General features: G+C 39.8%; 6 protein-coding genes across 7 annotated transcripts in view; 3 read left to right on the top strand and 3 right to left on the bottom strand.

Moving 5' to 3' along the window:
- Positions 1-396: 396 nt before the first annotated feature.
- LOC116261283 (uncharacterized) lies at positions 397-11,558 on the bottom strand. The gene is made up of 19 exons (XM_031639973.2): positions 11,116-11,558; positions 10,719-10,793; positions 10,457-10,607; positions 9,611-9,679; positions 9,012-9,184; positions 8,443-8,580; positions 8,178-8,303; positions 6,285-6,383; positions 4,738-4,861; positions 4,500-4,563; positions 4,144-4,198; positions 3,935-4,059; positions 3,437-3,510; positions 2,876-2,925; positions 1,923-2,009; positions 1,751-1,801; positions 1,577-1,660; positions 906-956; positions 397-815 (listed from the first exon to the last, which is right to left on the bottom strand). Exons 1-19 carry the CDS (start codon positions 11,437-11,439, stop codon positions 732-734), a joined length of 2,004 nt encoding a protein of 667 aa, XP_031495833.1. The 5' UTR covers positions 11,440-11,558; the 3' UTR covers positions 397-731.
- Positions 11,559-13,033: 1,475 nt separating this feature from the next.
- LOC116260514 (rac-like GTP-binding protein RAC2) lies at positions 13,034-16,758 on the bottom strand. The gene is made up of 7 exons (XM_031638934.2): positions 16,561-16,758; positions 16,012-16,099; positions 15,391-15,500; positions 14,865-14,928; positions 14,411-14,475; positions 13,552-13,617; positions 13,034-13,297 (listed from the first exon to the last, which is right to left on the bottom strand). The coding sequence occupies exons 1-7, from the start codon at positions 16,657-16,659 to the stop codon at positions 13,199-13,201; spliced, it is 591 nt and encodes a 196-aa protein (XP_031494794.1). The 5' UTR covers positions 16,660-16,758; the 3' UTR covers positions 13,034-13,198.
- Positions 16,759-18,170: 1,412 nt separating this feature from the next.
- On the top strand, positions 18,171-24,226 carry LOC116261165 (uncharacterized). 2 transcript variants are annotated; one of them, XM_031639795.2, is made up of 8 exons: positions 18,171-18,685; positions 19,023-19,226; positions 19,341-19,832; positions 20,779-20,889; positions 21,033-21,218; positions 22,464-22,802; positions 23,533-23,653; positions 23,755-24,226. In XM_031639795.2, the coding sequence occupies exons 1-8, from the start codon at positions 18,239-18,241 to the stop codon at positions 23,880-23,882; spliced, it is 2,028 nt and encodes a 675-aa protein (XP_031495655.1). In that variant the 5' UTR covers positions 18,171-18,238; the 3' UTR covers positions 23,883-24,226. The 2 variants fall into 2 exon arrangements, with proteins under 2 accessions (XP_031495655.1, XP_031495656.1); XM_031639796.2 differs by having other exon boundaries at positions 18,553-18,685; positions 19,133-19,226.
- Positions 24,227-46,636: 22,410 nt separating this feature from the next.
- Positions 46,637-51,584, top strand: LOC116261563 (putative disease resistance protein At5g47280). The gene is made up of 6 exons (XM_031640387.2): positions 46,637-46,811; positions 47,027-47,662; positions 48,497-48,882; positions 49,080-49,426; positions 50,014-50,216; positions 50,421-51,584. The coding sequence occupies exons 2-6, from the start codon at positions 47,116-47,118 to the stop codon at positions 51,314-51,316; spliced, it is 2,379 nt and encodes a 792-aa protein (XP_031496247.1). The 5' UTR covers positions 46,637-46,811; positions 47,027-47,115; the 3' UTR covers positions 51,317-51,584.
- Positions 51,585-51,715: 131 nt separating this feature from the next.
- Positions 51,716-57,683, top strand: LOC116261564 (inactive disease resistance protein RPS4-like). The gene is made up of 4 exons (XM_031640388.2): positions 51,716-52,640; positions 53,789-54,135; positions 54,697-56,173; positions 57,092-57,683. Exons 1-3 carry the CDS (start codon positions 52,387-52,389, stop codon positions 54,990-54,992), a joined length of 897 nt encoding a protein of 298 aa, XP_031496248.1. The 5' UTR covers positions 51,716-52,386; the 3' UTR covers positions 54,993-56,173; positions 57,092-57,683.
- A 581-nt stretch (positions 57,684-58,264) lies between these two features.
- Positions 58,265-60,948, bottom strand: part of LOC116260515 (rac-like GTP-binding protein 5) — a 4,872-nt gene continuing 2,188 nt past the window's right edge. The window contains exons 4-7 of the mRNA XM_031638935.2: positions 60,663-60,726; positions 60,167-60,231; positions 58,848-58,913; positions 58,265-58,503 (exon numbers count right to left, since the gene is read on the bottom strand). Of these exons, the coding sequence (XP_031494795.1) occupies positions 58,444-58,503; positions 58,848-58,913; positions 60,167-60,231; positions 60,663-60,726 (255 nt within the window). The 3' untranslated portion in view covers positions 58,265-58,443. The remainder of the gene's footprint in view (positions 58,504-58,847; positions 58,914-60,166; positions 60,232-60,662; positions 60,727-60,948) is intronic.

The following is a 60,948-nucleotide window of genomic DNA, read 5'->3' as shown; positions in this document are numbered from 1 at the left end:
AGCTTCAAAAGAACCATTAAAGAGGCCCATGAAACACACAAAAGACGACGAACCCAAACAAGACACAAACAAAAGAAGAGCTAAAATTAAACCAGATAAGATGGAAAACCCTGAAGAAGAGAATGGCATTGCCTAAAGAGCCTATTGTGCCGTGCTCTTTCAATATGTCCCGTTTGACAAAAAGAATCCTCCAGAGCGCAAGGAGTTCGTGGCCATCAACGGCCCGTCTCCAAGGCTAGTCCAGGTTCCTGAACAATAAACATTGTAGACCAGAGGTAGGTTTCTGAGTAGTGAATAATTTCTTAAAGATTCTCCAGCAGGTCTATGTCGGAACAATTTCTAGAAAAAAACTTTTCCTTTCTGGAAGCATGCATGATAAACCAACACCTGTTGGAATAGAATAGAAGCCCTCTTTTTATCCAGCAAATGCATTATTGCCACTAATATCATTGTGAAATTTGCATGACACCGCAGCTCAGTCAAGCACCAAACGTGTGCTCATGGCAAACTAGGATAAATAGAATGCTGCCGCTTTAACTTACAACTTCTCCTTACCTCTCATCTATTTCTATAATTACAAAAAAAAATGGATGCCTTTCGCTTGACTGTATTATTCCCGCAAGATTTCCCGGAACTTGCTTAGAAGCAATAGAAACGTTACAATAATGAAAACCTAGCTTCAATTGCCTTGTAGTACAAGCAAAAGTGGGTTTTAGAATTTGCGGATGTTTCTAATCTTTGGGCTTATTTCGCATTGCTTTTCTCTTGTTAGCATCAAGATATCTCTTCCTCATGCGAATTGCTTTTGGTGTAACCTGTCCATCCAAACATTGAATCATATCATTGACGAGAAAATCCACACAAGAAAAGGGGCATGATTAACTTTTGATGCAGAAACAACTTGCCTCGATGAGTTCATCGGCTGCAACATACCCGATAGCTTCTTCAAGAGTCATCTGCATAATTATTTTAAGAATAGAAATAAGAAAGTAGGTACAGTCGAGACATATATCTTCCTCCATGGGTTCCATTATGGACCATAAAAGAGCTCCTTGATGAAAAAAGACAGCTTCTCCTTGTGTTGACATGAACCCCTATGCCGGTTAATAAGATTCATTTGGACTAAATGTCCTGATATTCAAGGCGTATAGGATCCTAGCTTGCAGAGCATGTCGCAAAGATCCAAGCTAGATGACTATCAACACAAGATAATTCTCATGGCACAAGGAGAGTAGGTTGTAATTTGTAACAGGAGAATTATGAAAGGTGTTGATGAAGATTCTGAGTCAAGTTGCTACCCCGCCACTTTACACCAGGGGTTTAGCTCCCTGGGTCAAGCTCATTTGGACCGGTAACTTTCAGGAAGCTGTCTCCCTAGGCATGATGGGAGGCATGATGGGAAAGGTGTTTGGACTCGGGGATGCAGGAGGAAGCTCACTTTCCACATGGTTCTCTTTTCTCCCACAAGATATTTCATATTTGGAAAAGTGACAAAGACCGACTTACCATCTAGGGAGATTTTCTGTGAAGGAGTATAAAAGAATGTCATTATAGAAACAGATTGGAAGCAACATACCAGGCGAGGAGGGGTTAACCGCACATTTTCATCTTTGCCAGCAGATCGAATGTTAGTTAACTCCTTTGCTCTTACAGGATTAATCTGCATTCATTGCCAAAGAAAATATCATGATGCACCATATGAATGTTATTGGACCTATTTATGTATAAAAGTATGACTCTTGTTCCTCACATCAAGATCAGTATCCCGTGAGTGCTCACCAACAATCATCCCTTCGTAAGTCTGGGTGAACAGAAAGTAGTTAGTCAGTACACACGTAGTTTTTCTGACATGACTCGTCCATAGATCACCATTTTTTTTAAGTGATTTTTTTTAAGAAACTAAGGCAATCAGGAAAGAAAACCTCCATGCCAGGCATCACAAAGAGAGTTCCCCGAGCCTCTAAACTCATGAGTGCATGTGCTGTAATAGATCCATTGCCCACAGATACCTGTTGATTAGAAGATTTTAGTCATGCTTCATTTTTCATTTTATACAGGCATCAAAATTGACATGATGTAAAATTATGGCACATGGATGGTTATCATGCTTAGAAGAACAAGTAAACGTATGTTGAAGATGATAAGTGCAACAACGCCCCAAGCAGTTATTCTGCTGTTTTTTTGTGTTCCATCCACTCGAATGTATTGAAGAAAAAAAAGGTCTAAGACTCTAAATGCTGCAATTGATTATAATAACGTACTTTCTAATGGATAAGGAATCACTAGAATCAAGCTCTTTTTGGCCATCATATAGTGTTTAACCCTGACAGAGCTCAACAGTGACTCAGTGAGTCAGCTCACAGTACCTTCTATGCAATGCCCCATCAATGAATGCTTTTATTAAAATAGGCCTTCAACAATCAATGAAACTTTTGAATCAAAATTATAGTCAAATGCACCCAAATGTAACTCACATTAGGCAGGTTTTGGCACAATTTTACGACTTTGACCAAATCAATTTGGCACACACACAAAAATAGTTCAAAAGCAGCAAAAAAATGGATGGGATCAAGATAAACCCAATAATAAATCCAGCTTTTTAGTGGTAAGTCAGGTTTCAGCTCCAAATCCAGCATTGACCCACAATGAAGTTCTACTTCCTAAATAAAATTATCATAATCAAACCAAATCTCTTACAGTAATAGAATACATTTCTTCCTTTTCTGCAGGAAAAAAAAAAGTTCAAAAGACAGATGTAATTCATTAGACTGAAGGAGTTAAAGAGCTGGAAGGCCAAGTTCTTGCGGCATTGTTAAGAGAAAGACTGAAGGTAGGCTAGAGTCTAGACCAGTATACACCAGAAGAAGAGACGTACCAACACTCCTTTTCTGACATTTCCGAGAGCTCCCCTATATTTGGAGTACACTAAAAAAAAAACACAAAGCCAACAATGAGACATGAATTAATATCAAATAATTCCAATCAATGTCTCATCTAATTGACAAAAAGTAAATGCCTTCCCCTACTAATCAAGTAAAAGCAACAGATGATGTCAGCAAGGTAACAGCAATGATCTTGAGATAAACACCGACACATCAGAGTGCAAAAAGAAACTATGCCATGGAAAAATCTTCTATGAACTCACAGCAAGCTATTTTTGACAAGCCTAAAGAAGCAATAGGTTTGTGTTTCTGACAGAAAAATGTGAACAAAGAAGAAAATGATTCAAATTACAAATGCAAAGAACCCACCAAAGGTAACCAAACAACAAAGGAAATAACTATGGAAAACTATTGCATCTATACAAAAGAGAAATATCCTGCTCTCTTTATAGATGTGCACCAAAAAAGAAACATATCTGTAACATGTGAACTGCATAAACCAGATAATACGGTGCCTTCCATGCAAGATAAATTGACAACTGCAATACACATACTCTGGAAAGCGCGATGCATAAATCCAGTGCCATGTGTGTCAGTACTAAAGACACTTCTGTACCCAACCAGGCCCCTGAAAAGTTGATTTGATCACTGTCAGCTTCCAAGATGAACAAGAAACATACAGGATATGAAATATCCAATGGTATTGAAAAAATAAAAATGAGCAATATGGGTCAAGAACTAAAAAGAAGGGGACAAAAACTTCAAGGACTAAAAGAAGTTTAAAACTTTAAAATATTACTTTTCCAAACTATATAATCCACCAAATAGCTTGGGCATTCAACGAGGAAAAAGGTTAAATTTTCTCCAGGCACGAGATATCAAATTTCTAAAGAAATGCAAAATAAAGGGGAAAGGTGACCCCCAGGAAGTTCAAGTTTTGAACTGGCAAACAATGTTTTTCTATTAATTAACAAAATAATACTGATTTTTTTAGAAGACAATAAATTAACTGCTGAACGGGGGTTAGATGTAGAGAAAAAGTTGATGTGAACCTTGAGGGGCAAGTCAAAGTCATTTTTGTCCTGCCAATATTGCCTGGAACGGGGCCCATGTCCGTGACTTCAGCCCTTCTATGTGATAAACCTTCCATGACAAGGCCTACATGCTCATCATTAATCTGAAAGTTGTTTCAGTTTACTAAGATTAAAACATACATATAAACATGTAGAAGAATGCGCTTTAATAAATGAAATTTACATACCTCAACAGTCACTTCCTCCAGTGGCTCAAGTTTTTCACCATTCTCAGTTTTATACCTGGACCAACAATAAAATGAATGGGATTTTGTTAAAGAACAGAACAAACCCAAGAAAAAACACGAAAATCTTGAAGAAATTTTAATACTAAAAGCATAGAAAACCTATATACATACATACATACATATACAGGGATTTTCTATGCTCTTAGTGTTAACCTTTCTTCAAGCTATTCCATTTTTTTCTATCCTTTAGATGTCACGAATAGAAACATCAAAGCTAAGCAAGGAAACATCAAATTGTGCAAAAATTTGTAGGATCTGACATCCTAGACATATAGAGAGATGAATTATGAACTCACATGACCCTAGGTGGTGAGACAGAAAGTTCAAACCCTTCACGCCTCATGTTCTCGATCAAGATACCTGTGTTCAATTTGGAACTTGGAAGTAGTTACATGTATGGTAGACAACATTGCAGCATACAAGAGCTAGAAGCACAAAAAACTAATATAAAATTAAAAAGGAAAAAAAATGTACTAACAAGTAAAGACTTTCTGTTTCAAAAAGATTAACTCAAGGAACTTTTAAAGCACAAACCAAGTTGAAGCTCGCCCCTCCCTTGAACTTCATAAGTTTCAGAAGAAATGCCTGGGAGAACGTTTATGGCAAGATTAGTTTCTGCCTCAGCCATTAACCGCTCCCCAATTTTCCCTCCAGTCAACTGCATAACAAAAAAGTATTAAGCGCCAAAATTTGAAAAAGTAACAAACAAAAGCCAGTAGGGTAGAATAGAGGACAAAAACAACAACGATCACGTGGAGAGGACAAAAACAACAACGATCACGTGGTCAATGGTTTAATGCAAGGAGCATATGGACGTCAATAGATAAATGAAACCTGTAAAATTTCAACACTGAAATTCAAATTTCTTTCATAAATCATTAGCATCACAGTTACATGTATGTTTGTGTTTGAGCTGCTCCCACTGATTGCCCTAATATACAAACATACACATACATATGTGCATCTGTGTTTGTTAAAGTCCTGCTTACATTAAAAAATAATCCAATGGTCACAAGAACCAACTGTTCACTTGGAAAGATAGGATGCCATATGTTGAAGTAGAACAAACATATTTAAAGTGGGTTGAAACAGAAAGAGGATCATGGCTGCAAATGTAGATATAATCAAAGTGCAAATTCAACATTCAACCTCATCTATTTTAGAAAAAGAATGAATTTTATCTTGCTGTATTAAACCACTCAGACAAGCTAATGCATCCAGCAGCAGAACATGAAAAAAATGCACACACCCTAGTTCTTTAATCAACAGCAGAAAGCATCAAGCCAGTCCAGTTTATCACTGTATTTGTCAATGAAGACACAAGTGGACAAGATTTGCCAGGGCCCGGACCATTTATTGGTTACCTTTAACATGCAGCTATTGCAGAAAAATGAGATATACAGATCACCAGGGAAGAGCACTAATGGTGTGAATCGTGATAAGGGTATTACCAAGAAGGCTAGAAGCCCACTAAATAAAAAGATAGAACATTAAACTACAATTCTTTAAATACATTATCCACCATACCGTAAAATGTCCATAAAAAGCAACATCAGACAGTGGTAAATAGCACCCAATAGCATGAGCATCAATGAAGGCATATTAGGCATTTATAAAATCCATCGGCCACAGTTCAAACTCTATTTTATCAGAGAAGAATGGAAACACTACTATCTAGAGTTAAGGGTGAGAGCATCAGAAAAGTGAACTCCCGCGAGTGAACACATGCAGTAAAGACGACTTGAAGAACTAGAAAAAAATATGCATGCATGGACTACTGGTTGACTTTAGGAATAAAGAACCTCTAAAACCACTGAAGCCTCAGTAATAGCAGAATAAGTTTATGATATAACTCCTGAAATTAACAAAATCGCAGTTGTGAATTTGAATTAAGGAATAAGAGCACGAGGGCAAAGAAAAAAAAAATCAAATGAAGAGTAACATTCATATGAGAAATTAGTTATTACTTATTACTGAAAAAAAATCTCAAGAAAAGATGGCTTGCATAACAGAACTAAATTTAATTGGCTTTAAAAAATTAGATATTAGTGAACAGAAAATTTCTCTTAAAAACTACTTACATGAGTCCCATCACGGCCAGCAAGCGGAGAATCATTGACACCAAATGTCATGGAAATGGTCGGAGGGTCCAACTCGACAGTAGGCAAAGGAGTCATCACCTGGTAGACATGAACCACCAGTTAAAAAGAAAAAAGGTCAAACTCTATTGTCAGTAAAATGTTCGATTACTTAACCAACACAACAGATTAATTACTGGCACATTAAGGTTCCATCCATTAAGCAACAAAAGTGAAAAATGCTAGCATTAAGAGAATATAGACAAACAAATTTTCATAACCAGTAGGGCACCATCAAAAGCAACCAAGAAAATTTTGAAAAGATAATATGAATATTTTACAAGAAGGATAATCTAGCAGCTGCAAAGGTCCTTCCAAATTATGCAATTTTACTTTTTCTTTTTCGTGATAGTGGTGTGACCACCTCCTTTTTAATTACGAATTCTATAAATATTACACAACAAAGTGATTGGCCCAAGAAATCTGCTTTACACACGTATATCCCCTTTGCTATGAAATTTATCAAAGATCAGCTGGCCATTGGGCACTGGAAATGGGTACATCCCTCATCCCTCTGCTTTTCAGTTGAAAAAAAAAAAAAATCCCCGCTTGTATCTATCGTGCATTCTAATCTCTTTTCCTATGTACAACCTCCTGTGCTAGGTGTCTCCATAAATCGAATTTGTTTTTTTAGTTTGCAGAGTTATTTTCTTTTTATCTGATCTCAAATTCCTTTAGGTAGTCATGTCCCACAGATATATGCTTACATGGTATTAAAGCTTTGCCTACCAAATATGGCTACAAAGACGAGCAAAATACATGCATAAGAGAGAGAGAGAGAGAGAGAGAGAGAGCGAGCTAATCAGTGGTGGAAAGCAAGCAGCAGCCTAGCTAGAGGTCAAGGTGAATATTGCTCCACAGCCGAAAGCAAAAGCAGGCAAAAGGACAAGAAGTGGCCCTGAAGACCCTATCCTTGTGCTCCTTCCAGATCCACCACCAGCAACTGATGAGCCAAGAGATTTGAATCGCTTAGGACTACATGTCTTTGCTCAACTAAACTGTGATTGAAGTGTTGATGACTTTCTACAAATATATGTTTCTTTTCTATTAAGAGTCACCCTCAAGTTTAAATCTTTCTTTATGTTTCTCCTCTTTGGCCTACTTGGAGACTGATAACAACCTACCCAATCCAGCAACATCAAGTGCAAAAATGACAGCTTTCAATTCCTTAATGGAATAAAACCAAAATCTGAACAAGCAAGGACCAATCTCTTTATCATCCCAACCTTCTATTTACAGATGAAGCTTTGACAAAACCTCACTATGAAAAGGATATTCTGAATGAATTAGATGACTTGGCTATTGCAGTCTCTAAGATGAGAAAATCAAGTTAAAGACTTAAAGTCTACCCACTTTCAAGTATCAACTACCAAGCGTGAGCTCCTTTCAAAAATTAAGAGCACAATTCAAGTAAGATCAACTATCTTAATTACAGAGAATTCAACCACATCCACTCAGTGCTCCAAAGGTTGATGTCACATTGCTACATGTATTTGACACAACTAGTTGAAGCACTTGAACCCTTCTTTGAAAAGGAATTAGAATTGCATCTGCATAATCACTCAATTTTGTGCTTTTTGCTTGTGGATTTGGTTGCTTTTAGTTTTGGCTTATGGACTTGGGTGCTTCCTGTATGAGCATTAGATTCAGTCTACTGAGTTTGCCTAAAAGATTCTGATATTTTACAATGGCAAAGCTTGAAATAAAATGTAATTATTATTTAAAAGAAATTCAATATTAAAATGTGGCCACAAATGTGTGCAGCCTACCTTTACGTACAAACACTAAACATAATTATAGAAAAGAAGGAATATAAATGGATGAAGTATTCTTTACCTCCACATTCGACACTGTGTGACCAATGGATGGACTAGTCAACCCAGCCAATGAAATAATGTCACCAGCTCCTGCACTATTGATCAGCACTAGGTTTGTACCCTTCTTTTTCATAAGTTTCAAAACCTAATCAAAAGAAATCACGTTGATTCAGAAAACAATGATGCAGAAGAAAATTTGTGAAAAAGGAAAACCTATAGTCAAGACTCAAGACATAGAAAAGAAAGCCTGTTAACATATTTTGACAATGTAAATTTTAGCAAACCTTGCCTTCCTCAATTTTCTCAACCCCAGAATCTGTTTTCCGAAGACCATGAACTTTGTCACCCACACGTATAACTCCAGAAGAGATTCGACCAGTCAATATTCGACCAAGGTAAAAGTCACGCTCCATCATGGAAACCTACAAGGTCGCACACAAACACTAGAATTGTCTCAACCAAAACAAACATGAAAGAACAAAGAAGAATCAACTCTTTAAAGACAAGAACTGTACAACAAATGAATAATATGGACTACAAATATGTCAAAGAGATTAAAACATTTTTTTCTCAAGAAGTTTCATATAACATGGCGGAACTCGTACTGTAAGTAATTAAAGCTTAAAGACTCCTCTAAAAATCTTGAATTTCAAGTTTTCAACATATCTAATCTCCATCCTAAGCCACCTATAATGGGCTTGGCTCAGCCAGCATTATGAGCCAGAATTTATCAGGCCATTAAGTATAAGAACAGAATAATTTCATGCATGTGTGAAGCAAATACTTCATTGCATGATAAAATTGAAGAAATTATGAAATCAAATCAACTTAAACAACCAAAATAATCACTTACCAACATCTGAAACGGTTGTTCAAGGTTTGCAGTGGGTGGTGGGACAAATTTTATGATCGCATCCAGGAGTGGTGACATATTCCTAGCCTCATCAGGTGGATTTTTAACAAAGCTGGACGAAGCCCATCCCTCTTTTGCTGATGCATAAAGAACTGGGAAATCCAGCTGCTCCTCTGTGCAGCGTTAAGACAGAAAAGAATGTAATCATTAAAGTTTGAGGCATCTCAAGAGTAATAATACAGATTAAACAAGGTTTGCTCAAACAATAAGTTCATGCATTTCCCATTTTCTGTAGGTTGTCAAAAACTAACTTCGGTTTTCCTTTCAGTGTATGCCTGAGCTTCCTTGTATGCGTTCTTCTTAAATAGCATAGTTGAAATCAACAACAAACCAAGAGGACAATGCAGTACCAATGGCAACACTTGTAGATCCATAAGGACAAATTTCATCAGAAACATATGACCAAGCAGTAAAAAACATGCATTTCTAGCTATAATAAAGAATTTACTTTTATTACTGACGAGGAGATTAACTAGAGGAGATTTAGATAATTTCCTTAAACAACGTAGAGTACAGAAAGAGGAAACCTCTGTGCTTACCTGAGGCACCAAGATTTGCAAAAAGATCAAACACTAGACTCTCTACCTCATCACATCTCTCTTCAGATACTGCACCAATAAGATACACAAAATAAATTAAAATAACAACTGTAAGCAGCAGGACCATAACTCATAAGTGAAGATGCATGCTATCATTATCAACGATCACCATAGCCACAGGTCATTAAAAAGAAAATCAAATCTATTAGATACATCCTCAACATAATCAAATCTATTAGATACATCCTCAACATCATAAAACATCACAAAAACAAGGGATCTGAAACATTGGGCTCTTGAACTGTGTTCATGATAGAGTGGCTCGTTAGGCTGAAGTTAAAAAAAAAATGAAGCAATAAGAAAGGAGGCATTGAAATGAAGATGCCCATTCCTGTCCCGGTACGTAGATAGTTCAGCAAAAATGTTTGAAGGTGTGAATATGATAGATTTACAAAAGGCTCACTGTTGAGCACAGTTGAGTTGCCTAATGGACGCCCAATAGGAAGCGGCAGTGCATATTCATAGCCCGGGAAAGTAACTTATAGTCTTATACTAATTATATAACAAGCACGCGCATGCAATATAAAAAGTGTAACGAATAACACGATGTCTAGATGCCATATGTGGAACATCGCCACATGCCCATTAACTGAACCAAATCACCATGGCGTAATGAATCAAAGGCAACACCAAGAGGCAGGTCAGGTCAAGAATGGTTGGAGCCAGGAATGGTTCATCCCCGCCATTTTGCACTTCTCATGGTAAGCCTCCGCAACCACTTGTAAGATCCGATGAACAAGCAACGATAAATGCATTAGCAAGAAAGTCACATATATACACTCGTACCTGCAGGCCTATCTACTTTGTTCAATAGTAGAATTGGACGAAGTCCATATTTCAAAGCTTTTGCCAAGACAAATTTTGTTTGTGCAAGTGGACCTTCACCAGCATCTACAACTAATATTGCTCCTTCAACCATGCCAACTACCCGCTCAACCTGGCAATTTTATTATAAACAATCCATTTATACAGGGAAATACCCAGTTCATAGCTCAAGATGCTACAACCACAACAACAATCAGCTAAAACGTTGCGTTGGAACACATACTTCGCCACCAAAGTCCGCATGACCTGGTGTATCAACCATATTCAGCTCACTTCCATTCCATGATATTGAAGTCACCTGCAAATCCAAACAGTTATTAAATAATCTGTACACGGGCATCGCAGAAAATGTATGCGATAACAAAGAAACCACACGTGGTCTTCAGAGCTCTAAAAACCTTCAAAGGTCCAACAACGGAGCTCTGCCTTACCGGTACCCAAACATTTGAACTGTAAGAAGCACTGAAAGTGAAGCTCATGTTAAGAGTAAACCCAATGCCATGTCTAGCATCTTTAAAAACCATCTTCAAAATAATGAAGACACGATAAAGGCAGATTGATTGGAAAGAAGACGGAAATAAAAGAGGAGGTGAGGTAAGAAAAATTGAGATGGTGTGGACCTTGGAGGCAATAGTAATCCCACGCTCCCGCTCAAGGCTGATGGAGTCAAGGGCGCGCTCGTGGGGAAGGTCTGCGCCGCACTGCCGGAGCAGTCTGTCCATGAGGGTGGTCTTCCCGTGATCGACGTGGGCGATCACGGCCACGTTTCTTATCCGGCTGGGATCCAAGACAGAGGACTCCGACCCGAGCGCGGGCGAAGCGGCGGTGGCGGCCGAGAACCTCCTGCCGAAGCACCAGGAAGGGGCGGATGGGGAGAGTGCGGCCGTTACCCCTGTGCTGCGGCTGCTGCGCCACAGCGAGCGCAGCAGCGAACCAGCCGCCATCGAGGACCAAGGCGTCTCTCTCTGGCTCTCTCTCTCAAGCAGAGATCGGCGGAGTCCTCACCGGAGGAAATGCTCTTCTTTGCCTTCTAATCAGAATTCGGTTTCCTTAGTCTGACCTTTCAATACAAGTATTTATCTAGGATCTTTCACGTTAGGCCGACTCTAAATCTGGTACCGAAGCCACATCCGAAGTAGATGTTCGAATGTTGAACCCAAAGGTCGATCGAAGAAAATGGCTTAGAACACGGGCTAAAAAATAAAGATTTCTCGCATTTTAGTTGAATTTTGATCTGGATGTCACCAAGATTTGCACCAATATGAATATAACGCAAATCTCGATGTGACTGACTGGACACTGTTGAAAGTGCGGCTATAAAAGCAGGCCACATTAGCCTCTAAGATCACTGTTCATGGGAAAATCAGTGGAAGTAATTTTTTGGCTGAGAGGCATTTGAGTCGCTGACTTGGTCTGGTGTGCAGTCATACATAAGCAGAGTCGAGCTTGAACTTGACTTGACTCATATCTTGTTCAGTTTGATCTCGATTCGTCAAGCTCGCTTACCAACTCCACATTTAACCTGATACTCTTTATTTTAAGTTTAGAAAAAAAAAAGTCAATAATTTAGATTAAACAAGTTTATCCAAGCTTAATCGAGTCGTGTTCTATAAGCTTGAACTTTCAGTTAAGCTTAAGTTCAATGTGTTTAACAAACAAGTTGAGCTCGAGTCGAGATTAACCAACTGAATTTGAGTAGAGCTTGCATTGGCTCGACTCAATGTACAGCCCTAGTTTGGTGACAGCACAGTCATGTAGCTGGAAAACTGATACAGTTTCATTGCGATGAAATTTTAGATGGGTTGGTGCATGTAGGGGCCTACACCAGTCCACATGTAACTGTGCTTCCAAGAAGAAGTGAATTCTCTTTTAACATAATGGCTGTTAAATGGTGCTTTAATTTTCGTCTATCTATCATGAGCAAGCAAATATTTGTTCATTCTTAATATGGTGAAATGGGTGATGTAGAATAAAAGCTAGCAATTCCCAAGCAACAAGGTTGTTGTAATTGATCTTATGAAGAATCCACCTCAGAAAAGGCAATTCTTTGGGAAAGATGTTGAAGATTGTTCAATTGGATTGCTTGGAAGGCATTTGATTACCCAATAAATTTTGCATTTTCTTACTTCGTCAACTTATCATCAATATCCTGTTTGTAGAAACACCTGACAGATATTGATCTGAATTTTCGATCTCCAAAATTGAGGTCTTTTGGCATTTCAACCATCTAGCTGAAGTTAATGAATTAAGTATTACATGCATCTTGTAGCAAAGTATCTAAGTTGCACTGATAATAATTAAGAATGTTTACCATCAAATGACTTGAATTTCTCAATTTGAGGGGTACCCATCAATGTAAAATATATTCATTCTTATTATCGATTCATTATCAAAAGATTTTCTCCCATCTGAGTCAAGAACAAACTTCTTTTGGAGACAGGCATTATCTAGATACTTTTTGCTAAAAAGCGCACATAGTTTTCATTTTTGGGCCTTGTAAATCATTATGGAATGAACATAGCAAGGTGCCATGCATGATTCAGTAAGGAACGCAAATTATATACTGGAACAAGCCAAGCTTCCTCGCCTGAAGCAGTTTTAAACTTGCATTCTGCAGGTTGAAGTATCCAAATGAAGGAACCCAAAGATGAAAATGAAAAGGCTAAGAAGCCCGGCAGGTTTCGATCTTAATGACAAAATGAATCAAAGAACAACGCAGGATCTTGGCTTTCTTCTTCTTTTCTTTTGTTTAGGAGGTCGCAAAACCACTTTGATAGCAGTGTCAAAAACAACCTTTACATTCTGCAAAAAGATACAAATAGTTTGCCATTAGTGATGTTAATGGAAATATTAAAGGAGTCCTCGACATGAATATGGGAATATAAAAACACGATGTTTGGAGATCTTGATTTCTCCAAAATGCATTGTGAAAATTCAATGGCATTATTGTGCAGTAAGCCTTAATCAACTCCCAGGCTGTGTTATCACCAGTATCAGGATTAACTATGACTATTCATAAGCAACTAGAATATAGGTATCATGGTGTACATCCATACCTGCTGAGTCTTAGAGCTGCATTCTATGTAAGCAGCAGCACCTATCAGCTGCTTCAATTCTTCACCCTGTCAAATATTTAGCCACAAGAAGACCTTGGTGAAAACTGTGGCATACAAGTTGGTTTTGAGTCTTTCAATGCTGTCACCAGTGGAATTCATGGCCAATTTGTTTCAAAGAGCAATTGACGTATCTCGGTTTTACCTCACTAGCTTTGTCATTACCCCAAGTGTTAAAAAAATTAGAACAGATTTATAAAACACTTTAATTAGTGTTTCATGAATCTGCCTCAATCTTTAGGACATATTTACGAAACAGTTACAAACCGTACATTTTGTCAAAAGGCCCTAAAGACCTGAATAAAGCCAGCTCCCTAGTTCGTTAATAAATGACCAGGCCAGGCCATGCCAGGGCACCCTTCCAGTTTAGTTCAAATAGATTGGGTCATTTCCAACTCATACTTCTAAATATGTATATACACCTAGATAGTCAGCCATGTGAATCGATATTTTCATAAAAAAAAAACTTTATGTGTACAGTCATGTGAATTGGCCTCTCCTTAGATTTTAAAAACTTTAAAAATTTATATGTAAATCTAAAAAAAAATAGTTTAATATATAAAAAAATTGAAAATGTCTATTTTGGCCATTGTTAAAATTTTGAAATAGTAGTTTGGCTCCTGCAACAAAAAATTTCTCGCTCTGCCTTTAATTTTATTATGATTTTACTTATGGTAACCTACTTTTCTTGATTTCCAAGAGGGCCAAGCATATAATGTATCCTTCTTGATCTAGGTACTCTGACGCGAGCAGCCGACCCAAACTCATCAAAGATAAGGAAATGGGAGAGCTAGGGACTAACCTGTGTAGTGGTGATTGGTGTAGCGCCAGGGTGATCCATGAAGAACTGCTTGTCGTCTCGCAAATCTGCACCAGATTTACGTGATTCATCATCCAATTTTGAAAAGGAGGAGTTTTCATGTAACAAGGAGCAAAAGGGATTGGATCCGGATCACTTAAATACATGTTGAATCAGATCTGGATTTACCATGATCAGTTGGAAGAAAAATCGGTGAATCCAATCAACTTGCAAATAAGGATGCAACATAATTGGATTTAGACAAGACAAATTCATGGAGATTCAGATTCCGATCAAATTTGGTCCGACCAAAAACACAGGAAAACTTCTTCCTCAATCCGATCCACGTGCAAACAATTGTTTAAGAATGGTTGCATTTTCACCCCTATGATCATGGCACATTGAATTTTCAAGGGAGAGAGAATCAGGGAGGTTCGGCTTTCCGTTTGGAGCATACCCATCTTTGTACCCACAAGGACGATTGGAACGGAAGGAGAATAGTGCCTCAGCTCTGGTACCCACTGCACACCAAAGAACAAAAGAGAGATTGTTTTAAAAGAAACCAATTGTGTGTGGTTGTGTGTAAAAGAAGGATTTGTGGATTTCTCCAGTGGTTGTGTATAAAAGAAAGATTTGTGGATTTCTCCATCCGACTTTGGATGAATAAATCATTCAGCCTCTCACAACACACTGTTTGATGCAACAAATCTCTCAATCCGAGTTTGGATCGATAAATCATTCAGCCTCTCACAGCACACTATTTGATGCATTGCATCGGGAAGTGTGTTTAGTTACACACACTCAATACAATGCATCAGGTAGCTGTGATTGGAAAGTAAGTATATATATATAGAGAGAGAGAAACAAGAAAGCTTTTTTGTTTGAGTAAATAGGCAGCAAATCTAACCACAGCATAGAAGTTAGAGGACAGCAGAAGAAAGTTCAGCATCTGAGCAGGAAAAATGAGATGGAAATTATTTTACCTTCTTATGGATGTTCTCATAGCTAGCTCTACTGATGAGGGAGAAGGCAAGCAGGAAGACATCAGCACCTCTATAGCTCAAAGGCCTCAACCTGTTGTAGTCTTCTTGGCCTGCCAAAATACCAGTGAAAGATAATTAAGCTCCCAATCAAACATAGACCTCCCAATTTATTCTATATACTGAGGGACATGTCTCCCGCATTGGATGGTGCTGAAAGTGTCATAAACTGTTGCTAAAAGTACCATAAACTATTCTCATTCTTTTATATATATATATATATATATAGAGCATTGGATGGTGCTGCTGTTGCTAAAAGTACCATAAACTATTCTCATTCTTTTATATATATATATATATATATATATATATAGAGAGAGAGAGAGAGAGAGAGAGAGAAAGAGAGAGAGAGAGAACCCTGGATGTGACCAACTACTAAGCGTGAGGGACAAACACATGTGAACAGTGCATGCCTTAATTAATAGTTTTTCCTATTGGGTGTGATATTGGTAATTCTAAAAACCGTTAAAAACAAAGTTAAATATTCAAGCGAGTCCGGGATATGCGACAGAGAAAAAAAAAGCCTAGAGAACAAAATCTCTTTAAAATGAACGGAAAACTAACCGGCAGTATCCCAAAGTCCGAGATTCACGGTGCTTCCATCCACAATAACATTTGCACTGAAGTTATCGAACACCGTTGGCACATAATCCTTTTTTTTTCACGTATTCCAAAAACAAACAAGTTAATATCTTCCAACAACAAACTGCAATAAGGTTCATATGCAAATCGTAACAAGAGGATACCTCAAAGCACATAACATTAGTTTCCCTTCTACAAAAGTAATATTTTGTTCTTACACATAAAATAAATCAGATACTCAGGCCAATTTTGTGACGTTAGAGACAGAAAATCTCATATCCATATCAACTATTTACAACATCAAGTGAATGTCTTATGAATCAGACTCTAAACATTCAAGTAAGACTAATTCGTAAACCTGCATCATTTTTTTGGACAGATTCATGAGACAACTCAACAATATTTTGTTGTGGAAAAGGGAGAAGAATAACAATCTAACTAATGAAGACCAAGGCAAACTGAAGGAAGCATGACTAAACCGTGAAGTTAGGAAATGAAAGAAGAAAGAATGGGGATGGAACGGGACATTACCGTCGGAAAAGTATTGCTAGTGTAAGATATGAGCATACATGTCTTGCCGACTGCACCATCACCCACTGTGACACATTTGATAAACCTTGCTGTACTCATTCTAGCCTCTTTCTTCTTCTTTTTCTTTTTCTTCTTCTTCTTTGGCAAACGGATCCACTCTTTAAGTATTGAAAGTAAGATGATGTATGGTTTGAATTTTGAAAGTGGGTGAAGGGCAGGTATGTACGCTTTAAATAAAGGGTGGCCCTAGCTAGAACCAAATTTCGCTAGAGCTACCATAACTAGTGCAATTTCGTTAGTGGGCATTTATGATTGCCTTGCCTTTTGCTTTAAGTGTAAGTGTATTAATGTCACAGAGAGCGCGCACCACCTTATAATGAAGAATGTTTGGAGGGTTAAGTGTGTGGGAAGGAATGCCAAAGACTAATGATTGATGATTTGATACATATATTCTTTGCTTACTGGATAATCAATGCCTTTTCCGGCAATGTGCTTTGAAAAAATTTGCATGATGAGGTGTGTCAAATTAAAGTTTCTAAATTTTGATTAAGGTTGAAATATCATTTTTTAAAATATTTATATAAAACAATTTTTTTTTTTAATTTACATGTAAATTTAAAAAAATAAAATTGAAGTGGAACAAAAGCCCATGCCAACTGTACCTTGGCTCCTCCATTGAGCAACAACTAGTTGTTTCGCCCCTTTGATGGTGAAAACACCCAGTTTCTTACTATATTTCAAGAGTGCATAAATGCAATGAATACTAACGCCAACTTCAAAATGGGAGAGTCGTGAGTTTCATAAATCTTCATAAATCAACCCCTCTTAAATGATGTGGGGGGAGCCTTGTCCAAGCACACACACACAATATTATTAAAAGATGGAATATAAGTTATGGGGTTAAGGACAGGTGGGAACATTTAGGACAGAAACATTAAATAGGACACACATATGTAGGGATTCCAGGTACTGCAGGTAACACTGTACATGACGTGAGTCGAGATGGGGCAGCTCAACTCGACTCGACTCATATCTTGCTCGGCTTGAGTCGAGCTGTACAAGATCAGCTTGAGCTTGATTCGATACTCAATAGACTGAGTTTTGGCTCGAACTCAACTCATTTAAGTTCATTTACCAAGTCCCCACTTGACTCATCACTTTCATTGGTTTTAGGTTTGTTAAAAGATAACCTGGATAAGCTTACTAGCATTTAATCAGTCGGTTTCATATAACTCAAACTCACTGGTTCGAATATAAGCTTGAGTTTTCAGTTAAGATCGAGCTTAATTCATGTACAGGCAACTTGAGCTTAATTGGGACAGTTCGAATCGACCTCAAGTGGGCTCGAATCATTGTACAACCTTAATTCCAGCTCCTGTACTTCTAGGGAATGTTAAAGGACAAGACATCCTGTTCCTAGTATAGCAGGAACGGGAAGAACAATCGCTATTTAGAGTGCGTTTGTTCGTTAATCAAGTCAGAGTACAACCTTGGGTCCATGTGAACGCGGTTGGCGTAGCTCCGAGCTCGGCAACATGAACGAGCCAAGCTACAGCACCTTATGCCGGTTCGAGCACGGCCAGGGTATGGTTTTAGACCCAGAAAGGCCGAGTCAGGGGGAGGCCTTGTCAGTTCATCTACAAACCCTTCGCTGCCGGCCTAACTAACGACGGCGGCCATGGGTGGAGGTGCCGCTCTTCTTCTTCTTGTTCCTCCTCCACCTTTCTCTGCTGGAGTCCCCAAATACCGCTTCCCCTTCCTCACTTGCCACGCGAAACTTTTCTCACTTACAGGGAGACCACTTATAACCAATTGTAGCAGGAGAAAGAAGCTTGTCGTACTTGGAGCTGCTTATTCGTCAGGGACGGACGCCCTGCCGGTGCCGTCGTTGGCGGACCTCGAGAGATTGGACTCCGATGAATTTCCGGCCCTCCGAACTTTCGAGAACGATTTGGGCAGGCTTTCCGTGGTCGGTGACGTTAGTCTGCAGCAAGCCCTCGCCGCGGCTTCGGCTGATGGAGGACGCGCAGCAGACGAGCACATCGCCGCCGGCTTGTCCGTCATGGTTGTCGAAACAGTCTTTCCTGGGCACCCCGGGGAGCACAGCACGGTCTCTACGAGATTGGTAGGTCTTTTAGATTGTTTTGATTTTGTTTGGCGGGAACCATTGTAAGCTTTATATTGGAACTCTTTCTATCTACTTCAGACTTCTCTGCAATCGTGACGTGCTGAAATTTATTAGCTGAAACATCCTGATACCGTGGGGACTTGGGTGTTTCCGCATGCTCCCACTTGTAGAAACTTGCGGAGGAGGAGGATAAGTTGGGTTTTTAGACACAATGCCAACTTGTTTAGAAGATGGGACAAGTTGGTTTTTGTTCATTACCCCATTGCATTCAAACATGTCATGAGGCGCTAGTCTTAATTGCTTAGTTTTAGGTGCTAAACTATGTTGTCAACAGTTTTTGCCAGCTAGAAAGGTTAAAGAGAAAGTGAAGAAGCTGAGAAGTTCTCTCGCTGCTGACATCTTATCTGGTTCAACCTCTAATACCATACTGGCCATGACATTCAGGCAAGTTGTGATTCAGCGGTTGTGGAGTTTTGAGCTTGCCTTGTTCCAACCTGGAACACAGCGCGACATGAATGAGCTGGGGAGTCCCAGAGAGGTATTAAAATGGTCTAAATTGCCTATCGAATCTTTTTGTGAGTCTGGTTTGGGTGGTTTCTTAGGATCTGCATCCTCCCTGCCTGTAAGTTGTTCGTTCATGTTACTTTTTCAGGTTCCAAATTATTGCACCCTTAGCTCCGCAGATGAAAAGGTTCTGTCTATGCTCGCTGAAGCAATTTGTAAGTGTGCATTAGAAAACACTAAGAACAATTTTTTTGGCAACAAATGGGGCATGCCCTCCAGAAGAACATTAGGTTGGCTCAAAAAGCGCAGGAAGATCACCTCCATGGACTCATCAGTATGTTTGTATCAGTTTTCTTATAATGAAGTAACAGGGAATGCTAAGAAGCTCGCAGAAGTGCTTGAGTCGAATAAGAGGAATTCTGTTCTTGAGGCAGGGAAGTCGAGACAAGCTTGGTGGCCTTTGCCTGCATACCCAACAGTGGAAATAGATGACATTTCTGAATTCGGCAAATTGATCGAAGAGTATGTGCCAGCTTACAAGTTGCAGGTAGATGCAGATAAATTTAAAAATGTGAAGTTCGAGGGATGGCAAAAGTCTCAAGATAATAGGTGGGAGATTAGTTTGAGCCATTCCCAAATGGTATGTTATTGTTTGTCTTATCTTTTGTTGACATTCCCTAGTGCATGCAGCTCAATTTGTTATATGTGTAAATAGATAAATTTAAGACTTTTTCTGAGCTATTGCATGAGGCTATTGGTTGGAGAGCCTGATGCTGTCCACAAAATAGAAGCTGTCAATGAAAGTACACATGCTACTCACCCTTCAATTATGTTCTCCAAAAATGAAGTGTGAGATAATTTTTTCCTTTATTGGTTATGGAGCCAATCTATTCGGGGGTTTCGTTTTACTAATCATCACTTTGACATGTTCTATCTCCAACTTTGTCTTTCACCTTTTTCTTGGATTAGAAGAGCCCACTATTTTGTGACTTATGAAGCATGTCCATTCTGCAAATGGTGTACTGTGAGTGACTTGCTATCTATGCGCCACTAGCTCAGGGTGGAACTCTAGAAACCGTTGATCACGAGAACCAACTGGTAGATGTTAATGCTAAATTTTTTCTGCCTTTCTATGTTTCAAAAGTGAACAAACATTTATGATTTCATTAACTAATGTTTGTGCTTTTTGGAGAATGATTTGAAAGAGAGGGTTTGGTTTTCTTGGGTTCCTCTGAAAATTACTTCAATTTTTATTTCTTTTATGGACCTTTCTATCTTCAGCATAAACTTCTTTTGAGTTTCTGCTTTAGATTCTTCTGATTCAACATCTGATATTTTTTTTCAATCCAATACCTGTGATTTAGCATCCATATGATTCTGATTCTGGTCAAAACTGTTTGAGTTGTTATTTTATCTCATACTTCAGTTTGTTTTTCTCTCCCTTGAAAATAACAATTGCATGAATATTTGCACGACTTCAGATTGCAAATAATAATACACAGACATCTTTTAATGAGATTTTGTTCATCTCTTGTTTGGTTGGAAAGTGGGTATACTTGATTCAATTTTTTTTTCATTTTTTCCAGGTAGAGTTGGCTGATATTCTGGATATGTATTATGAGGATTCATATACAGTTCCTCACAAAAATCTCCACTATAAGGTGGACTCAGTATCTTCTAACAACCTGAAGAGTAAGGTGTAGTGCTTGCTGAATGATTTGTGTACTTTTCTCTTTTAATAGGATCATGCCATGATTTTTTTAACATTGGTTGTGCTTTTTTATGTGTCAGTCATTCTATCAGACTGTACGTCATAAATAACTTCTTGCTGTTTTTTCAGCAAAGTATTTCTATTTGGAAAATTTTATCAGCTATGGTTGCCACTGGAGTTATGGCAGTTATCTTCTGTGCTTTGGGAAAAATCTATTCCCGTGGCTTCTCGAACCATGGGAAGCCTACTGAACCTTGTGTGTTATCAGTGGGAGATAGTGACACTTCTGAGCATCAGACTTTTATCCGAACTTGTGTATGTATTTCCTATGATTCCAAATACTTATTACTTCTTATTGCTGTTTACTGTTTGGTCTTGTACTTGAATTCTATGGGTCTTGTCTTGCTTTTATGTTGGTTGTTTATCATTATGGCTCTATTGTTATTTTAAGCATGTTTATTGATGAAGATTTCCAATTTTTACTTCCAAATGAGTATTATCTTTAAATGTATGCTTGTACTGTTTATGTGCACAGAAATTGTCAATGGAAAACAACAAGGGAGCCGAAATCTTGGTGTGGTAGATGAGACTGTTTTCAGGTCGACTTTCTGACACTGTGTGATCTGATAAAGGGGCTTGCCACCCTTTAGGACCTAAACCTTAGACTCCTATAAAGCCTAAAAGTAATCCAGGACTGCAATAGGTAGGAAAGAGACCAAGTGGTCTTTTTTACTCCAAAAACCCTGTTGTTGCCTTTATCAACAATTTGCAAGTTCAGTATTTTGAGACAATTTATAAATTATAACACAAGAGTCATATTGTAGACAGTGAATTAATGCCTTTCAGATGGGGATCATGAAGATAGGGCGTCTATGATAAGGTGCAGCTTGACATTGCAGTAAGAATGGTGTGTTCAGATATTTGGCAATTATTGCTAAGGGGGCTGCCAGTTTGGCCATCGTGTCTTTAGTGATAGCAGCAGACACACAGAGTTGCTCATGCAGTATGAGCATGCCCGAGAATAACAAGGTCTTTCTACGCAACTATCTAAAAAAAATATATTTTCCTGCTCCCCTGTGCAACTATCTAAAAAGAAATATCTTTTGCTGTTTTGGTAAGTCCAGTAAAAGTTTGTTGCTGACTATAGCTTTATTTCTGTCCTATATTTTGTGTAAAATTTTTTCATTTTTGGAAAATTTACTTGACATATATGGTCCAATGAAGCTGCGATACAGGAAGTAGGTAGCATCAGAATTAACGATTTTTTATATTGGTAGATTATATGTTGACTATTCTAGAAAAAATGCTGTAATTGATTGTTGTCTTGCGTGAATGATGTTTTCATAATGGATGGTTCTTGTTGTGTTGCCTATTGGTCATTTGGGTGCATGCTTGCATCTAGATTCACAAGGAGATCTTTTTTTCTTCATGGTATAATATAAGCATGATGACACTTATGTGAAAAATATTTATTATTGCCAAGATGCTGAAGGTACAACTTTCTGGTTCTAATATGTGGTTATGGGAGCTACTGATCTTTTTTAAGTTTTTCCCTTGTAGCCACTATTTTCATCAAATATAGATCTTTCTCCTATGGAGCTGGAAAGTTTATGCATCTCTGTCATGGAAAGAGTTAAACATGACCTTGGCTTGGCTGGAAGTATAGAATTTAATGCTGATGTTGGTGCTTGGACCGGAGAAATTCCAAATTACTTAAGGACATTGAATGGCATGGAGATATTTCAGAAGGGTGATGCTCCACCTGGTGGTTTTGGAGAAAACCATGGTGATGTCACTGCTGATCCATCACATTCCATTATTTCTGAGAAGAGACAGTCTCCTGATGTGGTGGGTGAAGTAACACAAGCACCATTTGCACAAGATGTTGCAAGCTATGAGGTAATCCAATTCTGTTATAGTTTATCTCTAGTCATCATATTTTTCAGTTCTCATGAAGTAGATTGAGGATCACAAACTGGCCTCTGTTCCAATGCGGGTTTCTTGAGTTTTGATTTGCAATATACTGGATTGTGTAAGTCTAATCCACTAGCCGCACACCTATGCTGGTAACATGCTCAGCCTATACAAGCTTCAAACAGCTTGGTGGTTTGGTTTGCATCCTCCTGCTGTTAATATCCAAAAATATCTTTATTCTCATGTTATGATGCTAACCAGGCACACAGGAGAAATCTAGTAATGTCTTGGTTCAAAAGGCTGAAGCAATTGAGATGCTCCCCTGGAGGATAAGATGGGGGTGCCCTGAGGTTTTTTTTAAGGGACAACCTGACAAGAGCATTATATGAGAGTTTGGACAAGGGGACAGATGTAGGATTGGTAAATTTCACTTGTAGGTGCAAATGTGGACATACTAAGTTTTGCGTACACCTCAATTTCTTCATCCAAAACAGGCATCAGAAGTAGGATTAGTGAATTTCCGATTTCGCTCTTAGTTGCAAATGTGGACATGCTTAGTTTCTCATACACCTCAATTTATTTACTCCAAAACAGGCACCAGCTAGCTGCTGGAGTAGTTAGTTTCAACTAATTGCACGCCAGTAAACCGCTTACCAGCTTTTTTATAGACTAATGGTTTTGCGTGCTGATGAATGTTTAATTTTTGTAATTACAGCTTCTGTTATCAAGGGATGGAAAGGTCCTAGGCTTTCAGCCTACAAGTCTTCTGGCCGTCAATCACTGGACAAGAAACCCGATATCCAGTGCACTCTACATGGGGAAAAAACTCTCACCTGGTAGGCATATACTGGAGAGCTATTTTGTGCTGCATCATGCTTGCCTATTGGTAAACTTATCACCATTATCATGCTATTTTTTGAATTTTCCGGGAGAACAGGTCTTTTTGAGCCACGCCTCAAGATTGAACGTCCAGATGGAGCGATCCTGATGGAGCTGTTGGTATCGGTCGGTTCTGCTTCACGTTTTTCTTTGGTGAGGCCGCTTGGCATGGTGATGCCGTCATGATTATTTCATGCAATCATAAACACAGCGCAGATTATTAAGGAGCAGTTGCTGTATAAGCGTAGACAACTGTAGGGGTTGACGGGTCAATGCAGCACTAGAAAGTGGACACTTTCTAAGGAGCTACTGCTCCAGCTCTCGAAATCTTTCACCAAGACAGCATATACCAAGGTAAAGAGTGCGACCATTTGGGGGAAGATGTATTTATTGTTCAGCGAAAGTGAAAATGATCTTTGTATGTGCACCTTCAGCATTCTTGAAGAGTGCCATATGTTTACTGAATTCCTTGTATAGAAATTCGTGGAGGAAAGTAGAAAGTAATATATGTAGTTGATTGCGCTGTTGTATCTAGTTGATTAGGCGCTCTACAAAAAAGATATCTTTCTGGTTCTGCGGATGATTAGATTGTTAATGCTTGTCTTATGGATTTTGGTAGTCAACCTAGTGGTAGGCAGGCCCCTGTCATGAGTACTTTGACAACCTCAAACCTTCTTCAACAACTTCAATGGCTTACGGCAACCAAGGGGGCAGGTGTCTCTTGTTGGCATTTTTCTATTAAAACAGTAGAAAGGAGCATACCTTATAGTTGTTCCTTGTTCGTCTCTGTCTGATCTGTATTTCCTACAATAACGGTGCTGTAAAAGTCAGTCCTGGAATCGGTGAATTGGCCTTGAATCAGTTAATGAATGGGCAAAAATATTGAAAGCGTACTTTTCTAAAAGATAAATGAATATTTTCTAATGATGAATTTCAAAAAGAAAATTAGTAAAAAAGCTTAAACAATGGCACATTGCACTCACTAAGTGTCTGCTTAATAGAATCGATAGATTCTGAAAACGTGGGCTAAAACATTACGGCCGGGAAAATTTAAGCCTGCGCTATATAGAGGCGTACTATTTGACGATGTGCATGATATCTCATGTTCATGATGCTATTTTAAAGAGGCGTTATGGGGATGGCTTATTTATTCTCTTCCACTTTTGACGCCATGAAAGGTTGTTTTTATAAGCAAATCAAAGAGAGAGAGAGAGAGAAACCACGAAGCTTTGGAAGCTTACATTCTTCACCAAGAAGTGAGGTCTTGTAGAACATTGCCACCAATAAGAAAAAGACGTGTGAATTACACATTATTAGGTTCTACACGTTATTATGTTCGGTTTTTTACACAATCAGGTCCTTTTATATAATTTCTAGCTTAGTTTTTTCACTACGGAATTTTAGTTCTATGAACAAACAAACATGGAACTGAAATACCCGAAACAAAGTTCTAAAAAATCAAACAAATGAGGGTAGATAAAAGGTGGAACAAGAATTCCTTCTGGTACCAAGTACCCAGCATTGTAATGCCCGGGTATTTTGTTCCAGGTATTCAAAAGCTACAAAAGGAATACGTGGGATTGGTGGAAATGGAATATAGTTGGTACCTTTAAGGCTAAAAAATTGAAAGGTTTCTTGATATAAGGGCACAACTTTAGTTAATGATCTTAAAAATCGTCTCCGATGTCTTAAGAAATGCTCAACTTTCTAATAGTCCATCATTTATGTAAAACCATGGTTAAGGTATAACAATATGTTAGCGATCGATCCCATGCAGGAGATGCACTGGTCTCTTCCAATGTTTTACATGCATATACAATTAATTCACTTTAATTCAATTGTCCCCACTGTTCAATCACTAAATTTAGACAATAATGCTGAAGTTGGCATAAAAGAAACGTGGGCTGCTAAGACTGCCAAGAGATCGACAATTATTGCTGCCCTTTAAGGGGGAGAATACATTGGATTGGTGGAAAGGGAATATAGTTGGTACTCTTACAGCTAAGAGAGTGAGAAAGTTCTCCCAATGTTTTTTTCTGTTGATAATCTTAGAAATGGTCATCTGCTTTTCAACGTTCTAAGAAAAACTGAACACTCCAGCTGTTCTCCTATGTCTAAGAGTCTGTACAGTTCTTTGCTTTGTTTTGCATTGTACTTCCTTTGCTTATGTTGAGTCATTTGCTTACGCATGTTTGCTTGTAAGGGAGTACCCTCCCATCGGTCTAAGTGTCATGTATTGGGATTCTTAGTTTTAGGTGGTCGGCTTGGGAATCCTATAAGCGGCTTCGGCCATCCTATATAAGTAAAGTTGAGATCATTCTCCTTGCTTATCTTTCTCGTGATATACAAATTTTTCAAGTAGAATACATTGCGAGATTTCTTTATTCACAAAGTATTCTTTATACACTTGTTTTCTAAAACTATATTTGCGCCCCTTTCGATGGTTTGAAGGCTTACAATAATCAGGTTCTTGCTGCGCTGCACGGGCTGAAGGAGTTAGCTCGTGACAACTGTTATCAAAGCCCCAGGTTCTGCTCAATCTGGAGAAGCGATTGGATAGTCGGTGTAGAACTACACGCCGACGATCGTTGATTGAAGAGGACGTCCTGACGACTCAATACAATCTGCAAAGTAGCCCAGTCTGACGAGATGGGTACATCCCAGGGTCAGAAAGACCTGGCCGAGGTGGTGAACAAGCTGGTTACCGACGTGACTACTCATGAAAAAGCATTGGACAATGCAACCGAGTCCTTCGGTGAAATGAAGGACGAGATGAAGATCCTGCAGGATCAAATGACCGATCTTATGGCTATGAATCAGTCACTTACTGACACAGTGACTGCACTGCAAGCTGAAGTCAAGGAACTTCAGATAAAGAACTGCACGCTACAGCGACAAATCTCTGTAGGTGGGGGTGAGGATCGACCAACGATGGTCGACGTTCAGAGGCCAGCGAAATACAATGGAACTCGGAATAGTCGAGCGATCGATAACTTTTTATTCCAAGTGGAATACTATCTGGATCTGCAAGGCATTGTGGGGGACGACCTTCAGATCAAGACTGCGGCTATGTTGCTGGAGGGCGATGCTGTAGCATGGTGGAGACGAAAACGACTCGACATGTAAAAGGAGATTTGCACAATAGACACTTTCAATGATTTTCAGCGAGAGTTGATAACTTACTTCATGCCCCCGAATGCGACATGCCATGCCTATCAGATGGTTGGTGAATTGAAACATACGAGATCCTTGCGAGATTACATGAGGGCCTATCAGAGGCTCATGTTAGATGTACCAGATATGCAGGAACAAGATAAACTGAACTGGTTTATTTTGGGACTTCAATAGTGGGCACAATCCAAAGTGGAAATGAGTAATCTAGAGACCTTGGAGGATGCTTAAGTAGTAGCGGAACGCTTGGCCGATACCCAGCGCAAGAACTACACTAACACCTTCAAGCCCTCGAAGAAGCCTAACCATGGAGGAAGGAAAGAGGATCGACGGGAACGTAAAGATGAATCATCACTCAGCATCAAGTCGAGAGGAGGACATTCTTTCGTAAAAATGACAACCCACAGAATAGAGTGTTGAAATGCTGGTTTTGTGAAGGTAGCTACTTGGGAAGGCAATGTCCGAAGCGTCTAAACAGAAACAATCAAGCAAGCTCTTCAAGACAATCTGCTAGTGCCGTACAAGGTGAAGAAGGGGAAGGACTAAAGATTGGTGCACTTCAACTTCTGAACACCCTAAGAAGGGAGGAAAAAGCGAAGGTGATAGCCACACCTTTCAACGAGCTCATGTACCTAGAGATCTTGGTAAATGGAAGGCCTACCATGGCCATGGTAGACACGGGTGCAACACATAACTTTGTCTCAAATGAGGAGGCGAGGAGATTGGGCCTCACCATTGAGAAGGGAGAGTTACGCATGAAGGCGGTGAACTTAGAGGCAAAACCCATCTACGGTGTAGCCCGCGATGCGGTTGTGAAGATTAAGAGTTGGTCAGGAAGAGCCAACTTCTCGATGGTCTGCAGCGATTATATGTTCTAAGGTAGCTTTACATGTGAACTAGTTTTGGAACAGGCAATGGCGATTCATTATTGACAAGTGGTTTGAATTGGAAAAGGAAACCAATGCCACCTTTTATTAAGAATCACAAGTTGATCCTTATTGTGCCATTCAACGCACCTGTCACGTTCACTGTTTGGTCACGCTCGACTTTCTTATTGAGAGATTTTAGATACTATTTTTTTATTTTCATATAGCTAATCCAATATATATGCATAAAATAAAAAATATCCAAAAAACACGTTTTTCTGGGGATTTTCGGCTCGTGTTCATGACCTACCTGCTGGCAAGGTCTTCAACTGGATTTGGTTGGGCATGGTTCCCTTTGGCATATTTAGAAAAAAAAATTGCTTTGTTTGACATCAATTTTTTTAAAAAAAGTCGTGAGATTTACAATTTGTGGTAAAAGCTTTATCCAGCAATCAAACACGGGTTAAACCGGCAATCATAAGTTTTCAGGGCACCCGCAAAGATGAAGTTCTCAAATTCAATCACGTCATCACCCATATGTTTAATCTTGTGAAACTTATCAATGCAGTAATATTGAACCCCTGGCTAAGTGACCAAAAAACAAATATAAAACAGAACAATGGGAAACAACAGATTGCATTTGCGGCAAAGCGATCTCTTCAGTTGCTTGGCGATCTATGATGAGATCAGACATTTGTTACCTGTTTACACAAGAAATAAATCAGAAATATGGGAGATCTTGTGCCCATCTTCCTTTTGGCAGCGCTCAACTAAAGCATTGCAATCTGAGATATACAGGTAATGAAGCGTTGGGAGATGCCGAACCCCATTTGGCAGGAAATTCAGTTTCGGACATGAATGGATGTAAAGCACTTCAAGTTGGCGGAGGCTTCCCACTGCATCAGGTGGACTGCTTAGCTCCGGCAGACGAGTCAGCCGAAAGCGTTTGAGTTTGGATAATTTGCTCAACCAGTTTGGTAAATGAGTAAGATTTTCAGAATCCTCTATTACCAAGTACTCCAGTTGATGAAGTTGTTGTATCCAATCTGGCAGTGAGTCAAGACCAGGCAACAAATTGATGATTTAGGCATCCAACCTCCTACTCAAGTTTACCAACCCACTGAGTTGGTTGCCCATCCTGAAGGAGTTCATGACCAATGAGCATGTGAGCGACCTTCTCCATTGCCTAGTATGAACTCTGTAAGCAATGTGCATAATTCGAAGTTTGGGAAGGGAATGATGTTTCAACACATCTGAAATCGACACCAGCTTAGGACAATCCTCTATAACTAGCTCTTCCAGTTGGTCCATGTTCTTCATTTTGCACCTGAGCCACTCTGTTCCAAGTTCATGGAAGCCAAATATTTTGAGACACCTGAGCCTTGAGAAATTCAGGTTCTGCAGTAGCCCATGCCCTTCTGTGAAATGGATGTTCGAACCAAGTTCCAGCACTTCTAGCGCTTTCATGTTATCCAAAAGCATAGAAGGTAAGGAAGTAAGTTGAGGCAAATCCTTTAAGGCCAATTTCTTCAATCTGTTGAGGTGCAATCCATGTGGAAGTGAAACCAATTTGTGGCAGTCCTCGATTCTCACAGACTCAAGTTTGTGCAAATCAAGGGGGCTTTTATTCAATAATTGTTGCAACTTCGACATACCACATACAACCAAAGACTTCAGTTCTTTCATATCTTGAATCCCTTCAAGCAATGGGGCTAGCTTAGGTGAATTGATGATCTCTAGGTGCTTTAGTTTCTCCATTTTAAATGTAGAATCCAACATTAAGCAAGCTCTGTAGCAGTTCCGTATTGATAATCTTTCTACAAAACGAGAATGTGGCAATTCAGCCAGCTGATGGCAATGACTAATTGTCATGTCCTCTAAATTTGGACAATTGGGTAAGCACTTCAAATTTGAACGAGGCTTGCCATCAATATCCATTCTTTTCAAACAAGGCATCTCTACATCCTTTTTGATGGCCCATCCTTTCCATTCCTCCATACCTCTTATACTTAGTTCTTCAAGAGCCAGAAAGAACGGCAGCATCCTTAATTTTGGGCAGAAAGAGACTTTTAACCATCGAAGGCATGGCATGGTTTTTGTATCTGCATCAAACAAAAACTCCTCCAGGCTCAACATGTCTATCAACTTCAATTTTTCCAGTTTTGGAAATACAGCTCATCCACCAACGTGGTTTGAAGTAACGTCAAAATCCTTAACCCTTTCAGCACCACTTATTTCTAGTCTCAAGAGATTGGGCAAATGGCCTAAGCTGGGCAATGACTCCAGGAATTTGCAATCACACAAAGTGATTTCCTCCAAACAATAGTATATTTTGGAGCTCATCCAAGTGGGAAAGTTAACGCCTGCATAGCATATTATACTTAATTCGATGCGGCCTTCTGGAGGTTGGAGATCTTCTTAAAGAAGCTCCACTTTCTATGGAGAAGATGTACTTTCTGAAAATAACATCAAACTTTGCAGGTTTTCTTTTCTACTTAATTGAGCTTGTTTAGCCTCTTCTATGTTATCAACCCTTTCCAAGTGTTCGACGGTCAAGTGCCCTCTTAAACTGTTCAAGTCGTGCAACTCCCATAACTTGCTTCCCTTCCCGTCACCTAAGTTGCTACCAACCACAAACTTATTCAGTGTCCGCAGACAAGTTAGCTTCCCGATGCCTTTTGGCAGGTATTTTAGTAGAAATGTTCCTCTTAAGTCAAGATGTCTCAAAGCACCTAAAGAAGAAATTCTATCAGGAAGTCTCTGTACATCACTGTGTAAGATTATTTGGTGGGCCTGCATATGTCTATGAGGAATTTCAGACATTATGGCTGTCTTAATGTAAATATCCGCTTAAGTGATTGCATTTCGGGATATTACGTCATTTTAGATGGTATGAGGTAATTTTAAAATGTATAGATACCAGTACGGAATTACGGACTCTTTGATGGGTGGAATCCGTAATTGTCCTTATTATATAATGGTAGTGGTCCCTGGGGTCGTGCAATGGTTGCCTGAAACATTGGTTTCTAGGGTTTTCCTCTTCCCCATCTGAGAGAGACCTCTAGCGCGCCGCACGTACCCTGAAAGACCCTGCTGCGATCTTCCCGTGCATCAGATCAGATGGATTCAGGTACGCTTCCGCTTCAGTTTAAGGTTTCGTTTATTTCAATGATTTAGCGAGAGCATGATCCTGTTTAGGGTATATACGTTTGGTTTTGTATATGCGTTATGGGGAGAAATCCCAACATTTGGTATCAGAGCCTATGTTTGTTGTTGAATCGTTGATCTTTTTGCGTTCTTCCCATTTGGATGTTCCTTTTCTTCGGCTGCAATTTTTGGTTTTCAAAAAAAAAAAAAAAAAAATTTAGGTTGAGGGCATGCGATGGAAGCCGTCGGGCTTCGGTTGCAGCCATGAGGAGGATCGGAGAAGGGGACAAAAGAATCGGCCGGCGTCAGTCGCCGTTGGGCGATGGCGGGCCTCCTGCCGTTGGGGCGCGTCCCTGCCTGCCACCACCCACTCCGTTGGGTGGCCTGTCGGTGCTCTCCGCGTATCCGTTGCAGCCATCTGAAGCCGACGCATAAGGAAGCCGACGCATAAGGAAAGGGGACGCCGGGTTCCGCCTTTTTGGCGGGCGACGGACGGCCGTTAGGCGACGGCCGGCTTCTGCCGTCCTGGCGGGACTCGCCAGCGGTGGCTCCCTTGCGTCGGGCGTTGCAGCCATTGAAGAAGAACGGGAAAGGGGCAGTGGGGAGGCGACGGCAAGGAGAGGTGATGGCCGGCAGAGGGCGACCGCCGGCGACTCAGTCGGACGGGCCCGTGCGACCCGCCGCCATCCACCCATAGTCACCGGCGACCCACCGGTGGCCTCATCGCCGCTTCAGCAACCGCCCGAATCTTAAAAGGGGCAGATTGTAGCAGAAGGGGAAACCGACCAGAATCGGCCGGTTTCCGGCGGGCGTCGGCCGGCCATCGTGGCGGCCGACGTCTGGCGACGCTGGCGGCACCCGCCGGCGGCCACCCACGGTGTTGGGTGGCCTGCCGGTGGAGCTTCACCGCCCGCCTACCGTTCGGCACGCGAGCATTGGAGGCGACGCCCGCGACGCTCGGGCGGTCGAGCTGGGTCGGACCGGATCGGGTCGCCGGCGGCCACCCACGGTGTTGGGTGGCCTGCCGGTGGAGCTTCACCGCCCGCCTGCCGTTCGGCACGCGAGCGGTGGAGGCGACGCCCGCGACGCTCGGGCGGTCGAGCTGGGTCGGACCGGGTCGGGTCTTGACAGACCCGATCCGGATCCATCGTGATTTAAAAAAAAAAAAACATTTTCCCGCCTGTCGGGTCTGACCCGTATCCATTTGGTTTAAGTAAATCGGTTCGTTTTTTTTAACCGGTTTTGGAAAAGACTCGAACCGGTTCATTCGGTTTCAGACCGGTTCAATACGATTCAGAACCGATTCAGACCTTTCAGATCCGATTCAGACCATTTTGGGACCGGTTCATTCAGTTTTTGAACCGATTCAGGGCTTTCAGGACTGGTTCATTCAGTTTTTGAACCGATTCAGGGCTTTCAGGACCTGTTCATTCAGTTTTTGAACCTATTTTTGCCAATTTTAACCGGTTCATTGGGTTTTGGAACCGATACGGTCTATTTTTGACCGGTACGTCTAATTTTAAGACTGGTTCAGCCCTATGTAAGGGCATGTGGGTGCTTTTGTTGTGGTTTAAGAACGATACGAGCTATTTTAGGGCCGATTCAGTAGTTCTTGATCCTCTTAAGCACGATTATGGTACCGGTTTATAAATTTTGGACTCTTTTGGGCTCATTTCATTGAATCATTTTGGTTTTGGATTTAATGTAGGGCATACGTGTATGGTAATTTGGTTTATGCATCAGGTTTTGAATTCAATGAATGACAAATTTTGTATGTAAATTTTAATTCATGTATCATGATTTGCATGTTATTAAAATTATGGGTGTACTTTAGATGAATGTTTGGATTATGAATTTTGATCTTTGGCCATGTCTGTTGTTTCAAATGAGTAAGTTTGTATTTTATGTCGCCAAAGTGACCTCTGTTGTACGAAGTTGCTTGTTTTAAACATTAGATGATAGTATACTTGATCAATGCGGACAATGATCAGCCCAAAGGAGGATTGTTGTTTGGTCAAGTTTAAGTATACAGGGCAATGAATATGTGATAATTTTTTAGGTTTCCATGTGAATAGCGAGTCAATCCAAAGATAGGCTCGTTGTTTGACAGGGTTAATTATCTATATTCATTGTTGACCAAGAATGCCACTTGCAGTTAATATTTCAATCCAAAGATTGGATATTAGCGTTGCACCGGTACCTTGTGATGGGTTTTGGGCCATTGTGTTTAAATTCATTTATATTTGTTATTTCATCTTTGTACATGTATTGATTGTGAGCATGTTTGGTATTTTTGTTGTTCTTTGTACAGTGAGTTCTGCTTCTATAATATCTGCAAATTTGAGTATTGTTCCTGAGTTAAATGGTTCGAATTTTAAGGACTGAAAAGAAACTGTCATAATTGTTCTGGGTTGTATGGATCTTGACCTTGCATTTAGGGAGTCGTGCCCACCTCATCCAACAGATCAAAGTTCCCATGAGGATAAGCGGTACTTTGAACGGTGGGAACGCTCAAACCGCATGTGTCTAATGATAATGAAGAGATCAATCCTAAAAAATTTTAGGGGCTCTATTACTGAAAATGCTAGTGCCAAGGCGTTCTTTGAAGAGATTGAAAAACGTTTTGCTAAAAATGAAAAGGCTGAAACAAGCACTCTTTTGAGTAAACTTGTGATGCTGAGGTTTAAAGGAAAGGGGAACATACGGGAGCACATTATGGAAATGTCTCATCTTGCTTCAAAATTACAGGCACTAGGTCTGAGGTTACCTGAAGACTTTATAGTGCATATGGTTCTTCTTTCTCTTCCACCACAGTTTGGACAATTTAAAGTTAGTTATAATTGTCAGAAGGAGAAATGGACTCTTAATGAGCTCATTTCGCACTGTGTGGAAGAAGAAGAAAGATTGAAGCATGATAGGATAGAAAGTGCTCACTTGGCTGCTACGACTAAAAGTAAGAAAAGAAAGACGACTAAAGAAATTGCAGTTGATCACGCATCCATCAAGAAACAAAAGAAGCATAAGGAAGACAAATCAAGCTGCTTCTTTTGCAAGGATGAATGTCATATGAAGAAGGATTGTACTAAGTATCACACATGGCGTGAAAAGAAAGGTACGATTCTTACTTTGGGTTTGTTCTGAGGTTAATTTAATTTCAGTACCAAGGCACTTGTGGGTAGATTCGGTTGCTACTACTCACATAAGTGTTTCTATGCAGGGCTGCCTAAATTGTCAGACGCCAATTGATGCTGAAAGATTCATCTATGAGGGCGATGGTAAGAAGCGAAGGTTGAAGCCATAGAAGATTTTTGGTTATTGTTAAAGACTGGTTGCTATTTGAATTTGACAGAAACTTATGTGGTACCGTCTTTTAGATGGAATTTGGTTCCTATTTCCTCATTGAACAAGTTTGGTTATTATTGTTCATTTGGAGGAAATAAATTTAAGTTGTTTCTGCACTCAAATTTGATTGCCACTGGTTCTTTGTCTAGTAGCGATAACCTTTATTTGCTTGTTATGGTTGCTTCATATATTGAAATCTTGCATGTTACATCTAGTGGTACTAAAAGTAAAATTAGCAAATTAGAATTCTATTATGTTGTGGCATTGGCGTTTAAGACATATCTCTGAAAAGAGAATATAAAGGCTTATGTCAAAAGGAATTCTTGAGTCCCTTGATTTTGCAAATTTTAATGTCTGCACTGAATGTATAAACGGAAAATGAACAAACATTAAGGGGTTATAAGTTTTATTTAATCCATTCAGTAAGTCTTTCTTTGAAAGAGAAACGCCCATTTCTTTGAGGATATTGAGTTTGAGAGGTGATCATGTTATGAACATTGCTTTTGAAGAGGGACCTGAGTCCACTCTATTCAGAAGAAGGCAATGATGTCGATCTCCATAGTGAAGAACAAACTCAACAATCTCAAGAAAATTAAGTAAAGGTGTCAATAAAGAAATCCATATATGGATAAAGCAAGTTTTCCAGTCAATGGTATTACAAACTTCATCAAGTTATAGTTTCATTTGGTTTCGAAATTAATATGGTTGATGAATGTGTATACCAAAAGTTCAGTGGGGGCAAATTTATCTTTCTGGTTTTATATGTCGATGATATATTGTTGGCAAGTAATGATGTTGGCATATTGCATGAAACTAAGATTCAACAAAGTTTGACATGAAGGATCTTGGTTGTGCATCTTTTGTATTGGGGATCCAAATATTTCGAGATCGTTCTCGGGGTATTCTTGGATCATCACAAAAGACCTACATTGATAAGGTGCTTCAGCGATATGACATGAAGGATTGTAAACCATGAAAGACTCCAGTTGCTAAAAGAGACAAGTTTAGTCTCAAACAGTGCCCTAAAAGTGAAATCGAATCTAAGGAAATGGAAAGAATTTCCTATTTGTCTGTTGTGGGAAGCCTTATGTATGCTCAGGTTTGTACTCGTCCGGATATTGCATTTATCGTTGGAATATTAGGCAGATACTTAAGTGATCCTGGTATGGGTCATTGGAAAGCAGCCAAAAGGGTATTGAGAGAACTTAAAAGAACATAAGATTTTATGCTCACATACAGGAAGTCAGACCAGTGGGAGATCATTGGGTATTCAGATTCTGACTTTGTTGGGTGCCAAGATAATGACATTCAATCAGGTTTTGTGATTGCAGAATTTTGTCACGAGGCTGCGCATTATGTATGGTATAGAAAGACCACTAAGGTTGTTGTGTGACAATAATTCAGCAGTCATGTACTCTTATAACAGCCACAGTTTGTCAAAGTCGAAGCACATCGACATTAAGTTTTTGGGCTGTTAAAGAGGGGATACAGAATGGTCAGGTGTCTTTAGAGCACATTGGGACAAACTCTATGATTGCGGATCCGCTTACTAAGTGTTTAACACCTAAGGTCTTTCATGAACATGTTGTTCATATGGGGGTGTTATCCTTAGATGATATGCTGGTTTAGTGGGAGTTTGTATTTTGTTTGCTCTAATGTATGGACACATATTCAGTTTTCTGCAGAATAAAGTTTAAAGTTCTTTGGTTCCATTCTGTGTTTATGTGTTAGGTTTTGATCTCCATAAGGTTTTAAAGTTGGACCAGTTGAGAATAGACATGTTGTAATCACATTGCATGTAATTCTCATGCTATACATCCATATCAGATCTATGTCATTGGTTATGTTAACATTTGTGATCATTGAAGGTTTAGCTAACTTTTGATATAGCGAAAGCCGCTTTGGTTCTGTGTTGATATGATCATGGACGAGATTGGTGAAATGACGTTTAATAAGATAGCAGTTATGAGCTCTTAAGGTTTTGTATAATGTCTGAATGTATTAAGACATATTTGGCCCAAGTGGGAGATTGTAAGATCATTTGGTGGGCCTGCATATGTCTATGAGGAATTTCAGACATTATGGCTGTCTTAATGTAAATATCCGCTTAAGTGATTGCATTTCGGGATATTACGTCATTTTAGATGGTATGGGGTAATTTTAAAATGTATAGATACCAGTACGGAATTACGAACTCTTTGATGGGTGGAATCCGTAATTGTCCTTATTATATAATGGTAGTGGTCCCTGGGGTCGTGCAATGGTTGCCTGAAACATTGGTTTCTAGGGTTTTCCTCTTCCCCATCTGAGAGAGACCTCAAGCGTGCCGCACGTATCCTGGAAGACCCTGCTGCGATCTTCCCGTGCACCAGATCAGATGGATTCAGGTACGCTTACGCTTCAGTTTAAGGTTTCGTTTATTTCAATGATTTAGCAAGAGCATGATCCTGTTTAGGGTATATACGTTTGGTTTTGTATATGCGTTATGGGGAGAAATCCCAATACACTGTTGGTAAGGTCTAGCGTTTGCAGGTCACAAAGCTTAGTAATGGACTCGGGCAACTCCAAGATTTTTGTCTGTGAAAGGTTTATGTACTTCAAATGCACTAAGTCCCCAATCAACTCTGGCAAGTCCAAGATGTTACTACTGCTCAAATCTAGTATTCTAAGCTGCTTAAATGCAAGAAAATTGCTGGCAGGGAAAAAATCAATCTGAACCATTATTAACGCTCGTAGCTTATTATGCTTTATGAGTATCTCAAGCACACAATCTGCACCAACTGATGAGAAAACGCGCGCTTGAGGGGAAACAATTCCAGTTTTAAAGAGATCTACACTCACATGTTCTTTCCCTCTTATGAATAGAGCAAAGTCATGAACAATATCATGTAAGGCGTACACTGCCACTTTTGTGTCACTCGCTATAGTTTGAAGCAGGCTACACTCAGCCAAATCTTCCAGATACCGTTCTGCATTTTGATCTAGTTGGATCTGGATCAAGATTCAGATCTAATGGTAGCTGAGGTCTATGAGAACCAGTCCGAAGAAAAATCGGTTCCGCTTTAGCAAAGGGATGGCTTGGGGCTTGGCTGTTTTGTTTTATTTTTATAGCGAGAAAACGTAAATAAACAAAACAGTCAATGTCTCATAACGGGTGCTTTGGATTCCGGTAAGCTCCAAACCGCCACTGCCGTTGCCGTCCCTCCAACTGGCAATCAACGACTCGACGTTGATATCCGAACCTCACAATCTGGGTCCTACCATCCAGTCTTAGGATCTGGACATCAGATCTGACTCATTTATCATATCACAGTCAATGTCTCATATGCACATGTCCCATGCACGACGATCGCATCTCAATGATGGAGAAAGAAGCTTCTCGAGAAGAAAATGGGAGAAAGCAAAATTAAATTTAAGGAAAACCCAAAGTTCTTGCATGAAAAACGAAACCGCTTCCCGATGTGGATACGGATCCAATTAGTCGATTACTTGTGAATTGTCATCTACCAAATCTAGAGATAGAGATAGTGGGCATTTGGTTATCTTGGATCTTAAATTTGAGGATCTGATTTAAATCTATAATTCTAGCAAACTGCTACTTGAGAACTATAAAACTCAGAGTGACGGTAAGCATCATTCAGACCTAGTTATTTAATAGGAAAAAACATTATATTCTTGAAATATATGTTTTATAATACATGATTTAGAAACTCCATATTTTGCTTTGAGAAAATATGATGCGATTACAGAAAGTACTTTTAGAATCAATAGCTGAAGACCAGAGATAATCGAAACAACAACATAGCATATTGATGTTTTTAAAACATGTGTGATAGAAACGTGCATTTCAAAATATTTGCTAATGCAAGGTTGAGATTTTATCCGACGATCCATTCGAATCTGATTTTCGTTATCTGAAATAGGCTGCCGAACATGAAAGTTGAAGAGTGAAAATGTATCTTTCATGGTTGGTTTGAATTATTTTCTATTTTATTTATTCTTTTAGAGGGGAGCTGGGAAATATAATTTTTTTCAAATAGTTTCTTGGACAAAATTAGTTTCAGTTTTTTCAAGCGTGCTTTCCTGTTTTCTCTGTATAGGCTAAAATGAAAATTTTGCTATATTTTCAGACCAAGTCTTTGCAGGTGCGTATATACTTCTATCTGAAACTAATTAATAAATTCAAAAATGCGGAAGAACTGATTTTTGTTTTTTTTTTCCTTCTTGTACGCATGGAATCTTTCAAATGGGCAATTATGCGACAAACCAAATTTTTATATATATGCTGGATTTGTTATTATTTAAAGTTAAATTCAACAAAAAATTCTGACAAAACTTTTCAAATTTAATTTCATCTAGACTATTGAAAATGTTGTCTAGTTAGATCCAAATTTGAAGGCATACAACCTAAACAACAGGCTGTAATCTAAATCCACATCCAATCTGAATCGGCTGTGCTGTATTGGTCGAAGATAAGGGTGGGCATCGGGCCGGGCTGGCCCATCGGGCCAGTGAGACCGGCCCAGCCCATTTAAAATTTAAAAATAATTTTTTAATTATAAAATATATTTATTAATAATAAATATATATTATTAAAACAAAAAAATTAAAAATAATATCATTTTAATTTAAACGAGCTAAACGGGCTTGGCCGGGCTGAGCCGACTGACCCGGGCCCGATCGGGCCGGGCTGGCCCGATGCCCAGGCCTAGTTGAAGATGAACAAGAGCAGTAAAAGAAATGTACTCATATGCCAAAGTAACAAGGACTTCTGTCTGTTTTCATTCATAACTGGTCTTACTGGTCTGATCGAACAATTAACAAAACCAGTTTGGTAAACGGGTGAGTATGAAATTACTGTAAGTATTTCAAATCAGATATGAAAGGATTGATACTTTTGCAGCCAGATGGTAATAAACAGTGACAAGGATCATAGAAACATAGAAGAACTTTCATAAATATGTCAAACAACTTCAAGAAGACCACAGAATACAGATGAAACCGAACACTGGGAAACGATAGATTGTATTTGCAGCAAAGCCACATGTTCGTGATCTTCCTGAACCAAAATTCAACCTTTGTCAGCCACACGTGAACTAGTTTTGGGCAGTATTAGCGATTCATTGAAGACCACAAGTTGGTCCTTATTGTGCCATTCATTTGGTCATGCTAGGTGGCTAACTGCCTTTTAAAATCAAAAGTGATATATGAAAAATTTTCATACAAGAGAAGACTAATTTATCAAACCATGATAAATGTGTGCAGCTTCTAACTAAATTTTTCACGACGAACATTTAATGAGGAAATGGATATTAAAGGTTAAATTATCTTAGTTTCTCTTAGTATTTTTTGACGGCCAAATTAAGGGAGACTTGATCTCCTCTAGAAAGCAGGGATACATCAGAGTCGAATCCTTCTTACTTTTAACTATGTTTTTCTTTTCTTTAATGTATGTATTCAGATTCAAATGCCAACAAAGAAAATTTATATAAATTTGAATCTGAAATCCAATTTTACAATTTGATTCTGATTTCTAATATTCATAACTGATTCTGAATCTGAATTTTGAACCACATCTAACCGATTTTCAAAATGTAAAAATATTGGACATAGGATATGTATTAGAACTAATTCTTCTGCGAATCTGAATCCGATCAAATATTTAGTGCACCCGAATCTGTTCAATTTTCATTACTTAAATATGATTCCGATCCAATTTTTTAAATAACTGATCCAAATCATATATATTGAGATCGCTACAATGGTAGCCGTGAACTAGCACGTCAACTCCAAGGGTCATCATGGCCGAAGATCAGGCGATCTTAGAGCTGCAGTTTCACATGTTTTAGAGTGACAAGTGAGGGCCTTGTTGCCAAGAGTTCTACCCATGTGAAAACGGTTTCACAAATCTAATTCTCAAAATGAGAACCACAGAGAAGAGTGCTTTTATGTCATTGTCTTCAATAACTCATCAACTTTGTTTTTGTTCTTGTGTTTACTTCTTGTCCTCCCTGAATTTTGCTATCCATTGTCTTTATCTGGGATGTTGATCGGCATTCGGATCGTCTTGCGCATTGGGATATGGTTGCCCTTTCGGGTCTTCTTAGGGGTACTGAGGTTACCAACCTTAGTCGGGCTTGTGAGTCTTCTTTGTGTTTTTGGTGGTGACGTCAGACAATTGAACACTCTCCCATCACCCTATTCATTTACTCCAAATTTGACCTGCCTTCCCGTAGTGTTTAGAGTTCTTCCATCTCTCACACCTCTCCCTCTCACTTTTGGTGTGACATGCTTTCTGTCATTCCTCTTTTCCTCCGCTTTGCTGACCTCCCGTCGTTCGCATCCCCATCGTTTCATCTCTCACTTTTTTCTCTTGTTACCTGGCTTCCTTTGGTTCTTCCGTGGCGTTGCTCCTACTCCGATCCCTTTGGTCCCCTAGCCCTTTTTCTCGTGCCATTGCTTTTGTTTGGTTTCCTGCCACATCAACAGTTTTGACCACTTGCATAACCTTGGCATCAGTTTAGCTAACCAGTGTCCCCTCTGTCACGCCGCGGCTGAATCTCGGGTCCACCTTTTTACCTATTGTCTTTTATTCTTTAGTGTTCTTGCTTATTCCTGGTCTTCCCTTGTTAGTAGTTTTTAAGACCCACCATCCATTCGTCTTTTTTTCCTCTTTTGTCATTCCGCCCACCTAGCTATTTCCTGAGGTCGTGTATGGGGGGTTGTGGCTCATTTCAGCTTGGTGGCACATTTGGAAAGAGCGCAACAACTTGGTCTTCAGGTGCACCTTCTCTTCGTTGGAGTCTGTGACTCGTCTTGTATAGGGGGATCCAAACAAGATCTCAGCGCTTGGTTCCTTGAGACATCTTGATATCAATGGAACACAACTGCTAGAGTATTTACCAAGTGAAATCGAAATGCTGACTTGTTTTCAAAGATTGTCCAAATTTGTGGACGGCAGCGGTTGCATATTGGATGGAAGCATGGGAAGCAGTTTATCGGAGCTGCGTGAACTAAACTGTTTAAGAGGAAATTTGAGAATAGAGCACTTAGAAAGAGTCAGTAGCGTATAAGAGGCTGACCATGCAAAATTAAAAAGAAAAGAACGTCTATGGGCGAATACTTTCGAAAAGCCAAAAACTTGGCTCATCAGTTCATGTTGCATCCAAACCAATCTCTCATGAAGATATGGTTATGCAAATCCTTAAAGGTCTCCCACCTGAATGGCATCCAGAACATCTATAGGGACATGTCCAACCTGTGAGAAGAAACCTATGTGTCAAATCTATGAGAAGATTGGACACATTGCCAAGATCTGCTATCGCTACGCTAATATACTACCCAAGGATCAAAGGGGAACTAGATCCCAAGCCTATGTGGCTGCACTTTCAAGCAACTCTACTGCATCAGATGATGATACTTGGTATCCAGACTAAGGAGCAGGTCATCAATTTACAAATGACATTAACATCTCTTTTATATTCACCATATCATGGGAAGGATGAAGTGAAGATAGGCGACAAATTAGGTTTGTCAATTCAACACATTGGCTCCTCTTGTGCTTTCAATAATTTTAATTTGGAGGATATTTTACATGTGCCTGGCATTACGAAGAATTTATTGACTGTGCATAAATTTGTTAAAGACAATAACATCATTTTTGAATTCACACCCACTGCTTGTTACATTAAGGACAAGGCACAGGGGAGATCATTCAGCACGGGCAAAGTAAAGACATGCTATACCAAATCAGATTGCAACATCAGAATAAGCAAGCAAATAATGCTGAGAGGAAGACGACTCATTTTTGGCATCAACGCCTAGGACATCCTGCATTTAAAATTGTCAAGTCAGTTTTAAATTCTATGAATATACCTTATGACTCTTATTTTGATCATTTTTGTGTGTGAAGCATGTCAAAATGGCAAGTCACATAGGCTTCCATTCAAAAATAAAATCAATTCTTACAACGAACCCTTAGAAGTTATCTTTTCAAATGTTTGGGGACCAGCCCCAATACTTAGCTCTAGTTGTTTCAATTATTATGTTATTTTCATTGATGGGTACTCCAAGTATATTTGGTTATATGGCATGAAGCATAAACCAGATGTGTTGAAAATTTTTACTACTTTCAATGCGCATGTTGAAAATGTTATTGAACGAAAGATATTTTTTTTTTACTCAGATTGGGGTGGAGAATTTCAAGCCCTTTCAGTTTTTTTGGAAAAACATGGGATTGGGCAAAGAGTTTCATGCCCACACACCCCACAACAAAATGGTATGTCCCATCGCCACATAGTTGAAACTAGCTTGAACATGATGACTCATGCTGGAATACGAAAAAAATATTGGGCACAAGTTTTTAATTCAGCTGTATTTCTCATTAATCGGCTCCCATCCAAAGTTTTAAGATACAAGTCGCCTATGGAAGTTTTGTCTAAACAAAAGCCATAGTATAATTTTCTCAAGGTTTATGACAGCGCTTGTTACCCTTGCTTAGATTCATATAAACAAAGCAAATTAGATTACAAAAGAGAGTTATGCACATTTATTGGATATGCTCCCTAACCACCATGGGTATTTGTGCTTAAGAATGAGAGATCGAAAAATATTCATTTTTAGACATGTGAAGCTTGATGAAAATAGGTTCCCATTCGTTGAACTTCAAAGGAAGACACCATCTAGAGAAAATAGTGACAAAAGTCACCCCAATATACAGATCATTGACGTGCCATCATTTATCATGCCAAAAGAAAGGAGCTGATATGAAGAAATGCAAAACATCAATTTGGACACCTCCAAAAATATTGCCCATAGCACACCAACACCAGGTAATAGAGAAAATGAAGCTGAATTTAATGAACTGGCTCAAACTGAGTAAGAAACTCAATCTTTAGAGGGTTCATATTCATGTGAGGAACAGTCATCTGGTCACACGCATCATATGATAAACAAATCATAGACAAACAATCTAAAATCGAAAGTATACTTATCAAGCAAGCATCCACCACCCCTTGCTTTACTTTTGCAAGTTCAAACTGAAGTAGAGTCAAGCAATGCAAGAGTAGCTGTTCAAGATGATAGATGGAGAGCTGCTATGCAAGCAAAATTTAATGTCCTCAAGAGAAACAAAACTTGGTCTTTGGTTCCAGCAAGACAAGCTAAAAGCATTATAGGATGCAAATGAATTTTCAAAATAAAAAGAAATGCAGATGGATCTATTAAAAGACAAGGCAAGACTTGTAGCTAAAGGATACTCTCAACAAGAAGACCTATAATACTTTGAAACTTTTAGTCCTGTGGTAAAACCTATAACTATTAGGACAATTTTAACTATTCTTGTTAGCAGGAAGTGACCCATACAACAAGTTGATGTACAAAATGTCTTCCTTCACATAGATATGAAAGAAGATGTCTATATGCATCAACCCCTAGAATTTGAAGATCCTAACGAACCAAACCATGTCTGCAAATTACACAAAACTTTATATGGACTTAAACAAGCCCCAGGAAATGATACTCTAGATTAAGCTCACACTTGCAAAGCTTGGGTTCAGAATTGCCAAGACTGATACATCTCTATTTATTCCCATTAACAGTCAAGTTGAATTTTTTGTGCCAGTTTATGTAGATGATATCATTGTGACAAGAAACAACAAGGGAGAAGTATCAAAGTTCATATCTCATCTTAGGCAGCAATTTGCAATAAAGGATTTAAGTAAGTTGCATTATTTTTTTGGGATAGAGGCCATAGAAACACCTAATGGTCTCACTCTCACACAACAAAAATATATCTTGGATCTCCTATTTATGGTCAAAATGGAAGGAGTTAGACCTGTCTCTACACCAATGGCCACAACAGCCATGGAAAATTCTGGAGAAAAACCTCATGATACTAGTCTTTATCGTAGTACAGTTAAAGCATTACCATATGTAACTTTGACACGCATCAACTTTGTTGTTAATCGGGTGTGTCAGTTTATGCACTCACCAACAAAGATCCATTGGACTGCCGTAAAAAGGATTTTACAATATTTGAAAGCCACTATCCATGAGGGACTACGTATAATTGCTTCACCGCAATTATCTCTTGTTGTTTTAACGGATGCAAATTGGGTCGACTGCCCTATTGATCGAAGGTCCACAGGAGGATATGCTGTCTTTCTTGGACAAACATTGGTCTCATAGAGCTCTAGAAAACAAAATGTAGTATCCAGATCCAGCACTGAAGCATAGTATCGAGCCCTAGCAAATGCAACAACTGAGCTTCTATGGATGAAATATTTGCTGCAAAAACTCAATATACACAACATCAATCCCAACAATATGGTGTGATAATGTGGGTGCAACATGTTTAGCTTCTTATCCAGTGTTTCATACCAGAACCAATCACGTGGAAATAGATCTACCTTTTGCAAGAGAGAAACTTATAATGAAGCAACTCAAAATTCAGTATATATCATCCAAAGATCTAGTTGCAGATCAATTAACAAAACCTTTACCCAAGCATCGGTTTGCATATCTTAAGAGCAAGTTGCATGTGACTATAAGCCCCATGCATTTGAGGGGAAATGTTGAAGGAAAGAACTCATCACTTGGAGGAAATTATCAAACAATTATAAGGCAAGAAGACATTAACAGCAAGGAAGATTTGCAAGTTGTAAAATCCTCAATGATGAAAGAACTTAGGTAAGAAAGACACTTGAAAGGCAAGAAGCTATTAACAACAGGGAATAATTGCAAACTGTAACATTCTCAACGGGTGAAAGAACTAAGGAAAGAAAATATTATGAAGATCACCAAGATGAAGAAAAACGAGAAAGGTGTGAAGGTTGTAACCGAAATCCTTGGAATGGTCGTGATGAATTGTTAAATGCGACCACTCATCCTCATTGTAAAGTAAGAAAAAAAAGAGAGAGTTTTAATGAAAGTTGTGTGAAGCAAACTTCCACCGAGGAAGTGGGCACATTGCCGAACCTCGTTAAAACAAAGTGTTATTCTCTCTTATGAAGAGACCCATTTCTTATACCAAATGGGTGTTGCTCCAACCACCCCTCCTCCTCCTCCTCTATAGAAGGATCGCCACCATCTCCACAAGGAGTGGAGAAATCCTGCATTTCTTCACCACTTGCACTGCCCAGTTCTTTCTCTTTATCATGCCCGCAAGATTTTGACCTCCTCAAGAGCACCAGCTTCCTCACCAGATCCTCCTCCATCATGGCCTCGATTGCCTCCTTTCTGCCAAAGTACACAATCTCCATAATACAATCCAAAGCAGCCGATTTCAAGCCCTCGTCTTTCGAATCTAAGGCCTTTATGATCTTGGGGAGCTCCCCGCTTTGGTGGATCTCATTGACAAAGGAGCTTTTAATGGCGATGATCAAGCTACAAAGAACCTTGAGGCCGTCGGCGGAGCCCAATTCCACCAGGGCCGTCGCCATCAGGCTCATCACCACCTGACCCACAAACAGATCCTTGTTGAACCTCACCAGAGCCGCCATGGCCAAGGCGCAGTTCTCCCATTTTAGATCCCATCCTTCCAAAAATAAAGAGATCAAGAGGGGAATGAAGGAACGGCGTCTTACTTGCTAAAATTTGCCCCTTTTCCCTTGCGATTGTGATTTGCTCTCCAATGTCCAAGAGGGTCGCTGGTGGTAATCGCATACGATATATTAAGAGACGTTCCTTCCATTCCTTTCATTTCATTTGCAATCAAATACATTTTTTTAACTTTCATCTCCTTGTCCTCCCTATTAATTAATTCGTCATCTAAACACAATAAAGGTTCTTCTTTTCATCCCTTCCTTCCCTGCCAAGGTGATAGAGTTCATTGGGTGGGCAATCAGTGGGATCTTTGGAAGATATTTTCTTTGCCAGCCTCCACCTTCCTCTGAAATGGTCAATGCGCCGAGTCTTTAATATGTAGACATGCCTAAGGACAATGAATTTTACGGGACCGTGTGAATATTTATGTCATATGTATGTAGCTCGCTCGGCCAAACCATTACTATCGGTATTGCTTCCGATGTATGTAACGTATTTATTGCAGATCCGAGACATAGGAGTCTATGTATTTGTAATTTACAGTTTTAGAATAGTATTTTTCAAATAAAAAAAATGGAAAATCAGCCCCACATGAATAAAAAGTAAACAATATTGGAGTCTGATTGGGGCGGCTCTTTGGGTGAATTAGGTCGAAGCTACTAAATTTGAGTTCAAAAATATGATTAATGATGAAAGCATCCTTAATTAATATAAAAAACTAAACAGAAATAAGAAAGAAAACTATACAGGACATGTTTTTAATAGTTTTCTTTCCTTACCGAGCAGCACATCTCTCATTAAGTGGCAATAATTTTCTTTGCCAAGAGAGTCTCCACTTTCCTCTGAAGTGGTCAACGGGCCGAACGCGATCACTCCAGCAAGTTTCACCGAGCAGGTTCGAAACATTATATTATATATGAACGTTCGGATTCGGAAACGGAAAACCTGCAATTGCTGCTCACCAGACCTCTTTCTCTCTCTCTCTCTCTCTCTGAGCTTAAGTTCGGATCGAGTAGCCCCACTGAGGAAGCAGAGGGCCGTTCAGGTGAGGTGCTGATCAACATCGTTTACTTTTCAAGAACGTATGTATGTTTAGGTGTGTGTGTTTCTGCTCACTCTTATCGTGGTGCTTGTGAATTGTGCCTGTTACTTTACTCTTGATTGGGTGTTTTGGGGATACATGCAGCTCAATTAAGATGAGTTATATATACATTAGTTATGATCTCAGGAACAAGCTTTAACAATCTTTATATTTGTTAGGAGGAGCAGAGAATTGTCCAAGTTCGAGGGCAAACAAAGTTGAGGTGGAGCTAGCTATCCCTCCCGTCGGCAATCCGGAAGCAGAGAAGATGGCAGACGGCCTGGTTCGTTCTCTCCTTGATATAGGCAAGTCACTGGTTGGCAATCGTCTTAAGTTTATCAATCAATGCGAGCGGATCAGGAAGGACTTGGAAATGCTACAACCAATACTAGACAGAGAGTCTGCCAATTCGGAGCTCGAGAATCTGCGTTCCGAGTTAGAAAAGGGGAGAGTGCTCATAAGCAAGTGCGCCGAAGTCCCCTTCTGGAACGTCGTCAAGCAACACATCTACGCCGGGCAGCTACAGAAGCTCGAAGAAGCGATCCAGCGGTTTTGGAAGACTGAGCCGGTGAGAGGGGTTGGGGAACTGCGATCGTGGATGGAGAAGTTGAATTCTGAGTTGAATGCGTTGCTGGAAGAACGCGAAGTGGGGGAGCCTCTGCATCTTCCCCCCAGCAGGGTCTTTGGTATGGAGCAGCCCCTGATTGAGGTGAAAGGGAAACTGAGGAGGCATCAGGTGGTTGGCGTTTGTGGAATGGGGGGTTCCGGAAAGACCACCTTAGTGCAGAAGCTCTGCGCGGACCCAGAAATCAAAGGTACATGCCGTGTGCCTTTCAACCCCTTTCAACCACCTGACTAGTTTTTTTTTTTACCTCTCATTTGTGTCTTATAAATGCAATAAATCTAAATTTATAAAATATATCTTCCTCCCCTACTTCTTAAGCATTACGAGCAGTTTTACATAAATACAACCATACAGTACAAGCAAATACAAGATAGCCAAATTTCTTAGATCGAGAATTTTTAAAATTAGATGAATGGATTAGATTTTAGAAATTTCATAAGTTCAATAATCACCTTTTCTCACTACAAAGTTCCATTTGAACATTGAGTTTGTTTACTGTTTTCATTGTGATATTTTTTCATGTATTTTAAATTTATCTTTATGGTTAGATTTATGAAAGAAAAAGGTCAATCAAATACTGAATATATATATATATATATATATATATATATATATATATATATATTTCACACAGTATGGTGTATCTATTTCTTTATTCAATGTCAGTAGTCTGCAGCATTTCATACAGAGAAACAATAGAGTCCAAGTGGGCGGCTGTGCTTTGTATGGACGGTAGAGGTACAGGGCTCTTTTCCATAAGTTGGTCAACAATACTTTCTCAAGTTGAGATCATATATGATCATCTACTCAATCAACATTGACCAAAATTCTCCATTTAGCAGGTGGAGGTGTCAATGGGCATTTTGACATTAACGTGATATAACACATCACACTGCCCACTAAAAGCTACAAAATCAGCCGCACTATTTGCTTGTCGATTACTAATTTATGCAAGTATTTATTTCAGATGAGTGGCACTTCACTGACCTAATGAGTCATTTCTTTGTTTTCTCTAATCGTCCAGCTGAATATGGGAAACCAATCTTTTTAACGGTTTCTAGCTCAACTGATCCGCGAACAATCTGGCAAAAGCTATTTACGAAATTACATAAATTAATTGACGATGGTGCAATTGCAACCGCGAGCGGAAGAAGATCGAAGATGCTAATAGTGTTGGATGATGTTTGGTCCGTCGACAAAAGCATCAGGACGCTGGTGGATGAAACGAAGAATGCAGCAGATTCTAGAATTCTCATAACGTCAAGGTCCGAACTCGATGATATATGTGATTCGACCTACCTTGTGAACTCGCTGAGCAAGGATGACGCTAGAAAACTACTTCAGCACCACGCTAAGCTTGGAGACCGTGAAAGATATTCCTGGAAGCCGGATAAGCAGCTAATAGATGAGGTATGTCTACATCGACATGCTGTGGTTAACTCAGTCTCCGATTACATATATTCTCTGGCTGTGCTCGTCCGATCCTTTGTGCAGACATGCCCTGCTTCAACAGAAAGAAACAAAAAACTCCATCCCTGTTACCACATATATGTGGATTTAATTTCCTCTTTATTTTTTTCTGAAGCACTTTTTTACCATTTCTGCAGATAGTGAGAGGATGCAAGCTTCACCCTCTAGCATTGGAAGTTATAGGAGGCCCTTTGAAGAAAAGAGATGAGAGGGAGTGGCAAAATACAGCGAATAGACTTAAGCAGACTGGTGGAATCATGGAAAACGTAATCACGGAATGCTTCTCCACCAGCCTTACACAGTTGATGGAGGTAGAACGCGAGTGCTTTTTGGACATGGGTTCTTTTCCAGAAGACCAGGCGATCCCTGCTAGCGCAATCATAGACATGTGGACCGAAACACGTGACATGGATGAGAATGGCGCTTATGTGATTCTTCGTAAACTAGGCCGAAGAAATCTTCTCAAACTTGTTGACAGAAAATGGTATGAAAATATCCCCGAATCAAGTTTTACGTTTATATTTATGCTATGAATTTATTTGACTTACATTTGTTTTTAGCTGAGTCAATTCTTCTGTTTTTGAGCAGGGATTTGCCTCCCCTGACCAGCTTTGCACCAAAAAAAAAAAAATTTTGAGGAAAATGGTTTTCAACTACAGAGCAAAGTACTCTAAACTCTTTAGTCTTTCTCCCTTTCTCTTTGAAATTTGTTCTGTTACAATTTGGATTCACTGGTTCAAGGAGATGGTTAAGGATCGAAGCTCTCCGGAATTGCTCTAAGACAAAACCTGGTAGTGTGGCGGACCTACATGGTGGCTTCTTCACAAAATTAGTATAATATATATATATATATATATTAATATTTTGATATATTTGATTGTTATACATATAAACGCCTCAAAGAAATCAAAGTTATTGAATGAGTGCCCCCATCAAAAAAAAAAAATCTGACTCCGCTAGTGGTAGTGCCTTATCATTGTCTATTTCAACCGGGAAGCAATTTTAGCTTTATGCTACTAAAACTTCATCCACTTAACTAGCTATATAACTGATGATAATTTAACGTTTTAGTGGTGATGCTGGAGATCCAGATGGGAGTTTCAGTAGCCTCTCTGTAACCCAGCACGATCTACTAAGAGAATTTGCCATCCACAAGAGCAATGAGAGCCAAATTACTAGGCTGATCATGGTAAAAAGAGAGGGCAATATCCCAGAGACTTGGACGCGGGAAAAGGATCGAACCAGCCATGCAAAGCTTGTCTCCATAAACACTGGTAATCACCGTCATTCTGCAACTAAATTTATATATGTACGCCATCATCAGGTGAAGTGCATAAACATCTAATACTGGAGGAAACTACTAGCTAGACATACTCAGGCGTGGGCAGTTGAAGTCAGTCTCGCTCCAACACGCGCCATGCTCCCATATGGCTAGTTCTTATGATGGGGTTATAAAGGTGCCGTTTCTTCTGGTGCAGGGGATATGAAAAGCTCGGCCTGGCCGGCTCTAAGCCTACCTAATGCTGAAGTCCTCATCCTCAACTTCTCAGCAACTTCCTATTCCTTACCACCATTCCTGCAAAGTATGAAGAATCTCAAAGTTCTGCTTGTTGCCAATCATGGTTCCAACCGCGCAGAACTAGACGGACTCTCCCTGTTATCTTCTCTAAATAAACTCAAGAGGGCCATGTTTAGAAGGATATCACTACCTGCTGAGCCACTGCAGATGGCTGAAGGAGGATCCGGTTTATGGTCCAGAAAGCGGAAGTTTGTAGAAAGTGTCATTTCCAAAACAATAGGTGCTTCCCCTGAGCCGCCTCAGGATCTGCACAAGCTTTCACTGGTCCTCTGTGACGTTCGCCATCTGCTGCACATCCCTTCATTGTTTCCAAGTGTCAGAGATCTGGAAATAGATTACTGCATTGACTTGTATGAATTGCCGGATACCATCTGTGGCATTTCTAGTCTGGAGAAGTTAAGCATAACCAATCTCCCTGACTTGCTCAGGCTGCCAGAGAGCATTGATAAACTGAGCAAATTGAAAGTCCTACGATTGCACGCTTGCGGGACATTGGAACGTTTACCGCAGTCGGTGAGCCAACTCTCAGAACTTAGGTTCTTGGATATCTCAAACTGTTATAGTTTGGAGGCTTTTCCTGAACAAATAGGAGAACTGAGCAGCCTGGTGAAGATTGACATGAGATCCTGCTCAAGCATCACGGACCTGCCTTCTTCTCTGGTGCAAATGGAATGCTTGACAAAGGTGATTTGCAATAAGGATGGTGCTTCTCTGTGGAAGTCTAATGGTTTTGCCGAAAGTAAGGTTGATGAGCGCAAAGAGGAAGAAGTGAGCTTGGCATTTCTCCACGGATAGTTTGTAACTTGGAGTCGCCTTTTCTTCATCGGTTCTTGGTCGTTGTCTGTAGGCATTGGTTTTTTCCTTTTCTTGTTGTTTGTTTGGTGATTTGTCATAGAGAGATCATGTGAAGATCTGCAAGGTTTGGATAAAGGTGGAACTCCTCTTAAATTTTATTTCGCTTGGTGCTACAAAAACAAAATCAAGCGTAGTGAAGACCCAATTTCAGTGTTTTTTTAGTTGTTCTTCAATACAATCGAACTTTCAACCTTCGTTTGTCTTTCAAGCCCCTATAATCGTCTACCTACTCAGCACTGCCCTTGAACCAAGTGGATAATTCTCCGCTATCGATAGCCTCTTCTCTCACCACAAAGCCGACCATGATCTGTTGAGCCATATGATTTCTAACAGTACAACCGTTGCTTCTCTTTCTTTGAACATAACTGAGACCAACCTTTTGGCGGTGTCTGTCATCTACTCCCCCCTAATAGATTGTGCTTCCTGGGACTTCAAGTGGTCTCTAATTGTGTTCATGGTCTCTCCATTTTCTGCTTGAGTTATTAACCGGTAAGTCCTTCTCCAAGCCAACTTTAATTGCTTCCTCTGCCCATCTACACGATCTCGCATTCTTGCTCGAATCAAACATTTTGAATCTTGAACATTCACTTCACAACATGCCCTCTCATCCACCTTATCTTACAAGTCAACCATTTCTTCATATGAAACATTATGAAATTGATCATCACGCTTCTCCTCGCACATTAAACCTGTCATGGCGCCATATGGTCATTTTTTCTTTTTTCTAAAATCTCCACATGCTAGCTATCCCTCCCGCCGGCAATCCAGAAGCAGAGAAGATGCCAGAGTCTGGTTGGTTTTGGTTCTCTCGTTGATAAAATTACTGGCAGACCGTTGTCTTGAGTTTTTTTACAAGCAATTCGGAGGTCGAGGCTCCACGCCGCGGCTGAAGAAGGGGCAGAGACCTCACAAGAAGGTGCGCCAAATTTCCCCTTCTGAAACGTCGTCAGGCAAAACATGTACTGCGAGCAGCGACAGAGGCAGTGGAGCGCTTTTGGAAGACTGAGCCGATGAGAGGGTTTCCGGAACTTTTGTCGTGGATGAAGGAAACAAATTCCAAATTGGATGAGTCGATGCAAGGAAGCGAAGCAGGGGAGCCTCTGCCTCCCCTTCCCAGCAAGGTCTTTGGGATAGAGAAGCCTTTGATTGAGCTGAAAGGGATGTTGAGGAGGCATCAGGTGGTCGGCGTTTGTGGAATGGGGGGTTCCGGAAAGACCACCTTGGTTTTTGGTGGACGTGCTCTGCAGGAACCCAGATATCCAAGGTATGCCTCTTTCCCCTTGGTTCGAACTTTTTCCTTTTCATTTGTTTTTTTTTTGGCGGCGCCGCGGCCGTCGTCCCCGTAGTTTACAGAGCTCTCTCGAGCCCTTGGTCGTGAGTCAACCGCGGCTCAAGCTCGAGTCCAAAGTGCAACGTCGAGCTCGAGATCAACTCGGTAAACTCGTCTATGCCTCCTCACAACAGCTCAGGCGAGAATGTGACCTACCACCCGCAGGGAAAGGTGGAGCTTCCTCTGCTATGGGGCGGGGTTGGGTGGCTGCCTAAGACGAGCAGACGGCCTCGGCGTTGCCTCCAGATTCAGCTAAAAGCTCAGAGCGACGTCATTGGAGTTGAGAACATGTTTGACCTTCCCCGGCGCCACTAACGAATAGGGGAGGTGGACTGGCAGCCCACCTCTTTGAATGTTAATTTTTGTACTATCAATATTTTTTATGATTGTTTATGTGTGCGCGTTGTTGTCTCTAACCCTCCTTTTACATTATCTCTTCGAAAAATACAATAAATCTGAATTTATAAAAGATATGTAGCTTCCCTACGAGCATTTTTTTTGTAATTCAACCCCCGTACGGGTAAATGCAAAATATCAAATTTTATTAGATCGAAAATTATGAAAATTAGATGTGGACATTAGATTTTAGAAATTTCTTACCATCAATAATCACCTTTTTTTTCTACAAAGTTCCATCTGAACACTGATTCTTTTACTGTTTTTATTGTGACGATTTCGTGTATTTTGAATTTGTCTACATGGTTAGATTTAGGAAAGAAAGAAGGTCAATTAAATCCGGAACACAGGTTTCAAGGAAAATAGAGTCAAGTTGGTGGCAGTGTTCGTATGGATACTGAGGTGCAGACGCACTTTTCTCTAAGTTGGTCAACAATATTTTCTCACGTTGTGTTGTGTTGTGTTCTCTTCTTATTTATATGATAATCTACTCCATTAGAAGCTCCAAGAACAGCAGCATTATTTGCTTGTCGATTACTAATTTATGGACATTATTTATTTCATGTAAGTGATGCTTCACTGACCTGAGTCATTTCTTTGTTTTCTCTAATAGTCTAATAATTTGCTTGTTTCCTTCCATGTCTTCCCGCTGAATATGGTGAACCAATCTTTTTAACGATATCTAGCTCACCTGATCTGCGAACAATCTGGCAAAGACTATTTAAGAAATTAAATAAAATTAACGATGGTGCATTTGCAACCGAAGCTCCTGCGAGCGGAAGAAGAGGGAAGATGCTAATAGTGTTGGATGTTGTTTCGTCCGTCGACAAAGACATCAGGACGCTGGTGGATGAAACGAATAATGCAGCAGATTCCAGAATTCTCATAACGTTATGGACCAAACTGGATAATATATGTGATTCAACCTACCTTGTGAACTCGCTGAGCGAGGATGACGGTAGAAAACTATTTGAGCACCACGCTTTGCTTCGAGACCGTGAAAGATCTTGGAAGCCGGATAAGCAGCTAATAGGTGAGGTATCAACAACCCTTGGTTAACTGTCTTCGATTACATATATTATTACATCTTGATGCTTTTGTGCTCGTTAGATCCTTTGTGCAGCTTCCAAAGAACAAGATTTGAGTCATGTTTGTTGAATAATCTAAATTGGTGAATGTATCGATCAGAGTTTAATCAGTCTTAAACAATGCTATGTTAAAAACCTGTTTCGACTGTTGGATCTTGAGTTCTTTTTTTTTCTTGTTAAACTCAAAAATTGCTTTGAATTTCTTTTAAAAGTGACGCCAAACACACTTAGAAGTTTAAGTTAAAAAACGGTCTGTTTTGCAAGCAAACAGAACATTATCATGAATATGACCCAAAAATTAAGGCAAATTTATGAAATACCTTAAAAATGTTCTATGAATCTGCCCAACTTTTGGAGCAAATTCATATCACACTTTCAAACTGTTTCATTTGCTACCAGAAGCAGAAAACTCACATCCTCATACCTAGCTGCTACCAGATGTATAAATGTGGATTTTGCTTTCTTATTTTATTCTCCTTGTGAAGCTCTTTTTCCCATTTCTGCAGATAGTGAGAGGTTGCAAGCTTCACCTCTAGCATTGCAGGTGATAGGAAACTCTTTGGCGAAGAGAGATAAGAGGGAATGGCAAGATATAGCGAATAGACTTAAACTGACTTGTGGGAGCTTCCAAGACAGATCTGGTGATGAAATCATTGAAAGCTTGTCCTCCAGCCTTAAATCGTTGACGGAGGAAGAACGCAAGTGCTTCTTGGACACGGGCTGTTTTCCAGAAGGCCAGACGATCCCTGCTAGCGCAATCATGTTCTTTCATATCTTGAATCCCTTCAAGCAATGGGGCTAGCTTAGGTGAATTGATGATCTCTAGGTGCTTTAGTTTCTCCATTTTAAATGTAGAATCCAACATTGAGCAAGCTCTGTAGTAGTTCTGTATTGACAATCTTTCTACAAAACGAGAATGTGGCAATTCAGCCACCTGATGGCAATGAGTAATTGTCATGTCCTCTAAACATGGACAATTGGGTAAGCACTTCAAATTTGAACGAGGCCTGCCGTCAATATCCATTCTTTTCAAACAAGGCATCTCTACATCCTTTCTGATGAACCATCCTTTCCATTCGTCCACGCCTCTTATACTTAGTTCTTCAAGAGCTGGGCAATGGCATGGTTTCTATACTATTGTCAGGCAGCACCCTTAATTTTGGGCAGAAAGAGACTTTTAACCATCGAAGGCATGGCATGGTTTCTATACCTGCATCAAACAAAAACTCCTCCAGGCTCAACATGTCTATCAACTTCAATTTTTCTCGTTTTGGAAATACAGCTCTTCCACCAACGTGGTTTGAAGTAACGTCAAAATCCTTAACCCTTTCAGCACCACTTATTTCTAGTCTCAAGAGATTGGGAAAATGGCCTAAGCTGGTCAATGACTCCAGGAATTTGCAATCACACAAAGTGACTTCCTCCAAACAATAGTATATTTTGGAGCTCATCCAAGTGGGAAAGTTAATGCCTGCATAGCATATTATTCTTAATTCAATTTGGCCTTCTGGAGGCTGGAGCTCTTCGTGAGGAATAGCATCAAACTTTGCAGGTTTTCTTTTCTTCTTAATTGAGCTTGTTTAGCCTCTTCTATGTTATCAACTCTTTCCAAGTGCTTGATGATCAAGTGTCCTCTTAAACTGTTCAAGTCGTGCAGCTCCCATAACTTGCTTCCCCTCCCATCACCTAAAGTTGCTACCAACTATAAACTTATTCAGTGTCCGCAGACAAGTTAGCTTCCCGATACCTTTTGGCAGGTATTTTAGTAGAAATGTTCCTCTTATGTCAAGATGTCTCAAAGCACCTAAAGAAGAAATTATATCCGGAAGTCTCTGTACATCACTGTTGGTAAGGTCTACCGTTTGCAGGTCATAGAGCTTAGTAATGGACTCGGGCACCATTATTTCTGAGAAGTGGCAGTCTCCTGATGTGGTGGGTGAAGTAAAACAAGCACCATTTGCACAAGATATTGCAAGCTATGAGGTAATCCAATTCTGTTATAGTTTATCTCTAGTCATCATATTTTTCAGTTCTCATGAAATAGATTGAGGATAGCAAACTGGCCTCTGTTCCAATGCGGGTTTCTGGAGTTTTGATTTGCACTATACTGGATTGTGTAAGTCTAGTCCACTATTCGCACGCCTATGCTGGTAACATGCTCAACCTATACAAGCTTCAAACAGCTTTCTGGTTTGCTTTGCATCCTCCGGCTGTTGGTGTCCAAAAATCTCTTTATTCTGATATTATAATGCTAACCAGGCACACAGGAGAGATCTAGTAATGTGGTTGCTGATCTAAATTGGTTACCAAAAGGCTGAAGCAATTGGGATGCTCCCTGGGAGCATAAGATGGGGTTGCCCTGAGGTTTTTTGCTAAGGGAGAACCTGACAAGGGCCTTATATGACATTTTGGGCAAGGGGCCAGATGTTAGATTGGTAAATTTCAGCTGTAGGTGCAAATGTGGACGTAACAAAGTTTTGCATACACCTCAATTTGTTCATCCAAAATAGGCATCAGAAGTAGGATTAGTGAATTTCCGATTTCTCTCTTAGTTGCAAAAGTGGCCATGCTTAGTTTCTCGTACACCTCAATTTTTTTACTCCAAATCAGGCACCGGCTAGCTGCTGGAGTAGTTAGTTTCAACTAATTGCACGCCTGTAAATCGCTTACCAGCTTTTTGATAGAGACTAATGTTTTTAGGTGCTGATGAATGTCCAATTTTTCTAGTTACATATTCTGTTATCAAGGGAGGGAAAGGTCCTAGGCTTTCAGCTATACATGGGGAAAATATTCTCACCTCGTAGGCATATACCTGGAGATCTATTTTTTGCTGCATCATGCTTGCTCATTGGTAAACTTATTGCCATTGTCATGCAATTTTTTGAATTTCTGGGAGAACAGGTCTTTTTGAGCCACGCCTCAACATTGAACGTCCAGATGGAGCGATCCTGATGGGGCTGTTGGTATCGGTTGGTTCTGCTTCACGTTCTTCTTTGGTGAGGCCGCTTGCATGGTGATGCCATCATGATTATTTCATGTAATGAGAAACACAGCGCAGATTAGTAAGGAGCAGTTGCTGTATAAGCGTAGACAACTGTAGGGGATGACAGGTGTATGTAGCACTAGAGAGTGGACACTGCCTAAGGAGCTACTGCTCCTGCTCTCGAAATCTTTCACCAAGACAGCATATACCAACGTAAAGAGTGCGACCATTTGGGGGAAGATGTATTTATTGTTCGGTGAAAGTGAAAATGATCTTTGTATGTGCACCTTCAGCATTCTTGAAGAATGCCATATGTTTATTGAATTCCTTGTATAGAAATTCGTGGGGGAAAGTGGAAAGTAATGTATGCAGTTGATGCACTGTTGTATCTAGTAGATTAGGCGCTCTATAGAAAAGACATCTTTCTGGTTTTGCGGATGATTAGGTTGTTAATACCTGTCTTATGGAGTTTGGTAGTCAACCTAGTGGTAGGCAGGCCTCTGCCATGAGTTCTTTGACAACCTCAACCTTCTTCATCAACTTCAATGGCTTACGGCAACCACGGGGGCAGGTGGCTCTTCTTGTCATTTTCTTTTAAAACAGTAGAAAGGGAAATACCTTATAGTTGTTCCTTGTTCTTTCTCTGTCTGATCTGTATTTTCGACAATAACGGTGCTGTAAAAGTCAGTCCTGGAATCGGTGAAATTGGCCTTGAATCAGTTAATTCTAATGATGACTTTAAAAAAAGAAAATTATTAAAAAAGCTTAGACAATGACACATTGCACTCACTAATTGGCTGCTTAATTATCGATTCTGTAGTAATCTAGACTGTTTGTCATCAAATGACTTGAATTCCTCAAATTAAGGTATACCCATCAATGTAAACTATATTCATTCTTATTATTGATTCATCATCAAAAGATTTTCTCCCATCTGAGTCAAGAACAAACTTGTTTTGGAGACAGGCATTATCTAGACATTTTTTTCCTAAAAAGCGCACATTACTTTCGTTTTTGGGCCTTGTATATCATTATGGAATGAAGTACATAGCAAGGTGCCATGCATGATTCAGTAAGGAGCGCAAATGATATACTAGAATAAGCCAAGCTTCCTCGCCTGAAGCAGTTTTAAACTTGCATTCTGCAGGTTGAAGTATCCAAATGAAGGAACCCAAACATGAAATGAAAAGGCTAAGAAGCCGGGCAGGTTCGATCTTAATGACAAAATGTATCAAAGAACAACGCAGGATCTTGGCTTTCTTCTTCTTTTCTATTGTTTTGGAGGTCGCAAAGCCACTTTGATAGCAGTGTCAAAAACAACCTTTACATTCTGCAAAAAGATACAATTTGTTATTCCAAAGGTCCGACCAAGAAAAAATAAAAAAAGAGGAGTAACCTTCATGCTACAAATTCCTAAATTTTCTCGGTTTTTTCCAACTTTGCCATTAGTGATGTTAATGGACATACTAATGGAGTCCTCGGCTTGAATATGGGAATATAAAAACATGATCTTTGGAGATCCTCATATCTCCAAAATGCATTGTGAAAATTCAATGGCTTTATGGTGCAGTAAGCCTTAATCAACTCCCAGGTTGTGTTTTCACCACTATTAGGATTAACTATGACTATTCATGAGCAACTTGAAAATAGGTATCAAAGTGTGCGCATACATACCTGCTGAGTCTTAGAGCTGCATTCGATGTATGCAGCAGCACCTATCAGCTGCTTCAATTCTTCACCCTGTCAAATATTTAGCCACAAGAAGACCTTGGTGAAAACTGTGGCATACAAGTTGGTTTTGAGTCTTTGAATGGCGGTCACCAGTGGAATTCATGGCCAATTTGTTTCAGCGAGCAATTGACGTGCCTCGGTTTTACCTCACTAGCTTCGCCATTGCCCTCAAGTGAAAAGATACTCCATTTTTTGCTTCAGTTTCGAAACACTTTGCAGATACCCCATTAGCAACAACTTGTACTGAACATGCTGCCCTAAACTTAGGAAAACAGCATGAACTTGACTCTACCCGTCAATCCACATTTTCTAATGTGGCTTCCTTTGTTAACAGGCTGTGCTTATTGAGGTCAGACCGGATTTGCATGGGACAAGCTTTTCATCTCTAAGTTGGGCATAACTCAGTCTAGGCACTAGATCCAGCTGGCCCATTAGCTGAGACGTAAGGGACCGGCAGGCTCATAACTGTTCCATGAATATGGTTACAAGAAATTATTAGGACAGATTCATAGAACACTTTAATTAGTGTTTCATGAATCTACCTCAATCTTTAGAGCATGTTCACGAAACAATTACAAATTATTCCCTTTGTCAAAAAGTCCTAAAGGCCTGAAGAAAGTCGGCTCCTAGTCAGTTAATAAATGACTAGGCCAGGCCAGGGACCCTTCCTGTTAAGTTTAAATAGATTGGTTATTTCCAACTCATACTTCTAAATATGTTTACACACCTATATGGTCAGCCATGTGAATCTATGTTTTCATAAAAAAAAACTTTATGTGTACAGTCATGTGAATTTACTTAGGTCAATTGAGATTAAGGTTTTCTTTCCTGGCAGACAAGGCAGCAGTGATTAGAGAAGCATGTTTATTGGTTAGTCTCAAATGTAAATCTTTAAAGGGATGAAAGGGTAGGTCGTTTTATTCAGGGGCGGAGGGAAGGGAGCCCGCATGGACCTTGGGCCCCTCTCAGATTTTAAAAACTTTAAAAATTTATATACAAATATATATAGTTTAATATATATAAAAAATTGAAAATTTCTATTTCGGCTCTCGTTAAGTTTTTGAAATTATAGTTTGGCTCCTGCGACAAAAAAATTCTGGCTCCACCCCTCATTTTATTATGATTTTACTTATGGTAACCTACGTTTCTTGATTTCCAAGAGGGTCAAGCATATAATGTGTCTTTCCTGATGTAGGAACTGTGACGCGAACAGCCCATCCAAATTGATCAAAGATAAGGAAATGGGAGAAGTAGGGACTAACCTGTGTAGTGGTAATCGGTGTTGCGCCAGGGTGATCCATGAAGAACTGCATGTCGTCTCGTAAATCTGCGTATGTGATTCACCATCCAATTTTGAAAAGGAGGAATTTTCATGTAACCAGGAGCAAAAGGGATTGGATCCGGATCATTTAAGTACATGTTGAATCAGATCCGGATTGACCATGAAGAAAAATCGGAGAATCCAATGAACTTGCAAATAAGGATGCAACATAATTGGATCTAGATAAGACAAATTCATGGAGATTCAGATTCCGATCAAATTTGGTCCAACCAAAAACACAGCCAAACTTCTTCCTCAATTCGATCCACTTGCAAATAATTGTTCAAGAATGGGTTGCATTTGGATCTGTCCAATACATGGAGTGCCCAAAAAAACCTTCATTCTGAAACCAATGCATTTGCACCCCTATGATCATGGCAAATTGAATTTTCAAGGGAGAGGAACCAGGGAGGTTCGGCTTTCTGTTTAGAGCTTACCCATCTTTGTCCCCACAAGAACGATTGGAACAGAAGGAGCATGGTGCCACAGCTCTGGTGCCCACTGCACACCGAAGAACAAAAAGGAGATTGTTTTAGAGGAAACCATTTGTGTGTGGTTGTCCATATCAGAAGGATAAAAGGATTTGTGGATTTCTCCATCCGAGTTTGGATGAATAAATCATTCAGCCTCTCACGATGTAATAAATTTCTCCATCCGACATTCAGCCTCTCACAGCACACTGTTTGATGCATGGCATCCGGAAGTGTGTTTAATTACACTCAC

Source organism: Nymphaea colorata, chromosome 9 (genome assembly GCF_008831285.2).
Source record: "Nymphaea colorata isolate Beijing-Zhang1983 chromosome 9, ASM883128v2, whole genome shotgun sequence".
Classification (NCBI taxonomy): Eukaryota; Viridiplantae; Streptophyta; class Magnoliopsida; order Nymphaeales; family Nymphaeaceae; genus Nymphaea; species Nymphaea colorata.
This window is presented reverse-complemented; position numbering and strand designations above follow the sequence as displayed.

Excerpts from the sequence above, each read along its gene's own strand:
- LOC116261564 (XM_031640388.2), top strand. The coding sequence starts at position 52,387 with ATGAGAGGGTTTCCGGAACTTTTGTCGTGGATGAAGGAAACAAATTCC. Across the intron at positions 52,641-53,788 it reads CAGGAACCCAGATATCCAAG|CTCACCTGATCTGCGAACAA; the intron begins GTATGCCTCTTT and ends AACGATATCTAG. Across the intron at positions 54,136-54,696 it reads GCCGGATAAGCAGCTAATAG|ATAGTGAGAGGTTGCAAGCT; the intron begins GTGAGGTATCAA and ends CCATTTCTGCAG.
- LOC116261563 (XM_031640387.2), top strand. The coding sequence starts at position 47,116 with ATGGCAGACGGCCTGGTTCGTTCTCTCCTTGATATAGGCAAGTCACTG. Across the intron at positions 47,663-48,496 it reads CGCGGACCCAGAAATCAAAG|CTGAATATGGGAAACCAATC; the intron begins GTACATGCCGTG and ends CTAATCGTCCAG. Across the intron at positions 48,883-49,079 it reads ATAAGCAGCTAATAGATGAG|ATAGTGAGAGGATGCAAGCT; the intron begins GTATGTCTACAT and ends CCATTTCTGCAG.
- LOC116261165 (XM_031639795.2), top strand. The coding sequence starts at position 18,239 with ATGGGTGGAGGTGCCGCTCTTCTTCTTCTTGTTCCTCCTCCACCTTTC. Across the intron at positions 19,833-20,778 it reads GTTTGAGCCATTCCCAAATG|GTAGAGTTGGCTGATATTCT; the intron begins GTATGTTATTGT and ends CATTTTTTCCAG. Across the intron at positions 21,219-22,463 it reads AGACTTTTATCCGAACTTGT|CCACTATTTTCATCAAATAT; the intron begins GTATGTATTTCC and ends TTTCCCTTGTAG.
- LOC116260514 (XM_031638934.2), bottom strand. The coding sequence starts at position 16,659 with ATGAGTACAGCAAGGTTTATCAAATGTGTCACAGTGGGTGATGGTGCA. Across the intron at positions 15,501-16,011 it reads CGGACTTTGGGATACTGCCG|GCCAAGAAGACTACAACAGG; the intron begins GTTAGTTTTCCG and ends GTATTTTGGCAG. Across the intron at positions 14,929-15,390 it reads ATGAGAACATCCATAAGAAG|TGGGTACCAGAGCTGAGGCA; the intron begins GTAAAATAATTT and ends TTTGGTGTGCAG.
- LOC116261283 (XM_031639973.2), bottom strand. The coding sequence starts at position 11,439 with ATGGCGGCTGGTTCGCTGCTGCGCTCGCTGTGGCGCAGCAGCCGCAGC. Across the intron at positions 8,581-9,011 it reads AACAACCGTTTCAGATGTTG|GTTTCCATGATGGAGCGTGA; the intron begins GTAAGTGATTAT and ends GCGACCTTGTAG. Across the intron at positions 4,199-4,499 it reads GTCTCACCACCTAGGGTCAT|GTATAAAACTGAGAATGGTG; the intron begins GTGAGTTCATAA and ends TTGTTGGTCCAG.